At 37.1% G+C, this 72,089-nt stretch overlaps 2 protein-coding genes across 2 annotated transcripts in view; one reads left to right on the top strand and one right to left on the bottom strand.

Annotated features, from left to right (window-relative positions):
* The window catches only part of LOC139736636 (short transient receptor potential channel 4-like), a gene marked incomplete at its 5' end in the record, with an annotated part of 11,915 nt that extends 7,443 nt beyond the window's left edge, over positions 1–4,472 (top strand). The window contains 2 exons of the mRNA XM_071647387.1: positions 3,134–3,852; positions 4,464–4,472. Coding sequence (XP_071503488.1) covers positions 3,134–3,852; positions 4,464–4,472 — 728 coding nt within the window. The remainder of the gene's footprint in view (positions 1–3,133; positions 3,853–4,463) is intronic.
* Positions 4,473–16,162: 11,690 nt separating this feature from the next.
* Positions 16,163–49,958, bottom strand: LOC139736635 (protein Skeletor, isoforms B/C-like). The gene is made up of 7 exons (XM_071647386.1): positions 49,925–49,958; positions 44,066–44,212; positions 40,670–40,733; positions 40,031–40,143; positions 39,034–39,201; positions 36,800–36,872; positions 16,163–16,382 (listed from the first exon to the last, which is right to left on the bottom strand). The coding sequence occupies exons 1-7, from the start codon at positions 49,956–49,958 to the stop codon at positions 16,163–16,165; spliced, it is 819 nt and encodes a 272-aa protein (XP_071503487.1).
* Between the last annotated feature and the right edge of the window lie 22,131 nt (positions 49,959–72,089).

The following is a 72,089-nucleotide window of genomic DNA, read 5'->3' as shown; positions in this document are numbered from 1 at the left end:
TGATTTTAATGAGAAGGATGCAGGCTGTTCGTCTGGATTTCATGTCAATAAAGTAATGTTTCTGACAGTTTGTGCGTTGTTCATTGAGACTTTTGAGAGGATGACATCCTCTCATTTGCATGCATGCATGTCGTAGCTAGTATAACTATATTATGAAAATCCTTTAAAATGTCAGGATCCCATAAGTCTTTAGTTACGTCTGGCTATTGTGAAAGTTTGGCCGATCTGTTTGTTTGATTTCAGTTTTGATTAAATCAATGTTAACATTGAATGGTATTGCACTATAATCTAAGTTCAAATGTCATTGAATAAAGTGGGTAGTGTCAGACGAAATTGATTTCAGCCAAATAAGACAAACGAAATTAGATATATGAATGTCCATAATTTATACTTCCATGAAAGAGGTGAAATCAATCCCAAGATTTGAAATAGAGCTAGATGTAAACGTCTACAATTTGACATGTATTTGTCTGTCCCAACCACACGCGCAAATTAGATTAGGCAATGTCACACCCTACTCAACAAAGAAGGCATAATAAACGGGTACATGTGGAAGCATGTAAAATCTTATACCTTGATCCTTCAACTTTCTTGTCTAGTTTAACTGTTGTATTGTTGTGTTTGCATTATTCTACTCTTAAATCTTACAGTCAGGTCAAATCACTGACTGGTATCGCCCTGTGTCAAGTGTGTTTCAATTAAGAGAGTAAAATTTGAGGGAAAATCAGCAATATTGGAGAAGCAATATCTATTGTATGGAGATGTCAATAACTTCACATAGAATACCAATAGCAATTCCTGTACACACAGACAGACAAACAGACAGACACAGATACACACACACACACACACACACACATGCACATGACTTTGTATATTATTAATCCCAGTTTCTATTTTACGAGGTGCCGTTCGCTCTTTCATTTTTCTTTACTCTTCCCATTTAGGTCACTTACTGTTTACACGAGCACTGTGAAAAGCAACCGTCCCAGCTGCGTTAATAGGTCCTCTCGCCCAGATCATGTAGGTCGGTTGCGCGAGGAGAATGTCCTTGTCGAAGGTGGTGTCTAGTTCAACACAATGTTCAAAGTAGGATATTTACTGACATGCATTATCACGATCTCGAAGTATTTCGTCGATGTAGGGGCGCTGTGGCACAGTGGATAAGACTCCCGACTCCCAATCAGAGGACCCGAGTTCGAGTCCCGCCCAGTGCTTACGTCCTTGGACAACATGTTTTTACCCACCATGTCCCTCTCGACCCAGGTGTATAAATGGGTACCTGGCAACGCTGGGGTAATAATAATGGCAGGGCCCTCTGGTAGAGCAGTGACAGCACTGAAGAGGCTACCCTTGATAAATAAGACCTTATTATTATTACTATCATTATTATTCTGTATGCTTTTACTATCCTACACCTATAATTTCAACCTGTTTCAAGTGCTTTCTTTATCAGTTCTGAAGCCACTTCCAGAGGCAAAACGCAATTAACGGCCAGAGAGAGAGAGAGAGAGAGAGATAGGGGAAAGAGAAACGGGGGGGGGGGGGTTAGGGGAGGGGGAGGGGAGGGTGAGAACCCTGTTCTCTACATTACCTCCTACAGCTATACAGTGTGCTTGTGGGGGTTTCACACCGGGATTTGCGTATAGAGTTGCGTAGATTTGCGTAGCGACTACGCCGAAATCGGCTGCGTACTCATGAAAAATAATTGTGATGATTCGCACAGGATCGGCGTAGTCCAGGCGTAGGGTTACGTATGGTTGCGTAGGAAGCGCGTATCATCGTACCTTATTCGGCGTGTAGCGGGCGTAGAGTTGCGTATATAAACGTAGGTCGGACGTACCGGCCGCGTAGAGTTGCTTATGCCCCAGTCACACAGTGCTTTACGATGAATTACGTCCGCCGCGGATAGATACGAATGAGTGGACGCAGGGGGACGCAGCGTGGACGCAGGCATCCGCAGGGACGTATGTAGACGTAACTGTCCGTAACTCATCCGTAAAGAAACGCAAAATGACGTCGCCAAACCTGCGTAATTTTGGAATGTTCAAAATTTCGCAGAGGGACGCCACGGACGCAAACTTACGCAAGTAACCGTAACCAAACGTAACTATCCGTAACTGAACGTAACTACCCGTGGCTTGGACGCAGACAATCCGCAAAAAGATTTACCTCCCGTCCGTTTGCGTTCGCTTACATCCACCGTAAGTATCCGAAATTTACCGCAAAGTTAACGTATCACAACAGTTTCGTCCGCTTACGGATATTTACGGACAGCTACGGATGCTGCGGACAATTTCGTCCTTCGACGTTTTCCGTTTTCCACTCGCATGGGAACACAGAGACTCGTGGGAAGGCACACTACTCCTGTTGCCAAGCTGCAGCGCCTTTACCTGAAGGAATGCTACAACACAGTCGGAGCGGTGGAGAGGCAGAACTGCGTGGTCAAATTATGAAATTTCTCCCACAATTAATGGTCATTTTAAGTGGCACCCACACTCTAAAAACGCAAATGTTGAATCAACATTTAAAAGGGCCGAGGAGTGACAGCATTTTTGAAGTGTTGCATCCAACTTTTAAAATAACATTTTAAATGTTGAATCTAGCAGGAAAACCAACACTTTGAAAATGTCACTCCTCGGCCCTTTTAAATGCTAATTCAACATTTGTGTTTTTAGAGTGCATATACCATGTATAATCATGACATCGGTTGACTCTTGGTGCTGAACTTTTTTTCTTGTACTCTTCGAAAGTATATTTTTCGAAAAAAGCAATATTTTGGATAGGGGATGGGGTGACAGCATTTTATTCACTTTTCTGGCCGGGGAAGGTGTGGGACAGGGGTAACTATATAAAATGAGAACGAATTTAGTATTTCTCTATAGTCTTATCCACTTTACGCTCCATCGAATGTGTATTACATTCTTTTTTAAATAATAATAATAATAATAATAATAATAATAATAATAATAATAATAATAATAGGAGGAAAAAATGGCCGCCCTTCGCATGTGGACGTGAGTACTTCACGGTGAGAGCAGAATTCTTGTATCGGTGACGAATATGACCAAGAGTGACTTTTAAGTGGTAAATTTTCTTCCTCTTACTTTTCTGTAACTTTTGTGAAACTCAGTGTGGATTTCGTATGCAACTGTGGTCACAATCATGGAGAAAAATTCACCGTACGCAAAGAAACCAAAGTTGATCAATGATCATGCGGACACTGCGGTTCCTCCTCGTGAGTCTCCCGGAGCCGCCGGGGACGTTCTAGCGCGTGACCCCTCTGCTAGACGAGAGCTTCTATCTGCTACGGACAAGCCGTGCTACGTTGCTGTAACAGCCGCCGGCCTATCGAGCTCACAACCTCCACAATGGTTTGTACAGTTTTTCAGTGAATTTGAGAATAGACTGGATGTTCGCATTGAGTCACTGCTTGACAAAAAATGTGGCGACCTCACATCTATAGTCACAGAGCACGATGAGAAGATCAAGAGCCTCTCTTTTGATATCGCTAACCTGAGAGATACTGTACAGGCGCTTCAGACTGACAATGGAAAGCTGGAGAGGAAACTGGACGATCTTGAAAATCGTTCACGACGTAATAATCTTGTTGTCTTTGGGATTCAGGAGTCCAACAACAAGGAGGACTGCAAGAAACTCATTCAAGATTTCCTGCGCTTCGCAGATGTCCCCGAAGAAGACATCAATGATATCCAGCGATGTCATCGAACACCGTCATTTCGACCTCAGGGACAGGAGAATGCTCCACATCATCCAAGAAGGATCCACATAGGTTTTGGTTCCTTTACTGCAAAGGAGAGGGCACGCAAGGCTTGTATCAACAAGCTGAAGGTTGGTTCATATACCTTGCTATGTTATCATTAAGATAGTCGTGACCAGGAAAGATGTCTGCTTTCATCATTTTAGAAAATGATCATTACCGGTACCATACTTGTATTAAAAAATAGTAGCACTTACACTAGTTTGACCAGTGAGCACCGAGTACTGTTATTTCTTGAAGGATATTTTTGTTTTTTGTTTTTTGATAAACACAAAAGGTATTTATCACACGTCATATTTGGACACAATTCAAATATTATGATAAAAAAATCACGATTTGTTTCCATTGTACAAAGGTAACTATCACTATTTTTTCCGGAATTATTTGACTTGTTTAAGATGACAAACATGGTTGACCTTTTGAGGAATTCTGTGTGTTTATTAAATGATGAGATACAGTTGTATACAGTCACCCCTAGAGTGTCAGGATAAGGTGAGTAGTGATATCTTATGATTTAAGATATAATCTGGGGCTGAAAATACTTTTGTATTTTTTAGTGTGTATAAATTTTATATGGTGGAGACAGGGGTCATAAGACCATTAAATTGTTTTTGTTTGTTATTTTAGAGTTTAAATTTCAAAACTTATGCATGTACTGTATTTTGCATCCTTCTGTTTGAAGGCACTCTAGTCATCTTTCAGTTACAGTTCTGCTCGAATCGCCACATGCCTTGCACTTTTGGTTTGGGCTGTTTTTTTTTTATTTGAGGCCCTTTACCTTGTAACCTAGTGCAACTCTTTTTTCTTCATTAGTTGTCCTAAATCTGTTTTCGTCTGATGATGTTGGTGTCAATCACTTTGAATAAGTTTTTTGTTTATGCAGCTTTTTTTTCTTGTGGAATGCTTTCAGTGCTAAAATTCATAATACCCAATCTGATTTTATGGATTACATATTTTTGTTATCTCTATTTATACAGATGTGTACTAATTCATTGTGTGTTAAATATTTACATTATGGATGTTACATTATCAACTTTCAATTGCCGGGGTATACACGATCATATAAAAAGGCGAAAAGTGTTCCATTACTTACGGTCAATTGACAGTGATATAATTTTTTTACAGGAAACCCACTCTTCTCCTTGTGATGAATCTTATTGGAAACAGCAATGGGGTGAAAGGGCCTTTTTTTCAAGCTATACATCTAATAGTAGGGGTGTCGCTATTTTAATTCGTAATCATATTTCATTTACTCTTAATTCTTTATTTGCTGATCCTAATGGAAGATATTTGATTTTATCAGTGGTAATTAATAATGTACCTTTAACTTTAGTGAATGTTTGTGGTCCCAATAATGATGACCCTGATTTTTTTCTCCAAATATTTGCTAAGATTGAACAATTCACTTATACCCCCCTGATATGTGCTGGAGATTTTAATGCTGTTTTGACACACTTGGATTATAAAGGTGGTAAGCAAACTCATGCAAATGTTAAATCTAGGGATATGATTTCAGTTTTAATGGAAGAATTCAATTTACATGATATTTGGCGAGACTTTCACCCGAACCTAAAAACAGTATACAAGACACCAAAGGAATCCTATAGTTCTTTCTAGATTAGATTTTATATTAGTCTCAGAAAATTTTGTTAATAATTGTGTTAGTTCAAAGATTCTTCCTGGGATTCAGTCTGATCACTCAATAGTTGTTTTAAATTTTAAGGACTCGCAAGTAAAAAGGGGGCCAGGGTTTTGGAAACTTAATTGTAATTATTTACATAATGATTCAGATTTCATTAACACCGTAAAAGCGAAAATTGAAGAATTTAAAATTGTACATCGTTATTCTGAATGCAATCCTAATATTATATGGGATTCTTTGAAATGCTCAATTACAGCGACCTGTATAGAGTATAGTTCTCGGAAAAAGAAGGAAAGAAATTCCAAAAAAGCAAAATTGTTTAAGAATATTGAGGAAGTTCAGATGAAATTAAGCAGAGATACAAGTAATAAACACTACATTGAAGAACTGGAAAATTTGAATTCTCAATTAAATAAAATTTTTGATTATGAAACCCAAGGCTTAATCATTCGTTCGAAAGTTCGTTGGATAGAAGGAGAAAAGAGTTCGAAATATTTTTGTAATCTTGAAAAAAGGATGGGTGAAAAGAAAAGTATATATAGAATTAAAAACGAAATTGGTGTTGTTATCTCAGATCAAACTAAAGTAGAGAATGAAATTTATACCTTTTTTCAGACTTTATATAAAAATCATATTGAGGATAATGAAGAAGTTGTGGATGATTTTTTGGAATCCATTAATATTCCTACTTTAAACGAGAATGATAAATATTTCTTGGAAAAACCACTTTCTAAAAAAGAATTATATGATACGCTTTTATCAATGAAACACAATAAATCTCCGGGATTTGATGGGCTCCCCGCAGAATTTTATGTAGTTTTTTGGCAAGATATCTCTGATTTACTTTTAAATTCCCTAAATTTTTCCATTGAAAATGGCTTTATGTCTTCTTCCCAGCGGAATGGTATAATCACTCTGATTTAAAAAAAGATAAGGACCCTTTGTTTTTAAAGAATTTTAGACCGATATCTTTATTAACCGTTGATTACAAAATTCTTGCCAAAACATTGGCAAACCGTCTTAAGAAAATACTAGATCAATTAATTCATACTGATCAGTCTGGGTTTATGAAAGGGAGACATATTGGGAATAATATTCGATTATTAATTGATACAATTCAGTATACTGATTTTTATGAAATACCTGGAGCAATTCTTCTGTTAGATATTCAAAAAGCTTTTGACAGTGTAAACCATAATTATTTATTGAAAGTCTTTAAAAAAATTTGATTTTGGAGATAAATCTATTGGTTGGATTAGGTCAATTTATTTTGGAAGAAAGAGCTATGTCTTAAATACCGGTTTTTTAACAAAACCCATCGACATGGAAAGGGGAATCTTTGAGGGTTGCCCTATCTCCCCATATTTGTTTTTGTTAGTTATTGAAACTTTGGCTCAAGCTGTAAGACAAAATGATAATATTAAAGGTATCCCTGTGGAGAGAAAAGAGTTAAAGATATCCTTATTAGCCGATGATTCCACATGCTTTGTAGATGGATCTATAAATTCTTTCAATACTTTGTTTAATTTGTTGGACACTTTTGCTGTTTGTTCTGGTTGTAAACTAAATATTTCAAAATCTGAGGCTGTATGGATTGGTTCTAGAAAAGGCTCCCTTGACTTTCCTTTCTCTGAAAAAGGCCTTAAATGGACGCAAAATCAATTTAAAACCCTTGGTATAAAATTTTCTTTGAATGTAAATCAGTTATTTAATTTGAATTTTTTGCCCAAATTAGAATCAATTAAAAGTGTACTTAATTGTTGGCGAGCTAGGAATCTCTCTTTAATTGGGAAGATTTGTGTTGTAAAAACCCTATTATTGCCCCAACACCTCTATCAATTTTCAGTCTTGTGTATAAAGATTCCTAGTAAGTTTTTCAAATCTTTGAATACTATATTGTATAAGTTCATTTGGAATGGGGGCAATGATAGGATTAAAAGGCAGTGTTTATGTAATGATTACTCCCAGGGTGGTTTACGAATGATCGACCCCTCGATTTTTGCTCTTTCTCAGAAATTGAATTGGGTTAAAATGTTACATGATGACAGTTTTGACAGTTTCTGGAAACGTATGGAGCTTTCAGTTCTAGAGAATTTCTCTCCGGTAACGGATATTTTGTGGAAAACTAATGCTCCAGAATCTATTTTAAATAAATTGCCATCTGTTCAGTTAGCCGATTCTTTAAGGTCCTGGTATTTATTCAGAGAAAAATTGGTTAAAATTGAATTTGGATCAGCTTATTCTGAAATAGGTGCATGCCAGTCTTTATGGTTTAATAAGAATATTCGATCCAGATCAAAACAATACTTTGTATATGATAATTGGTTACAGAAGGGTTTGATTTATATTAATGACTTATTGGATCCTGTTCACCCTGGGAGTAAATTATTTGAAGAGCTGGTGCTTGATTATGATATAGATAAATCTGATAGGAGGAAATATAATTTTTTAATGAAGAATATTCCACAAGAATGGCTCACACATTCAGAAATAAATCAAGATCTTATTTTTGAAACGACTGTAGGTAAACTTATGCAAACTCGTAAGGTTTCCAAGTATGTATATGATGTAATGTTGGAAAAGGTCATCCCAGTTAATCATTTTTCTTTTTGGAATGACTCATTTAACCTAAATTCTCCCATATGGGAAAAAATCCTTATGAGAAATTTGACAAGCACCATTGATACTCGATTACGATCCTTTTTTGTAAAACTGTTTTATAGGGCAATAGCATTAAATGAATTTCTATTTAAAATCAAGAGAAAAGATTCATCATTATGTTTCTTTTGTAATAAATCGCCTGAAACTTTTTTACATTTGTTTATTTTATGCCCCCATATACTACCTTTATGGCAAAAGATAATAGATATTATAAATCACAAGGGAAAGAAAAATTATATATTTTCTAATTTTGAGAAAATGTTCGGTCTCTATGGAGACTCTTATATATCATATATTTTTTTTATCTGTAAAGTATTTCATATATGTCTGTAAATTCCAGAATAAAACCCCTACTTTTGAATCTTTCCAGGCTTACTTAAATAATAATAAAGAAATAGAATATAGAATTTCTAAAAAGAAAGGCAAACTTGGTATTCATTTTCAAAAATGGAGGTTTGACATTTAATTTGCACTGTATATTTTTTCTACAAGGTATTTTTGTCATATTTGTTATGTGATATTTTAAGTATCCACTTTGTTTTGCTGCACTTTTATATTATGTGATTCTGTAATTCGATTTATTTTTTTATTCTTTGCTGTAAATGGCATTTGCTTTTTACCAATAAATACTGAATGAAAAAAAATAATAATAAAGGACATTTATATTGCGCAGCTACTACAATGATATACTCTACTGCGCATTACAAAATGACATGCATACAAGAAATTCAAACAGAAAATACATTACTTCAAGAGATGACTTGATATTGTACTTGGGTGTGGGAGGGGTGTTTGAAAGTTTTGATGTCTTTTTTTTCCTGTAAATCTAATAAGCACTGCTTTATCATAAATATCTCCTTAACATAACCCAGTAAGTCATGAATATCGCTGAACAACGACAGCGTAACCACAGTTTGTCTATTCCATGACTACAAGTAATATTTTCTCACTCTAATGTTTAACTTTTCGATCTATATTGTATTTAATTTGTGGTATAGTGATGTTATATGTGACCCTGCACCACAAAACACACAAAAAGACGACACACATGAAATTTTAGTTGAGAGCATATTCTGAAAGAGCAGACTTTAAGCTTAAAAATGATGTATTACTCAAATCAAATGGACTCTCTTAACCTATCTAAATATTGGAAAGAATGCACACACTCAGAAAAAGTGTAAACTGAGAAAAGAGGCTGTGAAGTACAGGGTCTATTCAAGCGCTTAATCTTTATCAAGCCGTGCTGGTTGTGCGATGAATGGGACAAAAAACAAGATGGAAACCACCGGAGTAACAACAATGAGGGGATTATCAGATTAAACTGAAATTAATAATATTAATAATGATGATAATAATAATAATAATGATGATAATAATAATAATAATAATAATATTAATAATAATAATAATAATAATAACAATAATAATAATGATAGTAGTAGTAGTAGTAGTAATAATAATAATAATGATAATGATAAGGCCTTATTTACCCAGGGTAGCCTAGTCATGATCGGCTCGGTTGACCCATTTCACCTATTTTCAGTCCTCACACAAAATCAGTGTGTGCGACTTTTTGTTCGTTTTGTGATGCACGGTCACATATTCTTTACATTTATGACGTTTATTCATATCTAAGTTGCACAAATAAAATTCAAACTTCAAGTTCAAAATTTCTTACATCTTTTATCATTGTAAAGCAAATTAAAGGTTTACGATTTTTTTCACAACTGGTACGTAATTCAATTTCACCGGTTTTCCCCAGCGTACAGTGTAAGACAGTCCAAAATGTGATAACCTTGCTGTCATAATACACTGACTTAGCAGGGATCGTAAGAGAAAACCAAATTGTCCATAATTATTCATAACAATCTGGAACTATCCGTAACTATCCGAAAATATCCGCAACTCTCCGCAAGTGTTCAGAACTATTATGTGCCAATTCGTAAGAATATCCGCAAGTGGACGCAAGTATTCGCATCTGGTCGTATCTGTCCGTATCGCCCGCATTTTTTGCCCGCATGTTTTGTACAAATTTCTGGTGACGGCAAAGGATCCGCGGGAGTCCGCGGAAAAAAAATGACTTTTTTGGACGTAACGCCGGACGTAGAGCATTATGTGACTGGGGCTTTACAGTTGCGTGAAGTTGCGTACCGCGGGCGTATGCACAAATAAATGAAACTGCAGAGCTACTTCAGCATAGCTTTCTGCTTCTCATTCCACTCTTTAATTGCCTGTTGTTCAAAAATAATTATGATCGGGAGGTTAAATCCTTCGTTAGTATCTTCAATTCTCCAGCATTTAGATGCCCTAGAAACAGCAGTCGCAGAATACGAACGTTTTCAAAAGCGAGAAAAGAGAAGAAAATGAGCTTTTGCAAGAATAAGAAGAAGTGTGTGGGTCAAATCTTGGTTCCAGCGGCGACCAAGGGGCAATACGAACAACTGATGAAAAAACTGCATGCCGACGATGTTTCTTCATTTATCAATGTCATGTGCATGGAGCCACAGGCATTCAATGAACTCCTGACACGAATTGCACCGAGAATTACAATTTAGATTACTGTCAAACATGGATCAGGCATTGAAACGCCAATCTTTATATAATATTGGACGCACTTGAGTGGTATATCAGATATATTGCATTCATCAACATGAATATTGCACGAGTCGAAGACGAGTGCAATATTCATGTTGATGAATGCAATATATCTGATATACTACGAAAGAAATCCAGTATTATTATCATTATACATACAAACCACTTTCCACGACAATATCACATTCAATTTCCAAAAAGAAAAAAAAAATGAAAAAGGGTTTCACTCACCAATTTATTGTTTACAAAATCTAACCTTTCAACTTGTATACGTACATGTATCTACGCACGGTAATAGCATGCATTTTCTCAACCTAATCGCCACTGCACTTTGTTACGCGAGGACGCGATACTGCGCGCGCGCGTATAAAGACACATTTGAGTACGATATTGACAGCAGAGTACAATATTGGAAACAATATTGTACTATTTTTCTCCATTGATACGGGTAATGTAAAATGCATAGGACAGGTATTATGCTAACAATATTGTACGTCATTAAGTAAACCCCTTGCAGGAATATCGATACATGGTTTTATTGTATCGAAAAAGTAGCTTGTATGTATAATAATCACCAATAATAATAGTCTACGCAACTGTAAGCAACACTACGCAAACGTACGCCAGGTCTACGCAAGTCTACGCAAATGTCTACGTAACAGTACGCAACACTACGCCATGTCATACGCGAGCCCCAAAAGTGCTTTCGTGTGAACACGGTTTGATGGCGTACTGTTGCGTATAAATGGCGCACAGTTGCGTAGTATTGCGTAGACTTGCGTAAAACCTGCGTATCAGTTCTCCACGCGGAGGGTACGCGAAAAAATTAAACATGTTTATTTTTTTTAGTACATCTCGCGTACATATTTTGCGTCCCTCGGCGTACTGTTACGTAGAGTTGCGTACTTACAGCATACAGATGCGTAGTCTTGCGTAGTCACTACGCAACACTACGCAACTCGACGCAACTGTACGCAAAGCCCGGTGTGAAACCCTACACCTGGCTATACGTAGAGTACGTAGAGAAACTCTGCGCGGCCTGTACGCTCGACCTACGTTTATGTACGCAACTCTACGCCCGCTACACGCCGAATAAGCTACGTTGATACGCGCTTCCTACGCAACCATACGTAATCCTACGCCGGGACTACGCCGATCCTGCGCGGATCATCACAATTATTTTTCATGAGTACGCAGCCGATTTCGGCGTAGTCGCTACGCAACTCTACGTAAATCCTGGTGTGAAACTCTCTTAAGGGAGAATGTTGTATGTTGCTTATGCCTGTATTGGCGTCAGGCCTCCATATGTTGACATGTTTGCCGTCTTGTACTTCGCTGCTGTGATATTTGCTAACAAGACAAGCAAGACGTCTAAATGGAGCAACACACAATCCTTAGTACTATCTGCCGTATTTCAATTTATAGCTGATGTATAGGCGTTCTCTCGCCAAGACGTAGGTGGCGTCTGGCCTAAAGTGCGATATTATCTATTTTTCTTTGATGGTCTCGTTTCATTTCGCATAGTTGTATAATTTCAATCAGTTTGGAATGCGTTCTTTGCGCTGAAGCAGCGCATTCAAATCTGATAATGATTTGTTGGCTGTACGTGAATGATTGTGACGTTACCATGAGCTGCCAGGGGTCTGATTTGTTGGATGTACGTGAATGATTGTGACGTTACCATGAGCTGCCAGGGGTCGTCGATATGTCATGGAAGTTATGCCGTCTTCGATAAAGAAATCCATCAGTTCGACATTATCGTTGGCTTGGTTAGACGCCACGGTGTCAGGACATGCTCCTTGTCCTGTCTGAGGGGCACACTGTTAATCGAAAAAAAGATCATGCTATTAAATAAACTAGTTAATAAACTATTGAATTGAATTGAATTGAAAAAGAAATAAAGATTTGGTAGCATTGTCACATTTCTTGCTACAGCTTGCAAGAAACTGACCCAGCACAATGTTTCTCTGCTAGCATTCAGTTCTGCCCGTGACTCGGTTTTTGTAGACTGTACTGGCTCTGTTTTCCAGCATTAAACCCCCTCCCCCGCTTGTAAACGAATCTCATTCGCTCTTAATTGTCTATTATCTAATGTGTATTCATTTTCTCTGCAGCCTCCATATACGTTGCGTGTCATGTAGAGGACACAGTTGCTGACACAACTTGACCTTAAATCACCACGTTAAAGGAGACCTCCAGATGATTTTCAGATTTTTTACATTAGAACAACAACTCACTATACATTTGTTATACTGAGGACAGAGTTTCAGAATTTATGATGATTGGGATGAAGAATAAGAATTTTTTAGAAATTTATAACAATTTGAAATGAACAAGGATGATGACTTGGCAGAGTCACCATAAGAGTGCATGAGTTGGGGCTCAAGGAAGCAGCACAAAAGAAGAAAGCATGCATAGATTATACACAGGTGAAGTCGCGAGCAAGTGGTATTGTAATGGAATTACACTGCTATACATTTCTGAAATATGTGAGCCTCCCATGTCATCCTGGTTCAGTGTAATTTGTTTCAGGTTTTTCAAAGCATTGTTCCTCTGCTCAAGAACCACAATAAATTCCACAAATCTATACATGGAGCTGTTGATTTATGTACCACACGATGTGAAATTATGAAAATCGTCTCGAATGCCCCTTTAAGTGCGGTCTTTATAATGACCGACTTGGGTCACCGTATAGGACAGCTTGAATGGAGCTGTAACGATGGTGTATCAGTTCCATCTATAGTTTACATCGGAGTCAATCCTGCGATCTCAATTATGACTAATATCTATGGTGTACAACGCATAAAGCCACAGTAAATAACGGAATAGTTTGAATGGGAAGATTCCCCCCACATCAGGAGGATTCAGTGAACGCAGTAAATTTGGTGACACAGTCACCTTATGCTTGAGGTAAATCGGGCAATCTGTTCAAAAGTTGTGAGTTTTTAGCGCTTTGGTTAATGCAATGTGTCACTCTACCTTCACTAGAACTGTTCATATAGTAGTTTGTGATGTCAAAACAAGATCATTACACACAAAAAAAATATATAAAGAATTTCACAAGGGCTCGCGTTTTTATTAAATCAACACGGTACTGAGATAATTATGTGTGTGATACTATTGTTCCTAACCTTCATTTGAATCTAGAATGTTAAACTGAAATGGGTAGCGAAGCTTATAAATTCGCTGTCATTTTTTTTTGAGGGGGGGGGTATTTGGTGTAATGGCACGGTGCATAATTATGGTCACCAATACTTCTTTCATTTGTTATAGTACTAGAACACGTGTATCTCATATTCAATTTTTGTTCTTCATTCACCTCATGTTTATCTTAATGTAGAGCATACCTCTTGTTTATTTTTTTTCTCACTTTCGAAGAGCATGACGAGGGGTTCGTAGGAACCAATGTACCTGTGAATAACTGCCGAGATGATAATCAATTGCCTGTGCATGGCCGGTGGAATCTATGTATGTAACTGTCACATCTCCACCATCCATCAAATTCTCCGTCTGCGAGCCGCTGACCCCAAACGCCAGATATTTCTCCTGTACGGTTGTTTTGCTGCGCAGCTGAAATATGATGTCACTTCCGTTTATCTTCCAGCTCACCTGTACCTCCCCTTCTATCAGCGTCTCACAATTTGGAAATTCCTGGCATCGTTAAAAAAGTAAAGTCAGGCGCAATCGAGTAGTCTTACTTATCTAAGTGATAGGCCTATATTGTCATATACTACCCCAAGAATAATTTAAAAGCTAATTACATAACAGACATTCATGTCCGTGCGCAGGATTTTTCATGGGGGGGGGGGGAGAGAAAACGTGCAAAATTGAAGGGGTGCAAATATTGAGTCTAAGACTCCAGAAGGAGGCGTAGGACGCCGAAAATTCGAGTCGAATAAACTCATTCTTCATTGGCCAAAAATGCATTAGCAGTTTGTATCTTCATTCATATATATATATATATATATATATATTGTACAAATCTGCACCATGCCCACTTAGGGGGCCCTCATCAGGGTGCCCAGAACCCCAACATTACACATTACGGAATCTTTGAAAAGGTCTTCTTCCATAAAACTAGAAATACTCTGAATATCAACAATCTACAGTCGTGAAAATACTTGCAAGTTTTTTTATGGAAGATCCAAAGGTGGCCCCATCCGGACCGGGGACAAATTTTGGGCTATAGTCTTCACATTTTGATCTTCTTTTGGAAACGAAAGTCTTTTTTTAAACTTGGGAGGTAAAATTGCCACTTTGATACAAATGGACACAATGCCCTCCTGGAGGTCCCCCAAAGCTCCATAATTTTGCTGTGTTCTAATTCATGAGTAATAGTCTGCAAGTATTATGTGGAAGGTGAAATTGCTATAATCAGGTTAGTGCGAAACCCCCGGGTCTCTTGTTGGACTCGGGATTCAACGATCTGGTGAATACCTTTGGTGGAATAATGGAAAATTTTAAATCCCCACAGTCGGAAAAAAATCCAGGGACAATGTGAATTACTAAATGGTGTTATTTGGCTCCTCTTGTTTTAGGTGTGCGTCTTCAGTGCGTAATAAGTAAATGGTGGAGAACGCTCACTAGCGATTCAAAATAAGCGACAATGAATGGAACAGTAGCAGATAATCATGATAATGTTATTTGTGTTTTCACACTAAGACAACAAGAAATGTGATAAGAAAACAAGAAAAAACACTAAATTCTGTAGCTTTCCCTGATGTTTTCATGCACTTGCACTTGAAAATCTAATATCCGAGTCAGAAAAAAAGGAGGGGCAATTGCCTGAGTTAACTTGTGCTCTTCGTGGCTTTGAATGATTTTCTCTTTATAGTGTACTTTATTTCAAAGTAACGTAAACATGAAAATGTAATGGATAATACGTAAGTTAATGGCGCTTCAAGTTTTCACATTTTACGTAAGACTTTGATGTTACTGCTTCCCAATTATTTTTGTTGATTATGATTTCTTGAACATGAAATTCAATGGACATTCATTTGATTCAAAATGATTCCCCCCCCCAAAAAAAAAAAAAACACACACACACCGAAATTGTTGTCTACGTACTTTCTGACAAACCTGAGCTATTTGATCAACTTAGTTCAGAGAGCAAAACCATGACAATAAACATACGATAACATTCAATACTGATGATGTACTGTTTTTGGTGATCATGAATATCACAGAAAATATACAATTCGCCAATTCGTAATTGATGTGTATGGTTATAGCCTAAATCAGTCTTTCCTTTTAAATTATTTCAAAGATCTATATCGATATCTTATTCGACAATGTCCTGTTCAACGAGTTTTGTGTTTGTTTTTGTTTTATAGTACAGTAAATATCAAAAGAACAGAGATGCGAAAGTAAAATATCATTATCTTCATAACGTCACAGAAACAAAAGAATTTGATCCTCTGTCAATGTTTCATTAGAATGCGGCATGGAACTGCACAGTTTGTGATTATGTACCAGACATACATTCATACCGGAGGAGGTTGCTGGGTTGTTAACATGGGTGGAACATCTGCAAGAGGAGTGGGCGGAATATTCAGCGTGTCAGCCGCGGGAATGTCGATGTGGCCAAAATCAGCCGAGAACGCTCGACACCAGATGCCGATATGGCCAATGTCGAAAACGGTCTTCCCCTCGGGCAAAGTAATGGTGATTGTGGCATCGGAGTATCCCCGTAGAATAGCGGAGCTTAACATACCCACCAGGAAAATTAGATGGAAAATGAATATCATTATCATTATGGCATATGATAATGAACCTGCATGCCTACGTGACACCCCCAGCCGTAATATCATATAGAAATTATATGTAAAGTTATATAAGATTAAACATATTAAATACACGCACTTGGAAACTGTGTTACTCTGCATTCAGAACTCCCTGCAAACTCCGGACGCTATTGACGCGAAAGAAAAGCCGCATTCACATGGTTGATTATAAACACAGATCCTCAAGGATCTAAACGGCGATCCCCGGATCATGCTGGTAATGATCCGGGGAGTTCCGGGATAGTTTTGCCCTGGATGGAGCGTCGACGAGCGTTGATGACTGTACACACGGTATCAACATGGCAGCTACACGGATGAGGCCGGAACAGCAGGGCATCTACACGGCGCTTACACGGATCATTCCGGACCCCCCCCCCCCCCCGTAACTACACGGTCCATGCTGGAAGAGTACGGCGTCTACACAGACTATCGGGGCGTCTACCCGGACCAATACGGCAGCTATACGTACCACGCCGACAGACGAAAATCTACCATAAAAAAAGCGAGTTGATTTTAGATTTTCATCAATCTTTTTCTCGTTCTTCTCACGTAGGGACATGCAGTGTAGATCCGTGTTGATCCCTGTAATACCGTATTTGATTGTGATGGTCCGTGTATTTGCCGTGTGACTGCCGTGTAGATCCGTGTAGCTGCCTTGATGAGCCATGAATGTCCTTGGACTGCCAAGGATACTCACGGCGCCTACACGATTGTTCCAGGCTGCCACACGGACCATCCCGGATTGCTCGGCCAACACGGCAGTCCCCTGATGACGCCAGATGCTTTTGACCTCCAAAAGTTGCCGTGTTGGCCTCCCGGATGTCCCCGGACCTACACAGATCTGCACTCACCTCTAAGGATTCCCAAGGCGTCAACACGGATCTCTCCCCGGATCACCCCGGATCAGATCCGGGGTGATCCGGCATGTCTATGTGACTGGGGCTAAAGGTCGGCCTTGTTTATATAATTACAATGGCTTCGCAAAGTTTTTGGGTCAATTTGCTTTTTGTTTTCTTTTTAAATGCCCTTATGCTGTAACACTGACAGTCGTGGGCAAAGAGAGCCGAGGTCGACATTCTGCTAATTTTGTTAATACGATTGAATAGTCGGAGCAAAAATAGCTATGTAACGGACACAGATGTACATGCATGATTATACAAGTATGTGTACTAACATTTTTTTTAATGGACGTGCCAATTATACCTGGAATCCTCAAAAAGAAAAGAAAAGCCGAAGGGCACTAGGAAGACAGGATCCACATCCGAATCTATCTCAGGTACACGGGGAAATCAATGTAATTATACATAGAATAATCTTTTTTCTAATTTGTATTATGAGATCGCTAGTACGGTTGCCTACTTAAAAGACTCTTACGCTATCACTTATACAGAAAGTTGTGACCGAGTAAAGGTGAAGCCGAGCATGTCGACACGATATCTTTACTTTTTCTTGGGGGGGGGGGGAGGGGAGGGGGAGGGGGAGGGGAGGGGGAGGGGGAGGGGGAGGGGGAGGGAGGTCTGTGAACACCACTCCTACTGAATCTTCTTCTTCTTCTTCTTGCGTATGAGGCAGCGGCAGCTAAATAACGTCCCTCAATATTGTTCTAGCCAAGTTACAGTCTCAGGAGTAGGATATGTTAGGTGAAGCCGAACATGTTTTTTTTTTTTTGTTTCGTTCTTTTCAGAAATCATATTCATTTGAGCAATTTTTAATAGTTGCCATGACATAGTACATCGTTTTGTACGTTTCAAGTGTGACCGTCCAACTCAAAACCCGCAAAAGTGGAAATAGGTCAATTTTTTTTAATACTTATATCAAAGTACTAAGTTCTAAGCTTGAAATTGATATTTCACTTGTTAGAATTGGACCATCGTTACCCATTCAAAGGGGACCATGACCAGTGCCATCTGATCATCTCTCACAGCTTGTATTTGAAGCAATAAGGCAAAGTGAACTCGGATGGTGTGACATCCATGACGGCTAGCAGTCAAATGAGGAAAATCGAAAGTCGGCTCCCAATTTATAACCTTGCCCTATTCCCTTATACTGTTCGTGTATCTAACTTATTATAGTCGGCAAGTCATCCTGATTGTCCTCGTTCATGATTTTACCACTCCTGGTGTAATCCTGGATGTGTCCGCGCTCTCCGGCTATACGATTAGCATATTCCGGGGTATTTCGCACTCTTCCTGAGTGATTCCTAGGACACTTCTAGGAATGTCTGCGGTCAGTCCGCAGAGATTCCTGGGAAAGTCCAAGGACAAGCCGATTCGCACACTTTTTCCGCGTCTGACGCGGACAGGATCGATGCCGAAATGACAGAATCTGCTTCCGCAACCCTGCGCCTATATAGGCTTGTCTGCGCGTCCTAAAGGACGTCAACGCTAAAGCCCTTTTACACTTTCACGGATTGCTACAGGGATGACCACGGATCGTCATCCGTGGTGTTCCGGCATGCAAAATATCGATTTTCCTCTCAATGCCGGTGTGAATACGATCCCAACTGGGTGTCTACACGGACAAGTACGGTGCCTACACGGACAGACAAGGAATGAACGCGGACTACAGCGGAAAAGATACGGAGCTAACACGGATATTTTCAAATAAAAACAATCCAAGGCAACTGTGGAAAATTTTGAAAGAAATAGCGCCCACCAGTGTGAGGTTCACCCCATTGAGTCTGTCACTTGGTGATGAAGTAGAATGTGATCCTCTCAAAATTGCAACTATGTTCAACAAGTATTTTGTATCAATTGGGAGTGAACTTGTTTCAAGGTTCCATTTGCAAAATCAGTCACCTGTTTTATTGTTAGATAGAGGGCATGCTATGAACACATTTACTTTGACTGACATTGATAAAGAATTTGTTGAAAAGGAACTAAAATCCATTGAAGCAGCCAAATCCTCTGGTCTAGATGGTTTTAGTAGTCATTTGCTCAGGTTGGCAGCACCTGTCATAGCACAATCAGTTACAGAGATGTATAATTGTTCCATTCGAGCAGGTGTTATTCCCCCTTGTTGGAAACGGGCAAAAGTAACCCCAATTCACAAAGGAGGAGACAAGACTAACATTGACAATTACCGACCAATTTCAGTACTACCTGTTATTGTCAAGATACTTGAAAAAAGTGTACACAACCAACTCCATGATTACTTTGTTGACAATGGTCTACTTACCCCCCATCAGTCGGGTTTCAGAAAGGGCCATTCCACTCATACTGTTTTGACTTTTGTTACTGACCTCTTATTGAGGAATATGGATAGAGGAAGTTTGACTGGTCTTGTCTTCCTTGATATAAGGAAGGCATTTGACACAGTAGATCATGCGATATTACTTAGGAAGTTACAAATGTACGGTATTGAGGGAACAGCTCTTAAGTGGTTTACTTCCTACTTAAATGAGCGAACTCAGTATACTGTTGTTCAAAAAAAGAAATCTGTCATTCATGAAACAAAGGTTGGAGTACCGCAGGGGTCCATATTAGGACCTCTATTGTTTACTATTTTCATGAATGACCTGCCAAGAGTAGTTGATGAATGTGATATAATGATGTATGCAGATGATACTGTTATGATGTTCAGTGACCCAAATCCTGAAAGAATAGAAATGGTTTTAAACCGTGAACTCAAGAAAGTGAAGTCTTGGTTAGATGAGAATCACCTCACACTCAATGTAGATAAAACACAGGTACTTGTTGTTGGCACACAACAGAAGTTTGTTCAGTCCAATCTGAATATGGTCTTTAAGGTGAATGATGAAATTATCAAACAGGTCCAAAGTGTGAAGTATTTAGGGTCTGGATGGACCAGCATCTTAGCTGGCAAGAGCAAATCAAATATACCTCAAAAAAGATAGCAACCAGATTAGCATTACTCAGACGAGTTAGAAAATATCTAACTCTTGACAGCGCTAGATTGCTTGGTAATGCATTGGTCTTACCTTACTTTGACTATTGCTGTAATGCTTGGACGAATTGCAATCAGCGCAACAGGTCGATACTGATCAAACAGCATAAACAAATGGCAAGGATAATACTGAAAGCAAATCCTTTAACACCCTCCTCTCAAATGTTCAAAACTTTGCATTGGATTCCCATGGAGGAACGTTGGCGGTTCCATCGGGCTAAGCTCTTATATGATGTAATTAATGGTTCTTCTCCTTCCTATTTGATTGATCGCTTCACGCTATGCAGTAGTACACATCGGTACAGGACAAGAAGGGCGGGCACCCATGGTCTTGTTTTGCCCAGAGTCACCTCTGAGAGTGGGAAAAGGGCTTTTTCTTTCTCTGGAGCTATGCTTTGGAATGCACTTCCTGCAATTATACGTAGTTCTCCTTCAAAAGCTACCTTTTGCTGTAATTATTTGAAACATTTCGCCTCATAACCTGGGTTATTTGTTATCTGATATATGTAGATCTTGTTAGATCCATTTTCTGTAATCTCTGTTGTATATTTCTGTAGTGTTATTTGTCTGTTAAGTTTGACTTTTATGAATGAGTTTGTGACACAGGGCCTCTAGGGAGAACAGTGCATTGACTACTGATAGGGCCACCCTGTATAAATATGACTAAATAAATAAATAAAATAAATAAATAGATATCAAGGAAGAGCACGGATGCAACTGGGTCCCTTCGCGGTCCTTACACGGATATCCCTAAAATGTTGATAGATGACTCTTGATTTGCTTTTGATACTTTATCACTCTCGGGCGGCATGACTCCAGAGCTAAGTATAACAAGCACACCAGAAAATCTGCAGCAGCCTACACTCTTTTCTACTTCTCGACACCATAAAGGCAAATTTCTTTGTTTCAAACTCATTTTTCTGGAAAATCATGACATAAACAAAGCAAAACAAAGCAAAACTAATCAAAACACAAAAAACAACAAGGAGGTGTGTGTGGGTCATTCAAGCTTCTCAGACGACCACTGTACGAACAGTATGAGGGGTTGATGGCTGTACTGATGGGGGAAGATGTGAGCAAATTTCATTGACTTTATGAGCTTGTATTGGCAAAATACACGAATTTTTCATCCCGAATGGAGCCAATGCTAATACGGACGTCCCGATGTCTTTACGGATTGTCCCGGAATGAGTACGGAGGCAACACGGAGTAGCCAGTGCCTACAAGGAAGGAATACGGAGGCAACACGGAGTAGACGGTGCCAACAAGGAAGATTTCGTATTGATTTTCATCCGTGATGTCCGGGATGAAAAATTAAGCAAGCTTATTTTTTTCCGCGGACATGACGGATGATCAAGGATGATGCCGGATGACTTAACGGAGTCAACACGGTCATGCCGGAAACAGTACGTATGATCCTGGATCGACGATCCGTGGTCATCCGTGATGCGATCCGGGAAAGTGTAAAAGGGGCTTTAGGCACTGCATTAGTTTCAAAGAGACATAACGGCCGCATTCACACATACAGATAATAATCGCGATCCAGATCTCGAGTTTTTGTGTGTGTTTTGCAAGCGTTCGCACAAACAGAAATACATGCAAGTAGACCAGCCAAACCTCAAAAAAGGCTCTAGAAAAAGATTCGACGGCATTTTTTGTTAATGCTCCGTTCTCATGCTGAAAGTCTTACAAAAATACTGAGGAACAGCGTACGGGCGGATGTCAAGCGCATTTTTGCCGAAAAATGTCATTTTTAGCGCAAAATTCAGAAGCATGTCAAAAATTGCGATTCTTATTTTTTGTTTGCATTCAATTAATATTGGAAAGATCATGAGTTTCAATTGTCCCTTTTAATGAAATTGCAATCTTAAATGTGTTTTCTTAGCATTTTAAAAAGTCATTTTGTACACCATGCATATAATGATGGGACTCTCAAATGTTTGAGTGTTGTTTTCTCGAAATAATATTCACATATTGATTACTGTTCTGCAAAGTTTGTTTTTCCAAGCTGATTAGATCATCTTCCAAAAGTAATTTAACGTTTTATAAAACTAAAAATGCTTCTTTAATTGAATGTGCCAATATCATTTCTAGTTTCCTTGGAAAAAAAAAATCTAATCAAAATTTCGAAGATGCAGACACTCAGAAAATGCATTTTCGAACATTTTCCAGTAACCCCGCGCTGCAGCGTGTGTGCGAGCGAATGTGTGTAGACGTGTGCGTGCGTAATCTCTCGATCTACCTAATTAATGTATCAAGGAATACAGTTTCATTTGAATAAATATAAACATTGCTTTTTTTTTAAAATTGATCGTTTAGATCGATATACTGAAACCTGGATATCTTTGTTTTTGTTTTTTACTTTTTAAAAAGGGGGAAATCACATCTCAACAAAAGAGATAACTTATAATTCATTTACATAAGGAATAAAGGAAATTATGTCAATGCCAAGATGCCTTTTCAAAAGAATCAAATTTCAAATTTACTTTTTTTTTTGTTCACTGTTAGGTTATAATGCTCTGCTTTATAGATTAAAAAAATGATTTATTTGAGTTTTGTTGATTTCTGTTTTCAGCTAGATGTGTCAACAAGTGGACAGACTGAGTTTTGCCTTCAAACTTCGCCAGAGAGTGACATATCCTGACTTGCCAAAATCTAATTGTAAAGGCTGGACTCTTTCTAACTCGCAACGAAGTGCAGAACAACTAGAAGGTAAGAAAGTGTAAATGTCTGAAATAGATTATGTGTATAGCGGCCTAATTTGAAATAGCTGTTCAATACTAAGTTACTAAGATACTAAGTGTTTGAGTATGAAATGTATCAATTAAATGCCCAGTTGAAATAATGCCAAGTCTAAATACATTGATATTAAATATTCATATCCCATTCGAATAAATTGTAACAAGCATGTTTTCACATTGACAGCTGCATTACAAAACAATGTACTAGTAATTTGCAAACAAAGAGAGGAGAAGAATCTTATATCTCCATTCGTATACAAAGGGAAAAAATCTGTTATTAAATGGCATGTTCTATTGCAGAGGGTCCTATGAAAGAACAGTATTCTGTTTATTGAAGAGGAAATAATATAAAAATCAAACATAAATCAAATCAAGTACGTAATGAAATATTTCTGAACCATGTCAATTGGAAATGGCGTTGTCACAAATGTTTAATGTGTGCACAGATGAAAATACGTCTGTAGTCTCTAATCAATTTAATTTCCATTAAATAATGATATGGTGCATTATGTATGATAATCATTGTAAGTGTAATACGCTGTGATGTATTGTTCTTTTTCTATTTTTTATCAAGGTGCCAGCAACACGTGGACATGCTGAGTTTGAGTTCACATCACATTCCGTTGGTAATTTTTATTTGACACCAGTCATTTGAATTTCTTTTTTTTTTTCTTATTGCACTGATTCATTTAAAAGTTGCTTGATATTTTCATGACTCTAAGATACCCCTGTGTATCATGTGCCAAAGCAGTAAAAACAATCAGAGGGGACTACAATGTACTTCATGTTCTGCCTGGATGCACACTACTTGTGCGGGAATAAATAAAGAACAATATGATGACATTCATTACTCATTTATCAATTGGAGATGCACAAAATGCATTTTCCAATACTTACCTTTTCATTCGTCCTCATTTACTGAACCCAAGAAGAAATGTATGGAAAGGAGTGGATTAGTTGATCAAAATACGAGAACTCCACCGATAATTGAAGAAAAATTTCGAACTTTGTACAAGTGCAATGGTATGAAAATTGCTCATTTAAACTGTTCTTCCTTGGTAAAGCACATAGATGAAATACGCCTCATTGTCAAGCAAACAGGCTTACATATCCTGACCTTAAGTGAAACCCACCTCTCTGATCTTATTGAAGATTCTGAAATTTCTTGTGAAGGTTATTTCATCGAGCGCAGAGATAGAAACAGATCAGGTGGAGGTGTTGCTGTCTTTATCAGAGAAGATATAGACTATGTTGTTAAAAGGGATTTCTTTGTTTACGATTTAGAAATGATTGTCATTGAGGTTAAACGACCACACACCCCTTCCACGTGTATTGTTAACTGGTATAGGCCGCCCAACTCCAATGCTGCAAATATAAATATGTTTGAATCAGTATTAGAGAGACTCGACTCAACAAGCCGTGATTGTGTAATACTAGGTGATATGAATTGTGACCTTATGAAGATAGATAAGCCTCATTATACGAAACGATTGTGTGAAATAATGGAAAGATTTAATTATAAACAATTAATTTCTTCCCCCATAAGAGTGACAAAAGACGCGGGGACTCTGATTGATTTAATCTGGACGAATGAATCTGAGAAAATTGGTAGAGCTGACGTCATTGAAACGGCGTTCAGCGACCATTATTTTGTTTTTTGTACGATCGGGAAAAAGAACTGTGGTAAGGAAAATGAACACAGGTATAAAGTGGGACGAAAAATGAATAAAGTCGATAATGAAAAACTTAGGGAGGATATTGCAGCTTTATCATGGGAAGAAATTGAATCAATGGATGATGTAAAGGAGGCGTATGATATGTTTGAAAAAGCACTGTTACGTGTAATTGATCGACATGCACCCATAAGAAAAACCCGAATTAAGAAAAAAGAATCCCCATGGATTAGTAATGATGTTTTGATTTTGATAAGACAAAGAAATGAACAGAAGAAAAAAGCAAAAATTTCAGGCTTATCTGAAGATTGGAAACACTATAAACATTTACGAAATAGAGTTACTGCACGTATCCGAATAGAGAAGAAGAATTATGTTACAACCTGTATTAATAAAAGTAATGGTCGATCGGCTGAAATCTGGCAATCTTTAAAATGTTTAATGCCACATAAGTTTAATTCTGTGAAAGTTTCATGTATCAAAAAAGATAATTTTGAAGTTACAGATAGGGTTGAAATGGCTGATGGTTTTAATAATCATTTTATTGATATTGGACGAAAAATACAGGAAAGAGTTCAAGTTTCTGCCAATACCTGTTTCAATGAAAACATGCAATCTATTTCCAGTGATGTATCCCTATTTAAGTGTGACAGTATTTTCTGTTTTGAACCGGTAACTGAACAACAAGTTTTAGATGTTATTAAGAATCTCAAAGAAAATAAGGCTTGTGGTCCCGACAATATACCGGCTGCCTTCTGGAAAATGGTAGCTGATGTTATAGTTAAACCTTTTACGTATATTATAAATTTATAATTCAGTCAGGGTGTTTCCCCTATGAATTGGAAAGAATCACGTGTTATTCCGATACATAAGACGGGCGATAAAAGCGATATGAACAATTATCGGCCAATATCAATTCTGTCTGTCTCTTCTAAAATTGTTGAAAAGTTGGCATTCGATCAACTATACTCTTACGTTGATCAGAACGCCATCCTAAGTAGCACTCAGTGTGGTTTGAGACCAAAGCATTCTACCGCGACAGCTCTACTCAATGTCACGGAAGACTGGTCTGAGAGTCTAGACAAAGGCCAGTATGTCGGAGTTGTCACCCTTGACCTACAAAAGGCGTTCGACACAGTTGATCATCAAATCCTTTTTAAAAAAAGCTGCGGCTCATAGGGGTTGATGAACTATCAATCAAATGGTTCACTAGCTACGTTACCAATCGTATGCAATATACGTGTGTAAATGGAGTTGAATCTTCTCAACAAAAGATACAGTGTGGAATACCACAGGGTTCAATCCTAGGCCCTTCACTTTTTGCTATATACATTAATGATTTATCATTGTGTTTGCGTAAGTGCAAAATTTCGTTATATGCTGACGATACTTGCCTTTATTATGCTAGTAATGATCTTGAGTCCGTAACTGAGACGCTGAATACAGACTTGTCGATGATCGATGAATGGCTACGAAGGAATAGTTTAGCTCTTAATGTTAACAAATGTGAATTTCTTTTGATCGGAACTAAAAAACGACTCAAGTCTGTTAAAGTTCCAGATGTATATGTCCATAATATTCCAATTTCCCGGGTCACTCACTGTAAGTACCTTGGAGTTTTCGTAGATGAATATCTAGACTGGGATAAACATATTGAGCATCTGGCGAAAAAGATAGCCAAGGATATTTATTTGTTAAAGAGAATAAGATATTGTGTTACTCAACAAGCGGCACTTACATTTTACAAATCTATTATACAGAGTAGATTTGACTATTGTAGCATTATTTGGGGAAATGCTGGGAAAGGAAGACTGGATAAATTACAGAAATTGCAAAATAGAGCTCTCAGGATTATATTGAAGAAGGATTGGAGTTTTCCCAGTCAGGATTTGTTTGATATTGTGAAAATTGATAATCTATCTGATAGGAGAAATAAGCAAATTTTGTATATGATGTATAAGATTGCATATGATATGATACCGGGAGAATTTGTAAAACATTTTGTTTTTAAAGAATATTATTATGGTTTAAGAAATGTGTATAAATGCTTTGAGTTGTTTAAACCACGAACCAAAATTAAGAAACGGAGTTTTTCATTTCGAGGAATTAAAGAGTGGAATCGATTGCCTAGAAATCTGAAAGAAAAGTCCTTTACTAGATTTAAATTGAATATATAGTTGTTTGTTTTATTAACGAGACATCAGCGATGGAGTCATGTGTTTTGTGTATATTTGCTTGTGTATTATCATGTAAAAGTTTAAACATGTACATAGATTTTGTGTAGTGTCTGTAGGGGGGGGGGATAGAGAATGTGATACGTAGCCTGTAAGCTCAAGTTTTTTTGTTTTTTTTTTGTTTTTTTTTTCTTCTTTTTCTTCTTCTTCCTCTCCTTCCTTTTCTTCAGTATGATTTTGTGTATTATGATGTTTTTGTATTACGTGATGTAACTGTTGTTTTTTTATCAACATGCACGGACTTGTTGAAAAACAGCCTGTGGCTGAAATAAGTGGCCGTGTGGAAATAAAATAAATGAATGAAATGAATGAATGAATGAATGAATGAACTAGAGTGAGAGGGAGAGAGAAAGATGTCTTGACTGCCATGATCTAATCTGTAAATGCCCTTTCCAGCTCACAAGTAAGTGCCAACGCTTTGAAATGAGGAATTTTACTTCATGAATACAAATTGATTTATGCAAGGGAATTATATCTTAATCCACATACAAAGGATAACATGATACAATCAAATATTTGTTACTGGAATTACAGGTGTCAAGATGACTTTCATCCTATTTAATTCATTTTCAGGAATACATAGCTATAGAGCATCAAAGATGATATAATGTGTTCACATGAATTAAGGCTGATTATTCTTCTTTGAGCCCTGTCAAAGATTTTTTCCGGAATCATTGTGTTGTTGCAGTCATCCATTCACACTCACATCTGTCCTATTCTCATCTCGCAATAACTTAAAATTACTCAGCAGATCATCTTAAAATTTGGTTTTATACAGGAGAGATGATTATCTGGGTTTGTAGCATTAAAGTTACTGTTGTGATTTTGCTGCTTATTGTAAATTCCATGGAAGCCCTGATTTTTATTGACTGTAGAGCGTATTTTATACCATGGTAGTAACCTTTTGATGACAAAGTTACCATAACCTTTAAGCAATAAGACTTTGATTAGTTAAAGGGTATCGAGGTGAAAGGTCACGGGGGTCATTATATGCACGAAAGTGTTGAATGTATCCAGTTGCAGTATCAGGCAAGCACTACCTAGAAATTGTTCTGAATGGAATACAAAGCTAAATGGAAAGAATTTGATATTTTGATCAAAGTTCCCTACATTTTATATTTCATTGTGTATTCACGGTTATTGCTACCATTCAATATCTACTATATGATAGACATACTATACCGGTTAAAGGAAACACTACATCTGGAGGAAATCAAGTTCTTTGTCTTTATTAGTGTACATTGTATTTGTCATTCTGTCTTCACTAAAGATTAAAATAACCATGTCACTTTCCTCATGAATTAAAGACAGATATTCTTTTCTTTCTTTCTCCCTCTCTTTCTCTCTCCAGAAACAACCCTGCTAGGCTATCCGGTCTGCACCCATATTCTGTATGCAGGACGTCAGTAGAACCTGACCTCACACATGGAATGCATCCATCTAAACTTCTCAAATGTTATCACAATGTGCTTTCAGGACTATTATAGAGGTTGAATATTAATAAACATGTATATTATATATATATATATATATATATATATATATATATATATATATACATGTGACCGGGATGGAATACAAAGCTAAATGGAAAGAATTGGATATTTTTCTGACCGCAATCGGTCATGTTTGCAAAAGCAAGCCCGATTCTGAAACGATTCTTTCATACCCTTTTTCACCTTCCGCTCCCCGGCAAGTGATGAAGAGAGCGATGTTTTGGGACTAACCTGTTTTTCAATTTCAGTTTTTGGCTAACTCCTGACGGGATGTCGCCGTTTGTTTTGGCCAATGTTTTGGTATTTCATAAATGTATGAAAGACTTGTATATATTAGGAAGTTTTCCGAATCCATCATTTTTTGTTCTTATTTGTTCTTTTTTTTTTCTTTAGGGATGAGGTAAAACAAGAACTGATATCAAAATGTGCACAACACTACTTGGCAAACAGAATTTACAGTAGAATTTGATGTAAATCTATTTCCAATTTTGAGGGTAGCATTAAAGGTTTTGGTTTAGATGGGGCTGAGATGGAGATTTGGTAAAATAATGAGAACCCTCTTACGAAATGTAAAAGAGTAAACAATACCAAGAGGAATACAAAATTTATTTGCTAAAAATTGGTTTTGAAATTGCTGAGATGTACAAAAACAACGAGGTCCTAAAATAAAAGGTGGGACCCACTTTCAATTAGGATAATTTTGCGTTACTTTTTGTTTTACTATTTCTTGGCCGTGTCTTCATCTTAGTCACACAAACTTAAAATTACTCATATAATTGGATGCTCTTTCATATTTCAGAAGTGGTTTCCAATTTCTTGCAAAAAGTAGAAGTCTGAATCTCCATACCATGCCTTTGAGAAACTAGAGATACAGGTTGCATAGTTCATGGAAATCAATCCTGTTATATCCTTTGAATCCGAAGCACCAATACTTTAATCCTGTCAGATTGGGATGTATTTTGTTTTTGTTTTTGTTGGGGGGGGGGGGGGTGTCAGCAAAAGGGAAAGTGACCTTTGCCTTTCTTCATCAGATGGAAGAAAAAAATATGACATGTTGGTCAGCAAAAAAGAAAACTGCACGTTGAGGTGCTTAAAAGATAGATAACTTCACAGAGGAAGAGTTTGGTGAATCTGAAGGGAAATAGCACAGAGCATGCTTTTCTAGTTTTAGATATAAAAGAATAGTATGTATATTAAAGGAACGAACATTATGATAAATGTTCCAATTCAAACACCAAGTACAAGAAGTAGTAAAAAGAGAATGGACTGGTCAAGATCACATGTGCCATAATTGTCGTGATGTTGCTAATACTGTAATATATGTTAGCTATTTAGGGCCCCAGCAATGTATTCTGGTACTTGGAATTACGGAAAGTAGTGAGTGTTTGCGAGACGCATCACCCACGCATTTTGGAGAGGTGATATTTTTTTTTTCACTGAGAGACAAACACTCAGTACATACATTTTTAGCACACTGGTCTGCAGAACACAAGAATAATATCAGACTAAAAGTAGATTTTTAAAAATTTGGCAGTCACCTTAATTTAGCTGTACACTTTTGAAAAATGAGTGACGAAAGTTCAATGCAACAGCGTATAGAGTCATAATTAGCTAGGATATGTAACCACAAACTGAAAAAGATAGAGATATTGAAATACTGCTTAAAGAGAAGATTTTGTTTTTCTAACTGGTGTAACGTTTGTGATGGTGGACACTAAGCATATGTAACATAAAAAAATTGAGTTTATCAATGCGGTTAATGTAGTCAGTGCAATTTGTATTGCTGATTTTCAAAGATGTTCAAAGATAATTTTCAAGATGTATGTCACAGAGATTTGTTCATGATAAAAATTTTCACTGAGGACTAATTTTTTAAATGCTTTTAATCATTTAAGAAAATTGCTTTCAGATGGAAATTTTCTTGTTTTTAGAAGTCCACAAATCGAGACTGATGTTCTTTACCTTTCAAAACGAAATACTGTTGAAGACAAATTTATATTTTGCAGGATTCAAGCATGTTCTTAATATGTATGGTATTTTCATCAGCATTTTGGTAACCAGCAACATAGATGTCAAGTGCTGCGATTTTAGTAAATGTACGCCAATGACATTCATTGTTTTGAAAAAAAAATGTTAATATTTCCTCGATTTATTTCATTGTGTGTTGATATAGTCCGTGAACACTGTGTGAGACGGTTGTTGTGGGCGTGTGCACGTTGTGTAGTACGTTTTGTTGGTTGACGGGGTATTTAGAGTGTTCGTGATAACTGAATTGATTTTTTTTTCACAAAGATGTGATAATATAGAACAAAAAGAAATTGAAATGAAAGCAAACCATTTGTTACATGTCTGCTCCAAGGACATAGAACTTGGCCAAGGATAAATATAATCTGCAAGACCCGATGATTTAACCGACTTAATGACAGGAAGGGGAAATGAGGCTGTTATTGCGTTGTACGCATTTCACTTCTACTTCCTTTTTTCCCCTTTTTTGTAGGGTGATATTTGCCTTGCTTTTCCACACAAATCCGGGATATATAGTATTCTTAAGTCATCGAATAAAGTGTGCGTTCCAAACAACGTTCCAAACGGTTTTCAAAGTCCTTACACAATCAACCACCATAAAAGAAACATTTAGTAAGTCTTCTGCGGGAGGATAAGTCGAAATAAAATGCAACTACCTCACCTTATAACATCACAAAAGTAAAAGTGATTTCGTGCCTACCCCTTGCAGGGCTGCGTTTCAGGGCCTGAGAATGCAAACAAACATTGTATTAATAACCATGCATTCCAAAGCATACTCGGGGGGGGGGGGGGTGAGTATGCAGGATGGGAGATTTGGTATCGTAATTTTCCCAGTAAAATGTGATTTGTTATCACGATTTCCATGACAAACATTTCCGAACATAGTAAACAATTTATATATAACTCTTAGGTTTTATTGATAAACCTAGATTAGTACATTTTTCACACAAAACTGTTTTAATATTTTTGTACGTTTTACAATCATGAATATTTGAAAATTTCTGGGATTGTCCCAATAATGACCAGTTGCCACGGTAACAGCTCTACTGACCACCCCTCTATGTAATTTTAGGGCAAAGAAGCACATTTCATTCATATGAAGGTGCCACAAAGGGTTTTTGCAGTCAACTCTCCAACCCGTCCATTGACTTCGCCGATTATGTAAGATAAATAACTATACGCACTTAGCATGTACAATATAATTATGGGCCTACGCAATACACTCAATTTTTCATTCAAAATGCGCGTCCCGTAGAAATACACCGTCCCATTTAGGATACCATAAAACAAGTTATCTTTCACCTAATCTCATAATTTCTGTGATGCATGTGACATCAGAACATATCTATTTCGAATAGATAAACACTTTTGAATAGATTGATTCAGGTAGTTAAAAAAACTTTGAAATATTGGTAAATTACACAAAGTACAATTTTGAGTAAATCACGGTTTTTATGTTTCATTGCACCATTAATGTGCGTGTAATATTCTACATTCAAATGTATATTAGTCAGGTTTTAAACTTGAAATAGAAAATAAAACATTTGTAGTTTGAAAGGTACTTATCAACCATTACTATTTCGATAAAAAAATGAAAATCGTGATTTTTTACATACTTTCAAATTTTGCGCTAAAAAAGGATTTTTTTTTTTCGGCTAAAACGCGCTTGACATCCGGCCGTACGCTAAACTTCAGTATTTATGCAAGACTTTCAGCTGGAAAACTAAGCATTAACAAATTTTGCCGTCCAAAGGGGAAAAAATCGTCTTGGCTGGCCTACTATACAGTCAGACCGCAACGCGGCTGTTAATGAGCTTAAATAAAAAAAAAAAAAAATTATCGTACGCGCAGGTTTTTGCGCATGTCCTTTTTAGCACCCGAGATTTTGCGAGATATTCAGAGACGAAGTGCATGGTCGACGAGATTCACTTATTGACGACATGAAGAGCTACTATCCGTGACTAATTGACATGGTTTGTGAATCTTTGAAATAAATCACACCTTTTAATGCTTACATTGTAAAAAAATGAACATATGGAACCATAATTCTTATCTCTGCATTATATCGATATTTTCAAAACGACCCTGAGACAAAACAAGGCTTTCTATTCATTGTTCACCCGACCCGTTCATAGGTTGAATCACCACATTAATGACAGTCAACGTTTTAGAGATACTTGCTACAATAGCACAGTAAGAAACCTATAAAAATTGAAATTCTCGTCGAGTAAAAAACCATAGTGTAGCAATTTAAGATACATGAATGATCATGTGCTCCCAGGGTATCATTAGATAAATTACTCGAATGATTATTCCAATACAAAATAGAAAGCCCCAAAGAACTGATCATGTGAGCAAAATGAGTGCTAGATCTTTTATTATTGATTTATATGCTATTAATCAATGCATATTACTCTATCTACATGTAGTTGTGTAAACAAAATCCAAACCAAAACGACCCTGAGACAAAACAAGGCTTTCTATTCATTGTTCACCCGACCCGTTCATAGGTTGAATCACCACATTAATGACAGTCAACGTTTTAGAGATACTTGCTACAATAGCACAGTAAGAAACCTATAAAAATTGAAATTCTCGTCGAGTAAAAAACCATAGTGTAGCAATTTAAGATACATGAATGATCATGTGCTCCCAGGGTATCATTAGATAAATTACTCGAATGATTATTCTAATACAAAATAGAAAGCCCCAAAGAACTGATCATGTGAGCAAAATGAGTGCTAGATCTTTTATTATTGATTTATATGCTATTAATCAATGCATATTACTCTATCTACATGTAGTTGTGTAAACAAAATCCAAGCCAAAATTGAGCTGCGCTGTCAATCAGAGTGGAGTGTTGTTCTTGTTGCAGTTGCCTGACCCCCAGCGCGTATGTATGTACATTGTGTGCGCACACACACACACACCATAGGGTCCTACACTGTCATCAACACAGTGTATTACTGTTATGTACAGTGCTAGTACACGTTTGCTGTCATTCCTCGAAGTTCATTCAACTCTCCACCACTCTCTACTCAGAGGGAATTAACCAATCATGTACGCGTATTCGCGGCAAACTGAAATCTCGTCAAAAATTAACTGTACAACGCAATGATTTATCTTGCAACCTGACCCGTTCATAGAATCAGTCCACATGAAATTATTACGTTTTCATGGAATGATATATTCCCTTTCATTTCATACCTCTTCCATCTTGGTCCACGTTTATTTCATTGGTATAATGTACCACCCAAAGAAAGTGAAAAATATGCAAATTTTATGTTTTATAAATCCCTTGTTAAGTATATTTAATATGTCATAACCTTTAAAGTGGTCGAATTTCATCAAAGTACAACTCTTCAGCTGTTTATCGATGTATAAATCATGTAGATTGCTTATGTCGTTTAGATTTACAGACACTCTAAAATAGTGGTCTCCCAGCTCATTACGTATTCATGTCCGCGAGGTCCATGCATACGCGTACGATAAATACGAAGGCTTTTCAGGGCGTTGCGGTCTGACTGTATAGCAGGATAACGATCGCAATCCAAATCTCTAGATTTTTTTTTTTTTATTTTTTTTTTTTTTTTGCAAATGTTCAGACGGACAGAAATATCCTGCTAATTGACGCACACAGTGCGCTTCACTGCGTGCGCCTCTCAGTAGCCGGGTTCACACGTACAAAATAGCGGGATGACGATCGCGATGCCCATCCCGAGTTTTTTTGCGAGCGTCCACACGTACCAAATTAGCGGGATAGCGATCGCGATCGGTATCCCGCTAATTTGGTGAGCGTCCACACGTACCAAATTATCCCGCTAATTGCCGATAGAGATAACAGCCAAGCTTGCAAGCTGGGTCACACAGCTCCCTTCTCTATCACTGCCTGCGCGCACTTATACCTTTGTCCATTGTCTTTTACGCGTCAGTTGTGTGGTTCGCGCGCTGTTGTTATTGTTCTCCATAGAGGTGAAGGACCTCTTCGCAGAGGCCTCGCTGTTGTGATGTGCGCTTTGCATGATGGGATATAAAAACTCGAGATTCTAATCCCGACCGTTCACACGTACCAGCGCGGGGCCAATTATCCCGCTAATTGACGAACCAGCGCAAGATTTCTCGGGATTAGCATCGCGATGCTTATCCCGCTAATTTTCGGGTTTTTTCTGTCCACACGTGCAAAAAACTCGGGATGACGATCGCGATGCAAATCTCGAGATTTGTATCCCGCTAATTGGTGTACGTGTGAACCCGGCTAGTGCTCTTTGTTCTTGCGTGCCAAGGTGGTGTGGTGCGCACGCTGTTGTGATGTGCGCTTTGAATGATGGGATATAAATTCTCGAGATTATTAAAGATAGGCCATCCCTTTTGCATTCCTTCCCAAATAGCACAGAACACGATATATTCCACCAAAATGACAAGACTATTGTAAAGCTATAACATTTCTGTGAAATTTGAAGGTTGTTAGCCTTTTAAAATTCAAATAATGTTCCAAACGCTAACCGTAACGTATTCTGTGTACTAGGCACAGCTGCATGCATTAATCCTCCTGTGGTTGTAATATAATACTTATACTTCGAACAAAAGATATGCATGTTAAAGCTGTCAGAATGGAATAATTCACCAGCTTCTTTTACTTTATGGCAAATAACAACACACCACTTACATGAACTACTTAAGTGCATCACACAGGTCCGTAAAACTATAGACTAGTAGTTTAGATGTGTAATTTTTTTCGTAGTACGAAAAAAATATTCGAATCTTAACGGTCAATTTAACGCAACAAAAGACCCTCTTGAGTTACAAATTTACAGGAGGTTTCCAAATCGTGTTTTCTTCAATACCTAAGTGTTCTCAACCAAATCTTCAAAAATTTGCATGCAGAAGAGATGGTCTGTCTTTAAACTTGGTCCAGCATTCGCACGGTCGGGATAATTCTTGCGATAAACCCCAGCTTTCTTGGGATTTGCATCACGATGCTGACCGCGATAATTGGTGGGATTTTTGTGTCCACACGGGCAAAAATCTCGAGATTTCGATCGCGATGAAAATCCCGAGATTTATATTCCGCTAAATTGCGTACGTGTGAAACCAACTAATGCATAATTCATGATTATGCATCGTATGCAGTAACAAACTATTTCTATTAGTTTTGCCAAATCCTAGGCTTGAATGAACACTTTATCGCTGTCAGGTTGATGTGCTGGCAAGTAGGCCTACTAATAATGATACATGAATAATAATTACATCACAGATGCTCATCTCAATGAATTCAAACCAACATAACTGTTATGGCAAACTTTGATTGACTTTTTTTCTGCTCATGCGCAAAGTCGAATTACGAAATGGCTTATTCAGTTAGTCGCTTCGAACAATAGGTTCGGCCATCAGTGCAAAATGTATTATACAGAAGCTTCTTTGAACAGGGCTACACAATCATGTATGCTGGCTTTTCATGATTTTTGTTGCAAATTATAAGTAGCGAAATATATTCCACAGCACAAGAAAAATAAAATGCGAACGGACCCTCTCGTTGGTTCTTGCCTGTTGCGCTGGTGGCTGCTCTCTATCTCGTGTGATGACCTCACGCTCACTTCTTCTGCAGTTATACTAAAAGAAGGGCCTTCTTTCAAAAAATAATCATGCGTAAGAGCATTGTGTATTAACCAACGCACGTACGAATTGGATTTTGCGAACAATAAATTGCTGTCGTCGGTGGTTGAACTTGTTGGAAGAAATGAAATTGCAGAGCTACCAAGTCTCACGCATTCTGCGTGAGACTCAAGCATTTAGTGTCTGTCTCACGATCTCACGCATGTCACCCATTTTTCTCACGCATCTGGTGAAGTCTGCAATTTGGGCCAAAAATAAGGAGCATAGCTCAAAGGATTAAAGTGATAGTTGCAATTGAAGGTATATTTCACTTTTGCCTTTCAAAATTAGTAAAAGATAGTCACTTAAGTATGTGTCAGATCGCTTCATTAAGAGCTAATAATTTAAAAAAGCTCCCTACCATGGGAGGGGGACACCCTCCTCGTTCGCGTGCGCATGCGCGCGAGCGCCGAGACGCCGAGTCATAAAAATCTCACTCATAAAAGTTTTTTGAACTTGGCATCTCTGGAAATAGGCTTAGATATGACGGTGGCAAAGGAGCTGGTGATGATATTATTACGCTGTCAGTAATACCAGAAATAACCATGAGGAATGTTAAAAGTGATAGGCACATAGGATAGAAAGAGAGTGAATAGTGCGACATATTTACCTTCCAGTTTCATCTGGAACTATGAATCCAGAACTATCTGGTTCATTGCCTTCACCCGCCCACATGAAAGCATCTGCAGAGTGCGATTATAGGGTATAATTATTGAAAAAATAAATCTTATTGACTCATAAAACGATCGCCAATTATAGCGTTTCAAACAGGGTCAGAAATGCATTTTAAATGGCACCACCATCTCTTTTATTCATAATCATGACAAAACTTTTGGACAGCGTATAATTTCACTTTAAGAAAGGCTTGAAAATTCCTGAACACTCAAGATAAGAGCATTTTCAACAACGCTTCATTTCTTATTGCATGGTAAACAGAGAGCTATAGATTTGCGATACGCTCGTACGACGATTGCGTTGGCCGTTCTCCTCTCTCCCTGTGTCGTGTTGCAAAGTAGCTTTAGATAATACAAAGACGCAGCCTATACAAAGTAAAATGGCGACGCCATGTGATCATTGCATCAAGTAGTTCTCTGCGTCGTGAATTTGGCCCAGAGTCGACCGTGAAATACCAGACGACGCAAGATCGATTTCGATAAGTAATTTTGCGCATGCGCAGAACAGGTTTATTTTTCCCTCTGGACGTCGAAAATCTAAAGCTTCGTAATAAACACGAAAGCACGCACACACACACACACACACACACACACACAAAGTAACAAACTAAGACGAAAAAGCCGAAGATTCCGCCTTTAGTTGTTTTTTTTTCTTCTTTCTATAGCGCTGCACCTTGGCCGCACATGAAACATTAGCACCCTCCCTCCCCTTGACAATGAGATTAAAATTAACTCGAACCCTCCATTCTTTAGGGGAAAACTCAAATCTTGTCTCATATAATGAAATGATATTTCCCTAACAAATTAATCATCTAATGTCATTATTTCTTAAGTATTAACCTTTCCATTTCAGGCGTATACAGATTGTAAATGTGTCATGCCATCTCATGCAGGAAGCTCACGTTTCAGGTCATTATGATCACTCTCCATATACTAGTATTGAGAGTTGCTGAATTTGTCTTTTTGAACGGCAGGTACATGTTATTCTCCAGTTTGCATAATTGTATGTATAAAACATCACTTGCTCGTCTTAATTTTGTATTATCATGCAATAATGTCGTACATTTTAGTTAATCACTTGCCTGTTTCAACTATTAGATAAAGCAATATGGTACTAAATAACCTTGTTTAATATTGAATTTGTGTGACAATTTATGTATGAAAAAGAAATGCAGAATATAATCAATCAATCACCATATCTGTCAATCAATCTCCTTCTACTTCTCCTCTCTCTCTGTAGACATTATCTTTAATGTAGCCCCTATCTTTTTCTCGTCTTTGTATCATCTGTCCCATGTCCCGTTCTGAGTTTGTCTTCATGAGTCTTGAGCTATAAATATATGTCTATAAGATATAGATTTATTACTTGTCCATTAATTTAGATTTTCTTTGAAAGGCCGCATGTTACAGTACAAGTGCTGTTTTTTATTGGGTCTCTATGCTCCATTTTTGTTGAACATGTCTGAACTTACCTTTCATTGTCATGGCAAGCAAAATTGTTTAAAAGGAATTATATGTATTTTTAGTGATTTTACTGTATTGCTCTCTCATATGCACACCGTGTTAACTCATGTTTTGATTCAAAAAAAGAAATTAATTTTGACAGGAATTAGATATAATTGATCACCCAATCAAAGACTTGAAAACAAAGTTTGCGATATAGGGAAAACGAATATATATTGTAAAACATCTGATACAATATAACGTCCTTTAAAAAAAAGAGAAGTAGTGACATGTGACTCTTTGTTTGGTAGTCCCCATTATGACGACTGATGGATTTTTACTGAAAGGAATTCAGATCCTTAAACATTAAGAATGAAATTCACAATAATTATGAGCGGCAAAAACCGTAACGCTTATCGTATTGCCTGGGACCCTGTGCAAAGATAGTGATAATTTGAAATCCTGTAAGGAACGGATTAATTACCTCCAAATGTAGGCCTTTTTTACATGCACAGTCATATAATATTATAGACATCATCAGACCACCAGTAACTTTAATATTATGGGCCTACGCCAGAGAATGCTCAGAGGCTCGTAGGGGGCTGCGATAATGAAATGCAGAAGGGGCCATTGGAGCGAGCAAGGGAAATCTTATAAATTCATATTGAGAGCCAGGTAATATACAGGGGGAGTGAAGAGAGGACATAAAGGAAAAAGACCTACACACCTGGTCCGTTTCCCCTGTAGTCTAAATTCACGAATCGGATCTGTTTGGCGTTAACGATTACGACTGACTCCGCATAGACACCGTAAACACTAGGTCCTGGTCCCATTTCACCAAGGTCGTGCTCGGCAGGAGGATTGAAGTTGGCGGGGATGTCCACGTGACCGAAATCTTCCTATGTGCATGATAAAGCATGACACTTTTTAGAAGTACGGAAGAGTTCACTTTACCGCAAATTGTTTCAGTGTATACACTGGTATAATATGTGTCAGATCTGCGATCCAAGTTTATTCTACTCTGCGCGTATTTTTGGCGGATTTAGTCTTTGAAGATGGAAGAGGGTTCCTTTTCCCTATGTCGACGCGTTAATTTACACACAGTGCAGTGGCGGATCGGGGGGGGGGGTGTGCATCCGGCGCGCTCCCGTTTTCTTTATTCTTTGGGAAAATAAAAGAAGTAAAAAGAAAAAATGGAAGGAGCCTTTATCTTTTTTCAAAAAATTACGCTGAAGCCTTTTTTTTTTGCTTGTCAGCCGATGAAACCCGGAAGTGGCACCAGAAATATTTTTGCCCCTCTTCCCCCCTTTTTTTTTTTAAACGGAATTCCTGGATCCCCCACTGCAATGGATAGAACAAGCTTGGGAAATATTTGTTATGAATAGATTAAAATATTACGTTATGAATATCACTGACATAGAGGAAGAGAGAGTCAGATGACTGTTACAGCATAACCAGTGTTGTCACATGCTTTGCCAAATCTGAGGATTTGTAGAATACAAAATAAAGCCACATGACTGTCTTGCCGTCATTCTCAATGAAATGTGTGAATTGAGAAAATGATTTTTCATATTAAAGATGTTAGGAACACGTGTGATGACACTTCTTAATCCCATTGATAAGCAAAACTTTACCATGAATTGTCAATATTCCCGTCGTTTATTCTTTGTAGTTACAAACTTATGCGAATGTGGACACGATAGAGAGCAGAGAGAAAAAAGAACTTACCGCAAAGTCACGACACCATATTGAGATCCACTTTAGCCTTGACAAAGACATGCCTGCAGGGAGTATCAGGTCAATGTTCGCATTTTGGTATGCCCCTAGCTTTGTTTGGCTGGAATAAAAAATGCAATAAATGAATTTAAAGACATATTTCCTAATGTTGTTTTAGTTTAATTTTGTGTTGTTTTTAAACAAAGGCATCTTCATATTTAGATATAGGAGAGATTGGACAGAAGTCTACAAATGCGTATGTATAATGTGGAAAGTAAAATACGTGATGTCATCGATTATGACTAACGAGGATTCATTGCAGTGATTATTACAAGTAGCAGTTTACTCGACATTTGTTCCTAACCATGTGAAAAAGAAAGATAGATGAAATAGAACAAACAGAGACCTCAAAGATAATGTATTTGAAGTATTCTGTGAGGATGCGTTCGCCCAACTGAGAATCACTTGATCAGACACTATCAAAAGGGCGATATTGTGTCAGAATGTATTTAGCAGTCATTACTAGTAGATAAAATCCAAATCTTGACGACAGAGACCCTGTATATACATACATTGCATTCTCTTGATATAATATGAAGGAGATCTTATTTACGATGATAAGGAGGGGATCGAAATCAGACCTATACCTGCCAATGATGAACCCAGAACTCGTAGGAGTGTCTCCAGCCTCACCTCCCCATACGAATGCATCTATCCGAATAGAAAACAAACAGTATAGGAGATATCGAAGGAAAATTAGCATGACATGAGCATCACACACAGTCCTACAACACATTCTCGGGTAGAATGTAAGGTGTGTACTCGAGAACCTTTTTTTTTTTTACTGTCTCTTTTTTTTTTGGGGGGGGGGGGGTGAAACGTGATATAATACGCCTAGGTAAAGAGATAGTTTTAGGGATGGTGTTATGTTTAGTCAAAGAGAACTAGAGAACTATGATACAGTCGCAAAAACGAGGTTCGTAAATGTTAGAATGTGTTCAAGGATTTCTGTTGTATAATCGGTTACTTTCTCGAAATTTTGAGAATCATCAAGCCATGAGATAAGTCAAATTACATGCTTGGTATCCTTCTTAATGAAAATCTCAGATGGAACAATATCCAAACATTATAGGTAGAAAGATTCAATACAGGCAGTACACTCTCTTCCTTCCTCCTTTGATGAAGTTACATTCCTTTAGTTTGTGAAATATATATCTTGAGCTTATTTCGCGTTATCATTGTAACAAAAAGAATTATATTCCTTGTGATCACAAAATTAGCATTTGTGTCATGTACGCTTGTATGACGGTACAGAAACCAATGAATCAAATCAGATACTGCTCCTTCTAAATGAAATAATTTTGTAAAAAATGCTTTTACTCATTGACGCATATGTAAGTTGCAGGGACAGCTAAACGATTCTGCGAATTTAGGGAGGGAGGACAATTCAGAAAGAGAGAAGGCATGTGTGCAGTGAATTTCAAGTATGAGTTTCTCCTACGATTCTGACATCATATGATTAAACAAATTGATAAAGAGCAATGATTCATTGTATGCTTCTGCTCTCTACGTTAACTCGTTGACATATTCGCTTTTAAATAGAATTCGTATTTGGGGATTCTTGAGATTTAGCAGGAACTACAAATGTTTAATAACATAATATAACACATAGAGTCTTATAAGATTTGAAGTTATGCAAGTGGAAGATAAGTTATTTGCCCATGTAATTATATATGAAATTCCTAACAATTTTAGAATGGTTCAACCAGTGGAATAATTTGTGTTTCATTTGTATTATGATGTTGGTTATGTTTGTGGCCAGCAAGTGGACATTGAAGTCGTTCGCTCCAATGCCTTTAATATCAATACTTAATAAAAAGTTCGAAAGTTAAAGTGAACGACTGCAACGTCCACTGGCTCCTCCTTCCCTCCGAGACTACATACCAAACAATGCAGAACCAACCACGTATACATGGCCAAGGCAATTTCACGTTATATAATCCATTATATATATATATATATATATATATATATATATATATACAGGGCGTATCCAAAAACAAGTTACACTTTGAAAAAATTGTCCAAATTACATTTCAAAATATTTGGAAGATTTTTTTCATATTTATTGATGCCCAATAGTCTAATCTATCAAGTGCAATCAACAAAACAAATTTTTGTTCACGCTTGGCTGAACACTGAGGCTCTTTGAGTGTGAAAAATGACCTGCGCCAAATTGAAAGAAGATGAAAAAATTCAGCCAGCAGTCCAAATAAGTGTTCTCATTCAAACAAATTGCTCACAGTTTTGATTATGTTATGATAGTTTAGGAATTTTCTGGCGATTTTCTGTCACGTTTTAAATGATTCCATTGTCTTATGGAAGGTTGATTAACAACATCAAGATCTTTTAAGCACAGTTATCACAAATAATGCACAGACATATCGAAAACACATGGCAGTCACTCAGTCAAGAAGAAAAGTACAAAATTAATGCATCCTCAGATCATTCAATCAATACAATCAATCCAATCAATCAATCAATCAATCAATCAGGCCAATCAATCAATCATTCATTCAATCAATAAATTAATCAATCAATCAATCAATTAGTCATTCATTTAATCAATCAATCAATCAGTCAGTCAGTCACAATTGTATGCATGTAAAAAGTGGCAGATCGACATAGGTGATATCACCGCCCCCCCCCCCCCCATGGCTTAAAGGCTGATCAATGTTTGAAAAACTGTTAGATTATTCGTTCAATCAGCTGATTGATTATTTCAATGACTGAGAAGTGATTAATTTTATTGGGTCGATTCACTGATTGATTGGACGACTCAATGACTGACTAACTGATATATCGGTTGATGTATTGATGGGTTGATTGATTGATTGATTGATTGATTGATTAATTAATTAATTAATTGGTCAATCAATTGATTGATTAATGGGAAGAATAATTTGAATGTTGATTAATTTGGTACCACTACCACATTAATGAATATCTGGCATATGGTATTGATGTGTCCGTGTATTGTGAAAACTGTGCTTTAAAGATGTTGATGTAGTTACACACTCTAATTCTCACCAATTGATTTAGAAATGAAATCATTAAAATTACGATAAAGCTGACATAAAAAAAATCTCAGACTATAATAACATAATCAAAGCTTTAAGCAAAAGAGCAATTTGTCTGAATGGGAGCACTTATTTGGACTGCCGGCTGAATTTTCCATCTTCTTTCAATTTGGCGCAAGTCATTTTTCACACTCTGGACAAAGAGCGTCAATGTTCAGCCAAGCGTGAACAAAAAATTGTTTTGTTGATTGTACTTGATAGATGAGACTATTGGGCATCCATGAATATGAAAAAATCTTCCAAATATTTTGAAATGTTATTTAGACAATTTTTTTCAAAAGTGTAACTTTTTTTGATACGCCCTGTATATATATATATATATATATATATATACACATATGTTGAGAATTCAAGTATTGGCTCCTCGAAGTAATGAAGAAATAAACTGGTAATGCATTTTTGCCAATAAAGAATGAATTTATTCGACTCAACTTTTCAGCGGCCTCCGCCTTCTTCAGGAGTCTTGACAAAATTGAGTCGAATAAACTCATTCTTTATTGGGAAAAATGCTTTACCAGTTTATATTTATACATACACCTGAATGTAAATGTGTATCTTACATGCGTATCATGTATATACTACGTGCATCTGTTTGTGTTCGATGCATAAATGGATATAACATATTTCTCTAATTATGTAAATTACTATACTTCGCAATTGTCCATAGTCATATTGGCCAACATGTCAACATTATTTACTTGAATATCTGTGAAGGTATTTAGAATGTAGTGGGTACATCATCCAACAATGTCCAAGGACCTCAGCTGACAAAAAAATCTTCTTTCAGTCGGAAGACAAATATTAGAAGTACATGTACCACGCAGTATGTTTTAAACTCCTTTTTTTTTTCTTTTGAACGTTCAGTGAGCTTTACAATAATTTCATCTCATCAGTGAGACCTACCTGGTCCATTTCCATCGTACGTGAATCCAATGAGACGAATGGTGACGTCATCTACAGCGAAGACTTCACCCGCCACATCATGGGCAGTTTGTTCGTCCTCAAACGCTCCGATGACTTTCCCATGGTACTGACAGTTTGCTCCACCCACTGCTAAGCAAAACCACGTATGAAAAATAAATGATTATTGTACGAGTAGTGTTGTACACAACATACACTCATTCTATGTGTATGTTTATATGTGCGCGTGTATAGTAACATTCATTAATAGATTGTCGTATTTGGGAATATTTTTACAGCGGATAAACGAGACATCCTGTGTTCGAATCTTAAGTATGAAACATCGAGAGAGAGAGAGAGAGAGAGAGAGAGAGAGAGAGAAAATCACCATATTGTATTTTCTATATTTCACTGAGAGTTTGCCATAACCTATTCTGTCTTGCTTGAATGCATCAATTTCTTTCCGTATTTACAAACCCATTTTCTGTATGGCTGCGCTCTTATCTTCTGTTGTAACGGTACTTTTTTATTAACATAATACACATATATCAGATAATATGGAAACTGACTGCTTCAACGGTGCATACATCCAAACATGGTTATCGTACTTTTCATATTTTTAAACTCAAACTTCACTTGTTATCTTATATTTTATCATTACTACTTGTCTGATGTACTTAATCTATAAAACAAAACAAAACGAAGAGGGATTCAATCAAACAAGCTCCCTGTATGCCTGGGCCCTTTATTATTTACTCTACCTTTGGTACCCGTACATTACTGTGTCATTAACCATTAATTTCGCCCATTGTAATCATGCTCAGTAAGAACATTCAGTTGCATTTGTTGTCTCGATGTTTCTTCACTTGAGAAATCTGAAAATGAAAAAAACAACAACAAATGAAAGATGAAATGAAATAAAACCCGACCAGCTCGTACATTAATTTCTCACTACCTTGTCCCTCTTGACCTATGTCTATAGTAACCAAAATGCTGTGGTAATGATTACCGCAGAGCCCTGAGGGAGAATACCGTCGATTTACGCTAAGGAGTCCACTCTGGGTATGTATTACTGTGACTGAACATTACCAAGGAATCGCGGTGTGAAAATAATGTTTTTGTGAGTTTGTATAATTATGTCCTGTTTGAATTGATTTCATTCCCCATCATTAAAAAGCAATGTCCCTAAGATCAAAATTGAAGAAGAAGCATATACTGCATGTACGACAAGAATCCTTCCAAATAGATATTTCCAATATCTGATCGTCGAGTATTAGGAGACAACTTCGATACATAAACGTGTTTTGTGATAGAGAATGAAAAAAAAACCGGCAATCCAGGAAGATCTCGTCTGTTGAGAATGAGAAGGGCTTTAAGTCTTCTCGAACACTATGGGTTTTGTGGTCACTTAACGCCCTTATCATTCTCAACCGACGATCTGATTCATCACAAACAAAGAGCATTTAATGCGTCCGTTATCATACTCCTTTTTCTATAATGGTTCGAAAAATTATTCGAGACAAATCACGCAAGTGCCTGTAACACCATTATCTGGAGCGACAATCAAACTAGCAGTAATGTTTCCTGTTGTCATAACAAAGGATTGATGGAGCATTTCAGCACTCCCTATATACATTCCAAGACTAGAGGCTTGAAAAAGCGTCCGTCCGAAATATTTTAATGTAGGGCATATATACCTATATTTATATTACATGTATGTATATAGATTCTATATATATGTATAACCCTTTGCCAACTGAAGATTCTATACATAATGGTCTATGGTTCCCTGGAAGGTACAACAATATTGCTCTCATTTCGATTTTTTTTTTTGATAATGTAAAATAGCTTACTGCATGTTTATTTTTGTCTTTTAAAAGTGATGTCTATTTGAAAGCCCATTAAGGCTATACCAAGAAAATGATGTGTCACAGAAATAATTTCGACATGCTTTTGTTGACCTTTGACCTCTTTCAAATTACATAATTATATATTTATACATGTATATGAAAACAAAAAGGATAAACGGAAGGGTGGTTTCGGGTAGTTAGGGGAGTAATAAGACGGGCGGTGTCGGGCGTTTCAGTTGGGATAACAGTACTATTCATGATATATTAATAAAGATAGAAAGAATTTATCTGACCTATGTGTTGTATAGATAACTAAACTCATAGGTCTCAAAGTGGGATTATCATGCTTGTTATACGACACACTTCACATTACAGAATCTGACAAAAGACAACAATCAAAGTTAATGATTGAGCTCACCTAATGACTGGAAAAATACAAGTGTCTATGTAAAACGAGGTTACAGCTCAAATTACTAGAGCAAAGGGAGAGTATATTACCAATATAATCATAAAAAATAATGTTCAATCTGACATGGTGTGGAAATAGTGGAACTTTATCCTTTCGAGGAAATATGAAACTGGTAGAATAACACAACTGAAAACAGAAGATGGAGAAATGCTGCATAAAGAGGAACTTGCTAAAAATTGTGTAGACATCTCATTCATGTTGGTAAAGTAATCCGAGAAAATGTTTAAAATAGTGTGTGTAGGGGCATCTCGTCCCAAAAGATAAAACGTGAAAATATTTTCTGTTTTATAGATATTGAAAAAAAAACACACCGAACAACTGAAACATTTTCATAATCTCGCTACTGACAAGGTCTGTGGTCTAAACAATGTACGTGCAATATTATTCTGAAGTCTATTGCTGAATATACATATAGAAACCTTCCACCTACATTTTAATCTGCCGTTGCACCAAAACAAGGTTCCATCGGCATTGGCGTGGGAACGGCCTCGCAACACGCTAATATGATTAACGTTAAGGTCAAAAATTACAGGTGAACAATTACAGACAAATATATGTTTTACCAGTGATAGCAAAGATTAAGGAAAAACTTATTTGATCAATTATCCATTATCTTCAAGAGAAAGGCCTACCGACAGTTTTGTACACCAATCAAGATCTAGATCCAAACACTCAAAACATCAAAACACTCGAATATCTTTGAATGTACAATTTATCTAATGTAACTGAATACTGGCTCAACAAAGTTGACCAAAATGCTTACAGACCGTGTATTACCATAAGATTTAATGAAGGAATTTGACACAGTAGATCATGCTACTCTTTTTGCGTAAGATGCGTCTTAGTCGAGGCTGAACATTGTTTTACCGTCCACTCAATGTTTTTGATGGTTTTACCCTATTTCGGAAGTGCTGAATCCGAATCTGGATGATGCAACTCTTGTATCCCCTGAGGGTTTTGAGATATTCAAGATGGTCACCAAAATGGCAACCAAAAACAGATATCACATGGGAATATCCTTCTCAATGGTGAACAACCGAAAAAAATGATGGATTTACCCTATTTCGAGGGTGTTAAATCCGAACATGGATGATGCAACTCTTGCATCTTTGGTGGTTTTGAGATATTCAAGATGGCATTCAAGATGGCCACCAATATGGCCGCCAAAAAACGGAAACTTCCGTGTATGTCCCTCTAAATGGCGAAAATTTGAAAATAATGATGGTTTCATCCTATTTCGATTGTGTTGAATCCGAATCTGGAAGATGCAACTCTTACATTCTTGAGGGTTTTGAGATATTCAAGATGGCCGCCAAAAAGAAAGAAATTCTCATTTATTTCCTTCCAGAGGGTAAAAATTGAAAACACTTGTTGGTTTTACCCTATTTCGAGGGTGCTGAATCTGATGAATCTGCCAAATACAACTTTTGCATATTTTAGGGTTTTAAGATATTTAATATGGCCGCCAAAATGGCCATCAAAAACGGAAATTCCCATGTAGACCCCCTGTTCCCTTCTAGATGGTGAAAATTGGAAAAAAAAAAATGTTTCGAGGGTGCTGAATTAGAATTGGTTGATGCGACTATTGCATTCTTTAGGGTTTTGAGATGTTCAAGATGACCGCCAAAGCAGCTGTCAGAAATTGAAATTCCAATATGAATATGTCTTTCTTAATGGTGAAAAACTGAAAATGAATTGCTAGTGTTAGGGTGCTTGAAGGTCTTTGAAGGTTTTGAGATTATCTATTTATAAATACCGATCCTCCCAAATATATTTCAGCGGACGGCCGCCAGATTAACGACCCGGTCATTATGGCGGAATCTTTCAATGACTACTTTTCAAGTCTTGGTCCACATCTTGCCAGTAAAATCCCGAAATCATCAACTGAATTTTATACATACTTAGGTAATAGGAATTCTCAATCAATATTTTTTGAACCTATTGCTGAAGAAGAAATTATAGATATCATCGAGAATTTGAATAAGAAAAGTTCAGGATATGATGGAATTACAAATTTTCTTTTAAAGAATGTTTTAAGTGAAATCATTACTCCTCTTACATATTTTCTTAATCACTCTTTATTTAATGGCAAAGTCCCCAATTAGATGAAAGTCGCAAAAGTTGTCCCCATCTTTAAGAAGGGACAGAAAGATTTGGTGAATAATTACCGATCAATTCCTTTGTTGACTTCAATATCTGAAATTCTTGAAAGGGTGGTTTACACACAATTATTAAAATTTCTCACAAATTATAACATTTTGTCGGATTCTCAGTTTGGTTTCAGAAAACATTACAACACAACTCATGCTTTACTTACTTTTATAGACAAGGTAGCTCATGCTATAGATAATTTTGAACATACAATTGGAGTTTTTCTTGATTTTTCTAAAGCTTTCGATACGATAGATCACGAAATTTTGTTTGACAAATTGTGTCATTATGGAATCCGCGGGACGCCCCTAGAATGGTTTAAGAGTTATTTAAGAGAAAGAAAGCAATTTGTTAGTATTAACGGCCATGATTCGCGATTAAAACCTATTTCATGTGGAGTCCCGCAGGGCTCCCTCTTGGGCCCATTTTTATTTATTTTATACATAAACGATCTTCCAAAATCATCGCAAATTTTATCATTCATTTGTTTTGCCGATGACACAAGCTTGTTTTTTTCACATCGAGACCCTAATGCATTAATTAATATGATGAATACTGAGCTCAGGTCTGTGCAATCCTGGATTATGCGAACAAATTATCCTTGAACATAGAAAAAATTCATTTTATGGTATTCAGTAATTCTTTGATTGTTGTCCCAAATGATATTAAAATAAATGATTCATGTTTAAAGCAGGTTAATAACACAAAGTTTTTAGGGCTTTGGATTGACCGAGAATTATCCTGGAAAACTCACATTCATTTTGTAAGTAAAATTTTGTGTAGAAATATCGGAATTTGAATAAGCTTAAACATTTTCCTGTTTATATTTTGCAGAGTATATATTCTTCTTCAATATCTCCACACTTTAATTATGGAATTTTGGTGTGGGGAAATGCAATTCACTCATTATTAGATTCCCTTCTCCGTATTCAAAAGCGTGCAATAAGAATAAAAAACCACGCCGGATATTTTGCTCATACCAACTGTTTTTTTTTTTCATCAAAACAGAATTCTGAAAATTCCAGACCTATTTTATTACAACTCGGAATTTTCCTGTATAAACTAACAACTAATGAATTACCATCTGTTTTCATCCACATGTTCAAAAGGAATCGCTCTATCCACTGTTATCCCACTCGCCAGAGTGACGCCTATCACCTTCCCCGTACTCAGTCCCGTACTCGCACTATTTTTGCAAAGAAAACAATCATATTTACTGGACCCACATATTGGAATGACCTCCCTCAAGATATTACTTCTTCTTTGTCTTTATTCACCTTCAAACGCAAATTAAAACAGTTACACACTTCCAAGTGTTTAGCAACTTTTTTTATACTCCCAGTCTTTTGTCCTTGTCCGCAGCACCAAGTTATTAAAGTTATCTAATGGCACCGATCGTCGTCGTCGTCGTCGTCGTCGTCGGCATCCTTCCGTCTTCGTGAGACGATGGAGTAGTTCCGTAGAGATGGAAGGTCAGCAGCAACGGCGGGTGTGGCTGAACAGTCCCACCCTCGAGTGGTAGTCCCTCTGGCGTTTTTCGCAGACGAATGTTGTTTGTTTTTGTGGCTGGCACTCTCTCTGCTTCCGCCTTCCTCTCTTCTCAGCCAAAGCTGCATTTCTCGCATCCTCAGCCACCTTTACGCCAGATTTCACAGTTACGCGCCAGGAAGACCGGTCCTCAGCAAGGCTCTCCCAGGAGGAGACGTCGATGTTGCACTGCTTCATGTCTCTTTTGCAAACGTCTTTGAAGCGGAGGCGGGGGCGCCCAGTTGGTCGTGTGCCCTCAGCGAGTTCTCCATACAGGATGTCCTTTGGGATTCTGCCTGCATCCATCCTGCGCACGTGTCCGAGCCAGCGCAAACGTCTCTCCCTCAAGATGGGCACCATGCTCTTCATGTCTGCTCGCTGTAGTATCTCCGTGTCTGGGATTCTGTCCTGCCAACGGACGTGGAGAATGCGTCGTAGGCATCTGAGGTGGAAGCTGTGGAGTCTCTTCTCATGCCTTGCGTAGGGGGTCCATGCTTCGCTGCTGTAGAGGAGGGTGTTAAGCACACAAGCTTGGTAGACACGCATCTTAGTCTTTTCCGTGAGACTGGAGTTATTCCAGACTCTGTGGTGCAGTTTCGACATAACTGCTGCGGCCTTGGCGATTCTGCTGCTCACTTCTGTTTCCAGTGTGTGCGAGCTTGAGATAGAGGACCCAAGGTACGTGAAATTTCCCACAGTCTCCAGCACATGCCCATCAATGGCGATGGTTGGGGGATGGTCTGTGCCCTGAGCCATGACGTTTGTCTTCTTCAGGCTGATGGTGAGCCCAAACTCCTTGCAGGCAGTGGAGAACTACTGACGAGCTGCTGCAGTCCGTGTTCCGTGTGTGAAGCTAGGGCTGCATCATCCGCGAAGAGCATCTCGCGGATGAACACCTCTCTCACTTTGGTCTTGGCACGGAGGCGGGCAATGTTGAAGAGCTTGCCATCGGTTCTGGTGTAAATGTACATTCCTTCGCTGCAGTCCTTAAAGGCGTATTGAAGGAGCATGGAGAAGAAAATGCCGAAGAGCGTTGGTGCAAGGACACAGCCCTGCTTTACACCACTGCTGACAGGAAAAACCCCGGACATGGCACCGTCGAAGCACACTGTGCTGTGCATGTTGTCGTGGAAAGAGGTGATGACAGCGAGCAGGTGTGTGTGTGTGTGTGGGGGGGGGGGGGGGGGCAGCTGATCTTCTTAAGGAGCTGAAAAATTCCGCGTCTGCCGATACATCTTTTATAATACATAGCATTCTTTTTCAAACATCGCGATATCCGTATACAGTCTGGTTTGTGCGATATCTATGTGGTTCATTACTTTATTCTTTATCGATTATTGTACTGATATAATTTTAGTTGGTCAAGACAAACATATCCGTTCTCCGTATAATTATATGCCTATGAATTTGGGAACCTACAGTTTTACAATCGTTAAAGCTTTTATGTAGGCCCCATTATATTTCTGATACTTATTTGTGACATCTTGATATGATATGACCATGTACATTTGTGTCAATGGTTTTTTTTCTTCTTCAATCAAAAGACATGATTGTATATATTTTGTATTCTTGTTTTATTGTCAATAATTTTGTAATCTCATCATTGAGAAAATGAAAATATGAAATAAATTTGAACTGAACTAATTTGAACTGGACTATAAATGTCCTGTATAAATAGAAACTATTTCATATTTTCTTATAAATGGTAAAATATTTTGCTCTAAATTGAAGCGGGGGATTGAACCATGGTAAGAAGCAAAATTCGTACTTTTACATACAGTTCAGTTGAGTGAATTTGTCAAATCAGCCAAAAATATTAATGACATCCAAAATGACTGTCACAAGGGTAATATACTGAGATATTCCGATATGTTTCACATGACATTTTTACGCATACTAAAATGATTGATATTGACATCATACTGAGGCTTACGAACACAAAGATACAACTGGAAACTTTATGTCAGATAGAAATTTAAAAAGATGCTTTATAGTTGCCAATAACATTTATGTCAGATATAAATACAAAGATTTGAAGTTACTCCATTTCGGCTATAAATTATAAATATTGTAACCTATTGGTATTTTGTGGTGAAACTTGCCTGGTATGGAATTTGGCCTCGTATTTTTACGAAACTTGTCGCATTTTCTGCTTATACGTCATTAGAAATGGTTCCATCAATGACCACTGTAGATATCAATATGCGGTTGATTTCAAGAGCATTGTGCGTGATCATGATAGTCGTAAATACTGGACTATTACTTAGTAACTATTACCTTATTCTGTTGTTTGTTTGTTTTTTGTTAACGGCGCGTTACATACCAGTGATTTTTCCACCCACTCGTCGATGTGTGTATGTGTGTGTGTGTGTGTGTGTGTGTGTGTATGATATGTATCATATTGCGGAAAAAATGAAACATATAGTACAACTGTATAAAAAATGTCCAACTCATGGCTTTCAATGTATTCAAGACCACCAATATAAACCAGTAACCAATTATAGTGTTCATGGATTAAGACAAAATGCTAGGTTATCTCAGTACTTTTCTTCATCACTATCACATTATAATTGAGATGGGCATATCTCGTCCGCTAATTGTTCGTGTTCAAAACTTCTGCATGTAGAGAAAACAGTATAATTATGCAATTATTCAACCGCATCTGTAGTCTTGCAGGGTTCATTGCTCGAACACCATTATCGTACCATCTCCAAGATCTCCGATGGAACTGGTTTCAAAGCAATTATTAAAACTGGGATTGAAGAACTATACAATATAAGTTCGTTTGTCAGCAGAGTAGAGAATTGGGTTTAGATTTTGCCATTTTTATAGAGACGAAAACCTGAAAATTTTCACACAAATGGCTAAAATTTTGATGGTGCCAAGAGAGCAATAACATGTGCAAATTTTATACTGAATACAGGATGGTGGTAAGCAAACTATGGGGACTACAATGTATTGTGCAAAAGGAGGACCTCATGCGTGAAAAAAAAGGTGATATTGTGGCAAGGGTCAGTGCAGAATGCGCGACAAAACCTTGAGTGCACCTATCTGCTCAATACTGTAGAAAACATTAGCTTTTAGGGAGGGATAAGGACTTATCGTACGGGAGCTGGAGCTTGATCAAAACAGATCGAAACAAAATGAATCAATGAAGATTGATTTTGGCGGTTTGCCAATTCAGCGAAATCCACTTGTTTAACAGTCTCCGCATGAGAGTAAACTTTGTCAAGTGCTGATACATAAGTATAAGCAAATCTTTCCCATTTCGAGATACATGTAGACAGAAGAAATTAAGTCAGTCAAACAGCCATGGTTTTCGAAGGAATGTTTTCAGAGGAGATCTGAATATATGAAACTGAAGAACAAATTGTGTAAATTGAAATCAGTTGATGCTGTTGATTTGCTCAAAACAGAAGCTAGGAAGTATAAGCGTTTCATTAGAAAGACGCTTAGGAGTTATTATAAGAACCTTCACGGTCAACTGAGGTCCTTGAAAAAGTGCAAACCTCATAGGCCAGCGGATTGAGGCTGAATTTGGGGGTCAACTGGCAACTATCGTATAACAAACAAATTTTGTAATTTTTTTGAAAGTGTATGTCTTAACAAACTTACCAGTCGGAACATGCCCAAATCATGCCAAATGACGTCATCAACATGGCCACCCCAAACCAGAAAAATGAATGGGAATTTTAGGATATCTCAAGTGTTCATTATACAACTGACATTAATCACGAGATAAGTTGCTAGTGTATGTATTTCTTATTTCCTGCCTTTCTTCAAGCAAAATTGGACCCATTTGTGACCTCTTTTTCAAGAATTCTGAGCCCAAATGAGGTCATTTCTATGGCAACTTCATGCTGAAAACATTTTTTTTTCTCAAACAAAAAATGCAAGACCCTCTCAAAGATAAACACCATTTTAAATTTATATAAGTATGTAAATTTAATTGACTGGAGTTGAGACCTAACGAATTTATCTCTATACCCTCACGGCCCAGTACAAAACATGATTATACACACGTGAATATATACAGCTGTTAGAAGCGAAAAAAAAACAAACAAACTCTGTGCATAACGTCCTTTTCGTTTCATTTCCATTAAAATTCACTGGAAGTTATAGAAGAATACATCGTTCTTCAATATCTATAAGGTGAAAATGGTTCACATACGAAGACAACCACGTGGAGGGTGCCCAAAATTATCCCACCCAAAGGCAGTCTAAGACATGCAATAATCATGTACCAATGCAAATACATAATTATGTTCTATGGGTACATGCCTTTAAACAGTCCTTCTGGTCCTCTAGCAAAGAAATTTCATTTAATAAAATTCAATGGAGTCAACAGACAATATATTGCTCTGCAATTTTGACTTACACTGACATAGTTAAAGTGGTTATCATTCGAAGGGAGCCTACTATAATATGGGAAGTACCCACATTAATTGCCTCTATACATGACCCTTTTAACGCAAATATCAGCGCAATAACAGTTGTTCCAAAAGTACATGTCTAAAAAAAGGTCGTTCCTTGAGTTTTATGACTATCACTTGAGTTTTATGATTATGTATAATTATTGTATGGTGCTATAATCATTGTAAATTCTTTTCATTCGACATAGTTTTACGCACCTCATTTTCTGTTACAAAGAAAGTGATATCTATTCTGTTCTTGTCGAAAAATGAAATAAAAATGAAATTGAATTGTATTGAATTGGATTCCTGCCATATCAAGTCACTTTTTTTTTCTTTAAAAATTGCCGGGGTAGAGATAAAATAACAACATTGATCTGCAATATCTATGCAGTCCAAAGGGTTCACTTGCAGAGACCACCTTGTAGGAGGTGCTCAAAGTAGCTCCATGCATCCTGAAGGCGATGAAAAACATGCAGTATACAACCGCGAAAAATGTTCCATGGTTACATGCCTCTGAAAAGCTCTTCCGCCTGTGTAGCACATACGCTTTTATTTTCTTAACATGCAATTAAGGTGATATAGGAGACGTTGCTTTACAATATCTATTTTGTCAATCCCTTGGGAAGTGCCCAGATCACCCCTACCCTGACCGTCGTGGTACCAAAACAGATTAACAAAACATGCATCATATGCCAAAGCAAACTCACTTGTACACGCATGTAAAGTCGTTTTGCCGAGTGGTAAATAAAGACACTTTACTTTTCATGATTTTTAAATGGTAGAGACACTTCTTTACAATCATCATATAGTCAAAAGGGTGCACATTCAACGGCAACCGAGTGGGATGTGTTGAAAATCATCTAACCCCCAGGGTAATATAGGAAACATGCACTAGCATATAGCACAAATATGTTTCAATTTTCCATGCCTTCACATTGTCGTTACGGTTGTACAGCAATTGCCCTTTTGTTTGTAAGAAATGCAATGTAATTACAAAAAGAAAAATGCTCTACATTAACTACATTGTCAAAAGGGTGAACATTCGAAAGCAATCCCTTGGGAAGTGTCCAAACTTACACCGCTGCTCAAGCCCCGTAATTACATCACACGGATACTATGAACGCAAATACCGACGTTCTTTCGTGCATGGTTTTAGAAGTAGTTCCAGCAATACAGCTACACACTTTTATATCAATGAATGTCGTGGAAATGATAGGAGAAGCATTGCTTCCAAATATCTATTTAGTGGGAAGATGCACATTAAATGCCAATCCAGTGGAATGTGCCCCAAAGTACACCACCCTCATGGCAATATAGAAAACATTGAATATTATTAAGGCGAATACACTAATGTTCCAAACGTACATGTTTTCAAACTTCGATCGTGCCGTACATCAAGGGCACTTTTGTTTTCAAAAATACGTTGTAGTTAATAGAGGAGACATTGCTCTACAATATCTATATCTATCAAGAGGGTGAACATTAAAAGACAACCCCATGGGAATTGTCCAAAGGTACACCTACGCTCAAGCCCCCTTCAGACAATATTAGCAACGCAAAAACCGTTGTTCTAGCGTGGATGGTTTTAAAAGTAGTTCCGGCAATATAGCAAATACACTTCCTAACAATGAAAAGTCATGGAAATGATAGAAGAGGTTTAACTTTACAAGATCTACGCAGTGAAGAGGGTGCACATTAAATGGCAATCCTGTGGTATGTGCCAAAAAATATTCCACCCTCACGGCAATATATAAGACATAATGAAATCATACAATGCGAATACATATATATGTTCCAAACGTATATGTCTTCAAAATGCCATCGTGCCGTATAGCAAAGGCACTTTTGTTTCCAAGAAATACAACTTATTAACAGAGGAGACATTGCTCTACAATAACTATATTGTCAAAAGGGTGAACATTCAAAATTAGTCCCTTGGGAAGTGTCCAAATTCACACCTAAGCTCACGCCCTCTTGTTACAAAACACATTATATTAGCAACGCAAATACCGTTGTTCTAGCGTGAATGGTTGTAAAAGTAGTCCCGGCAATACAGCAAATACAATTTTCATCGATGGAAAGTAATGGAAATGATAGAAGAGACTTAACTTTACAAGATCTATACAGTGAAGAGGGTGCACATCAAACGGCAACCCTGTGGGATGTGCCAAAAATACTCCACCCTCACGGCAATATAGAAAACATGATAGGCCTATCATATAACGCGAATATATAGATATGTTCCAAACCATACATGTATCCAAAAATGCAAACAATATCTAGAGGAAGCATTGCTCTACAATAACTACATTGTCAGAAAAGTGAACAGTCAAAGGTAATCTTTGGGGAGGTGTCTAAATTTACACCTACGCTCACGGCCTTTATTACAAAATAGGATATGTAGCAACGCAAATACAGTTGTTCTAGCGTGAATGGTTTTAAAAGTAGGTCCGGCAATGCAGCAAATACACTCTTACATCAATGAAAAGTCATGGAAATGATAGAAGAAGATTTACCTTACAAGATCTACATAATAAAGAGGGTGCTTATTGAAGGGCGACCCGGTGCCGTGTGCCCCCAAAATGCCCTTTATCCTCTTGGCAATATAGAAAACATATATTAACATATAACGCGAATATATATGTTCCAAACGTACATGCTGTCGTGCCTCATAGCAAGAGCACGATTGTTTCCAAGAAATGCAATGTAATCAATACAGGAGACATTGTTTTACAATACTTATTTAGTTAAAAGGGGTGTACATTTAAAGTGACCCCTTGGGAGGCCAAAGTTACCCCCTCAACCCCGCGTCCCCATCTGCAAAACTTGCATTATGCCAACGTGAGTACTGTTGCTATGAATGTACTCTTACAGTTACCACTAATTTGTATTTTATGAAAATTATTTTTGTATGACCAATTCGAAAAGGCATCCATTGTGTTCATTGACCTACAAAATATAAGTTCATACATTTAAATCTTTAAAATTGGATAACGGGAAGCGACAATTATTCTATCAAAATTGCAGTCCTTAAGACGCCATTTTGATGACGTCACTTGAGCATGTTCCCCATTAGATTTTCTGGATAAATTTCATGTGGGATATTGTGAGGACGTATACTTTCTAAAAAAGTTAAAAGTTGCTTGTTATACGGTAGTTGCCAGTTGAGCCTTTTTTAAGCCTCTTTTTGGCCATCCTCTGCAGGCCTATAAAGAGTATTGGAAATTACAAACAGAAAGGATCATATTGTGAAGAAGGTGAGTAATATTTCATTACAGGATTTTATGAGTCATTTCCGGGATTTAAGTCAAAAAGTTGATAACAATTTGGTAAATACTGAAAATTGTGACCCGAGAGGGATCTGTCATTCTGTAATGATGAGATTAATCGTTTATTTACTCTTGAAGAGTTGATGCCACTGTTGAAGAAATTGCACAATAATAAAGCCGTTGGTGTTGATAATATTATAAATGAGTTTTTGAAGTATAGTCCATTAAAGGTTTAAGAAGCGATAGAAAGTTGTTTAATTCAGTTTTGTTTAACAGGCATTGTGCCAACTGATTGGTGCATTGGGATTATTGTTCCGCCGTTCAAAAAAAAAGAAGGTTCAATTGATGATCTCGATAATTATCGAGGAATCACTGTATTAAGCTGCCTTGGGAAATTAGTTACATCAGCTATTGATGCTCGTCTTACTGCATATCTGGAAAGCACTGGGATAATCGGGACAAACAGACAGGATTTCGTTCAGGGTTTTCTACTATTGACCACGTTTGATTGATTTATATCTGTCTCAGAAGAAGAGGTTATATTGCGCATTTTGTGGATTACAAGAAAGCTTTTGATCTCGTTGACAGATCCTCGTTATGGTCTAAGCTTATAGCTAATGATATCAATGGAAAGTTATTTAATGTTGTTTATAATTTGTATGATAGGGCAAAGTCGTATGTAAGGGATAATAACGATAAATCAGAACTGTTTGATTGTAATATTGGTGTACGCCAGGGTGACATTCTATCTCCTCCTTTGTTTGCGATTTATTTGAATGATTTTGATTTGTTTATGAGTCGTAGGTATAAAGGCTTGAATTATGTGTCAGACAGTGTGAGGTCTTATTTGAGTAATGATGATATTGAAGTTTATTTGAAGTTATTTGTATTGCTTCATGCAGACGATACTATTATACTGGCTAAGAGCCCTGATGAGTTACAAAAGTCTCTGAACGCATTGTTTGATTATTGTAGCTTATGGCATTTCACGGTTAATACCAGCAAGACTCAAGTTGTTGTCTTTTCAAGGGGAAAGATTAGGAACAAGCCAGTGTTTACGTACGCAGATAAAGATTCGATGAAGATGATTTTATTTATCTCAGTGTAAAACTAAATCATAATGGTTGCTTTTAAAAGAGCAATATCTAAACAAGTCAGCCAGGCCAAGAGGGCTATGTTTAGTGTTTTGAGTAAGATTAGGAAACTCACGTTACCTGTAGATATTTCATGTGAACTGTTTGATAGATTAGTGCTGCCAATCGCGTTGTATGGTAGTGAAGTGTGGGGTTTCGAAGATATTTCGCAAATTGAAGTTTTTCAAAGAAAATATTTGAGGAATATTTTAGGCATGTTAGGTGTTCATAAATCTGTTGCTCTACGGGAAAACAGGGAGATAATATTATAAGCTTTCGAATACAGTGAATATGAATATAAATAATTATTTAGGTGTAGTTTACTTACTGGAAAACAAACTAAATTGTCTTGTACAATTTACAGGTTAATCAAGTTGATGCATGATGATGTTAAGAATGTTTGGTTTTTTTTGTTCTAGGTGGATTCAAAACGTTAAGTAAATCTTATGTAGAAGTGGTTTTATAGGTTGTTGGGATAAGCAGGAAATTTTGGATGTCACGTGGTTGAACATACACTCGATCTTCGGCTGAAAGATATTGATAGACAAGTCTGGCTGAGTGATGTAAATGATAACGGCCAGTGTTTGAATTATTGAATTTAAAAAAAATATATTTAGCTTTTGAGCCATATCTTAATGTGATCATGAGAACAGTAGAAACTTATGTAAATTTCGCTGCGGAAGCCATCGTCTCCCCATTGTTAGCGGGCGTCATGAAGGATTACCAAGGTCAAGCAGATTGTGTACCTTGTGTAGTGTTGTTGGTTTGATTGGTGATGAGTTTCATTATAAATCATATTTCAGTGCGAGTACTTTTCCGAGGAATGGAAAGTTTATATTCCAAAGAAATACATAATTAGGCCAAATACTTTGAAAATGAATGCGTTATTCAATGCTAAAAATATATAGGTGCTGTTTAAACTTGCCAAGTTTGTTAAATACAGAAGTTTAGTTCATAATTCTTGTAAAAAGTTTATACCTTTTTTACCTCTATGTATATTTATATTATTTAATGTTTGTTATATCCTTGTTGTTAGGTAGTATCTCATCTCTTACGTTTTTTTCAAAACTGCCATTTTGTGATTGATGCTGTACAATATGTTACATTTCGCATACTCTGGAAGGGTTCGAAAGAAATAAAGTTCAAACTTCAAACTTCAGATAGTTCTGCGAAACACAAAACTCATTTAAATTTCCACTCCGTGGAATATTCCACAACTTAAGAATGACGGTCATACGAACAGTCATTACTAACAATATTTGAATCAGAATGTAAGAGGGCCCGGTTTTATGTAAAATAAAGATCTGTTGCTCAGTCATCAGTGATTTCTTTCTTTCCTTTAATTTTTCACCATTTAGAAGGAAATACGTAGGAATTTAAGTTCCTGGCGGCCATCTTGAATATCTAAAAACCTTCAAGTATGCAAAAATTGCATCATGCAGTTTCGGATTCACCACCCTCAAGATAGGGCAAATCCACCAATTGCTTTCAAATTTTCACAATTTAGAAGGAAATAAATGGAAATTTAAATTTCTAAAAACCTCAAAGGATGCAAAGGTTGCATCATCAAGATTCAGATTCAGCATCCTTAAAATAGGGAAGAGGAAGAACCGTCAATTGTTTTCAATTTTTCAACATTTAGAAGGGAATCCGTGGGAATTTCCGTTACGGGCGGCCATTTTGGTGGCCATCTTGAATATCTCGAAACCCTCAGAGATGCAAGAGATGCATCATCCAGAATCGGACTCAGCATTCTAGAAATAGGATGAAACCATAGATTGTTTCAAATTATCACAATTTGAAAGGAAATACACGGAAATATCCGTTTTTTGGCGGCCATCTTGGCGGCCATCCTGAATATCTCAAAACCACCAAGGATGCAAGAGTTGCATCATCCAGATTTGGATTCAGCACCCTCGACATAGGATAAATCCATCAATTGTTTTCAATTGTTCACCGTTCAGACAGAAATACATGGGAATATCCGTTTTTAGCGGCCATTTTGGCGGCCATCTTGAATATTTGAAAACTCAAAAAAACAGGTTCACAGTGTTCAGGTTGTTATGTACTAGGACACCTTTATTGTAGGCCTATACGGCATATAGCCTATGACAGTCACATGAGCTGTCCCGCGTTCTGGTATGCCTAGGCCTACATAGTGTATGGCCACTTCAAGGTGTTAGAGAAGGAGAAATAATGAGAATCTTTGTACCCATCATGCCCTCCATCGCCGGTGTTGATCAATAATTTTGGCAACGCCCACAATAAACAGTAGTTCTTGTAGATGGTTAGACCAGGAAGGTGGAGACCTCTCTGCTTGGGCATGCAACTCTACCAGCCAAGAAGACATACATTGTAAATGTACGTCACTCTCAATGCCAGTTGCCTACCTGTCACACTAACAAAAAGGCCAACCCTGACACTTAACGGTGCCAGGTAAAAATGTCAGAGGTAAAAATGTCAGAGGTAAAAATGTCAGAGGTAAAAATGTCAGAGGTGAAAATGTCAGAGGTAGAAAAATGTCAGAAGTAAAAATGTCAGAGGTAAAAATGTCAGAAGTAATGACAGAGATTACGTCAGACGTAAAAATGTCAGAGTTAATTATGTCAGGGGTAAAAATGTCAGAGGTAAAAATGTCAGAGGTAAAAATGTCAGAGGCAAAAATGTCATAGGTGAAAATGTCAGAAGTAATGACAGAGATTATGTCAGAGGTGAAAATGTCACAGTTGAAGGACAAGTTCACCTTCATAGACATGTGGGTTGAGTGAATGCAGCAATATTAGTAGAACGCATCAGTGAGAGTTTGAGGAAAATCGGACAATCCGTTCAAAAGTTATGAATTTCTGAAGTTTCTGCTCAGTCACGGCTGGATGAAAAGTATACCATAGCTTGTGATGTCACATGATTGCGTACAACGATATAAAGAAAGCATAAAGAAAATTCAACGTTTCCATTTTTCTCGCATAACAAAAGAACACTCGACTTTTCTCTTTCAGAAGGCAAGGGGGGGGGGGATAATATTACCCTTAACATACGTCAGTGACAAGTCGAAGAAATGTGCACTTTATTCAAAAAGTAAAGTTTTGTGAAATTCTCTTTTTATTTTCCTGATATTGTTGCACGCATGTGATATCATACACTGCAGGAGTCTTCTCATCCAGCAGTGACTGCGCAGATACTTTAAAATTCATAACTTTTGAACGGATTGTCCGATTTTCCTCAAACTTTCACTGATGTGTTCCACTAATATTGATGCATTATCCTTATGTATATGAAGGTGGACTTGTCCTTTAATTATGTCAGAGGTAAAAATGTGAAGAGGTATAGAATGATAACCTAGCCAGAGCAAACTGTATTTATCGAATTATCAAATCCATTGCAAACTGATTTGATTTTAAAAATATTTAGGGAATTATGTTTTTAAAAGATTAGAGCACTCTCAGTATTCTGAGTTTGTTTCCAGTGCGATGGCGTAATCTGTCTGTTCAGGGGAATGTTTAAACAGCTAATAATGATAACAATGATGATAATAATAATAATGATAATGATAATGATAATAATAATAATAATACATTGTAATGATAATTTGATAATTCGATAAATACAGTTTGCTCTGGCTAGGTTATTATTTTGTACATCTTCACATTTTTACCTCTGACATAATCAACTGTGACATTTTTACGTCTGACATAATCTCTGTCAGTACTTCTGACATTTTTACCTCTGACATTTTTACCTTTGATATTTTTACCTTTGATATTTTTATCTCTGACATCTTCACCTCTGACATTTTTACTTCTGACATTTTTACCTCTGACATTTTTACCTCTGACATTTGTACCTCTGACATTTTTACTTCTGACATTTTTACCTCTGACATTTTTACCTCTGCCATTTTTACCTCTGACATTATTACACCGAACCCACTTAACAGAAGTGTTCCAATGCATTCACACCTGTCACCACGAAATCACAACATTTTTTATATGAACAAAGACTTCCAGAATGTTCTCCACCAGACTAGCATAGTTCAAAGATATTCTAAACCTGCAGCCAATTCAATGATGAAATCAAAACTTCTTAAAAAAAAAAACTAGACGGAGAATGAAATAGCATCTGATTACAAAATTTAAATAATACACTTTAGTCCATTACAAACTCATTATCCTCATGGTGATCACAACAGCTTTCCATCGCAATACATTCAAACACTTTAAAGCAAAAACAAATATGATATTTTACAGGGCTGTTAGTTTTATCACGTGCTGGATCAAACGCCACCATAGTGCCACGTATGTGCTCGTATTACGAATATTCAACGTGACGGTATTTATAAATTTCTTCTTTTACATGACTTTCTTCTCATTTAAGGAACATTGAGATTGAACTCTCCCCCTTTTTATCGTTCACATTTTTAACTTTGAGAAATTTCTTCTTTACTGTCCATTTTTCAGTGTCCACAATGGGTACAAAAAAAAAAAAAAAAATTAATGTAAGCAATTCAAATGGTCGCGAAGAGACTACTAAAGCAAGATGTTGTCGATTCCAAAGTCACATAGCTGTAAAACCTGCTGCGTATAGGGCACAAGCGATAAAACAAAACAAGTACATGTATAATAGAAATAGTTGTGAATAAGATTAGATGTCTTTTATACACTCAGAGAGTTTAGCCTACATTATCATCTTAATGGAATCATATTGCTGCATGTCCTGACAAACGCGGATGCATGGGTGTAGTCTTAACACTGACACCGGATATTGGTTTTCGCCTTTGTTCGACAGCGTGCTGCTGACGCGCATGCAGTAGAATGTATGGTATCATCCAGTGCCATATCATCACGGGTGATTTACCAAAGGTAAAAGGAGTAGGCGAGTATTTTCCAAATTGAATGCTGACAGTCTTTTGATATGTCATTGTGTTTCAAGGACATTGAGGGCTCGAGCTGCTTTCAACCGAATGACGATCACGGATCTAATTGAAAGCTATTGAAGAGACAGACGAATAACACTTCAGATACACCTATCTCTTTTCTTATAAAGTAAACAGCTATCTACACAGACAGGATATCCTCATGCGTAAAATCCCTATAAAGTTGGCATGTACAATTTATCAATAGAAGTAATATAACAATGTAATAGGTTCCATTTTTTTCACAAAACGCTTCCTCCTATTAATACGAAATCATGACATCGCTCAAATTTTTGCCTTTACATCTATAAATCACCTTTCCTTTGAATCATTTCCAGTTATTATTTTTTTGAGAGGACCCTGCCATCATTATAACCTCAGTGTAACAACCTTCCCTCGTAGGGTGACACTGTTAACTGTGCCCTGGATGTGGTCTAGAAGAATGTCTTTCTTATTAAAGCAGTGCTTCTGCTGTAATAAGGAAGATCTTGAAATCTTGAAAAAAAGGGATTAAACTATGAACGTATCTATATATATATATATATATATATATATATATATATATATATATATATGTGTGTGTGTGTGTGTGTGTGTGTGTGACGGAAGGAAAACTTGCAGTATAGACGTTGCAGTGATGTTCAGTCTTGAACATCACTGCAACGTCTATACTGCAAGTTTTCCTTCCGTCACACATATACCAATGATGCAGTACCCACCACGTACGAGGCCAAGCCCGCTTCACATTATATATATATATATATATATATATGAATCAATGGTTATAACCATTTGGTACAACTTGGTGAATGCGATGAGCATTGAGATTTTTGATTAATAGAACAAAGGATCAGTGTGAGAAAAAAAAAAGGAGGTCTGCGTGCATATTCAAAGAGCTGTTTTCAGAAGGAAAAATAAAGAAGACAATTTCACTTTAATGTAGTCTCCCACACAATGTTGAAGTACACATAATATATAGTAATGATAAGGCATTACATAGTACAGTATGTAACAGAAATGTAGTTAAGTGTAACAGAAATGTTGTTCAGTTTATTTCTTTGGTTTTTGCCATTGTTCTGTAATTGTGTGAATCATGTCACTATGAATGTATTTGTCATTTTATTTTGTGTGTATACGGGAGGCCATTGTAAAGCAGTTAGCAAACTGAATGCGCCTACCCTGTATTTTTTTTAAAGAAAACATGAATAAGTTATAAATGAATAAAAGTCTCACTAACGTCTCAAAAAATGAATAAATGAAATAAAAGAAAATCCCAAAATCTAAATCCCACTCTCCTGAAAAAAACAACGTCAACAAAAGAAGTCTGTAGGTATTTAATCACAGTTTGAACTAGCGGTGACAGCTCCAGCAGGTATCTCAATTATAAAGAGTTTTTTTTTTTTTTACAAAATTTATCTTTTTTGGGGAAAAAAGTGCACATTTCCTCGACTTGTCACTGACGTATGTTAAGGGTTTATTCCCCCTGCCTTCTGTAAGAGGCAAGTCAAGTGTATTGTTGTTATGCGAGAAAAGAGAAATTATGATGAATTGTCTTTGTATTTTCTTTATATCGTTCTACACATGTGACGTCACAAGCTGTAGTAGTCTTCTCATCCAGCAGTGACTGAGCAGAAAAATTATTCATACATTTTGAACGGATTGTCCAACTTTCCTCAAACTCCCATTGATGTGTTCTACTAATATTGCTGCATTCACTCAATCCATAGGTCTATGAAGGTGGACTTGTCCTTCAATGAGAATGTTAAAGTGGAGTTTTTGGAAGAGAAATGAATTAGGTGTTAAATGAATTAAAAGGTTAGATAGTAAAGAGAAGGGTATAAGAAAGGAAGGAGATGGGTTTAAGAATAAGGAGAGAAGACAGAGAGAGAAGAGAGAAAGGGAGAGGAGAGGGAGAGAGAAGAGAGAGGAAACGAAAATGAGTTAGTGAGAGGGAAAGAGAGAAAGAAAACAGAAGAATGAGATAAAATTGTACTACCAAGATAGAAATGTATGTTTTAGAATTTAAAAAAAAATGTATATTCTAATTTGTTTGTGTATGAATATACTTTCTTTTGTCAACTTGTTCGTGATTATTTAAAAGCAACTGTTTAGTGTGTATTTTATTATGTAAGATGTATTTACATATTATTCTGTGTTGTCCTTTGTCTTTGCCTTGCGTCTCCTGTTTAATCCAGGAGGCAATCTAGGCCTTTCATGTAACACTGTTCATTTATATAATAATGTTGAACAAAAAAAGTACGTTTATACTATTTGTAAAGATGAAAATGAAATGAAGTGAAATGAAATGAAATAATGATAACAATATCAAACAATGATAATGATATGTATTGACATTTGTATCAGTGAAAGGTTCATGACACTTCACCTTCTTGTACAAATAGATTATTCTATTTTGCAATTGTTTTGTATTATTTGGATATGGAAACAAATTCAATTCCATGAAATGAAATAGGGTATAGTTGAAATGTTCCTTATCACACTGAGTACTCAAAGCTTAAACCTTACCGGCCTGGGAAATTGTGTGGCTTTTTATATACGGTGAATCCCTCTATAAATCATATCTCATTTAGAGACTGGACATGCATTCTAGGGGGAGTATATTTCTCCGTTGATTCAGAAAATACATTCAATTTTTGAGTGGCGATGTTCAAGTGTTCCTTGAAGGGCCTCTCGGTTGATTTTGATCAGAAAGACCCCTTTAAATTTTAAGAACTGGACTGAAACATGCTGGTTTGCTTAGGTAAAATGGCACATGCGTTTCAGTAATTCAGATTTTCGGAAGGGCGCAGATAAGTAAAGAACTGAACTTCCTGTAAATAGAGAGAGGGTTACTTAATGCACCGACACGTCGTGATCAAGGCAGTGAATCAACTTACCTAGTACACACAGGAACAGCACAGTTTTCGTTGAAGCAGTGATCATAGCCGCGCCTGTTCCCTTTCAATGGTAATGACCGTAAAAATTGACAAGCTTCTGAAGAAACATCTGCCTATTATCAAACTTATGTACCAGAGGCAATTTTTTGTGCCATATTGCGACTGAGGGTACGCGAACGTTCTTTCATCGTTGAATGCCTTTATACAGTCACACCACAATAGTTCGCAACAAAAGATTGCAATTATTGTTCAAAATATAATCATCACAAGAGGGGGGGGGGGGGGGGGTGGGAGTCGGAAGTAAAGCAGATCTAGGCCAAGGTATAGACCTGAATAGACCTGATTGTGATGGGTTTTCGTGGGTTTACGGTCCCGTACCCCTATATTCCGCAGCCCAAAATTACGATGTACGATTAACGCACCGACACGACTAAAGGGTCGATGTTTTGATATATTTATGATATTGTAGTGGGGGAGGTGGTGTCCTCTCGGGGGATTATTGGGGGGTGTGGGTGTGTGTGTGTTGAACTGGATGATTTACTAGATGTGTGAGGGGGTGCTAGGTGTGTGGGTACGCCCTACTGGTTCTGTTGCGGGGTTCTTATGGCAATCCAGTGGGTAAGGGGCGAACACGAGGCACCATGAAAGATGACCGAGTGGGAGACGGATCTGCCTGTATAAAATAATGGGAGAGGTCTTTATTAATATGATTGTACATGTAATGATAATATCATTACAAACAAACATCTTTGTCCAACACAAATACATGCCTTGAAATGCACTTGAAACACACTAACTCTCGAAACACTGTAGTGTACGATATCATGAAATCCGTACATGTTTAACACCAAAACCATCTTAGTCATATAGTAACACACAAATACCAAGTGAGTTATCATCCTTTAAGCCATGTAAATCCACAGTGGAGTATCAATAATAGTATCATAACTAGTGAAAGCATCTGCAGTCATCAGTTGTATGTGTCATTAATCTCTCTTTCTCTCTGTTGTTTCACTAATCATGACTGTTCAAAACCATTTATAATGCATTAAACAGACTGTAAATGGCTGAATACAAACACAAGTGTATTGTGGAACCATCTGATACAATGTAAATGTGTTACAACAATATCTGCTTTTTGGAGACTTATACATTTTGTATGTTACAACACTGTAATGCCTATTCACATAGAAGGCTCACTCTACGAAATAAAATCATACTCTCCACACTTCATGACAAGCAGCCAGTGTCATGTCCACTCTGTTAATGTAATGTCAGACCCCATACCACATGTAGTAGGATAAAGGCTTTTTACATCTGTGACTACCAGTCCTTGCATATAAAATATACAAAACATATCTCATTCATCATTATTTGTGAAAAGAATAATACCTGTTTTGTTTTAGAATCCAACAAAGATCTGACTCAAACTATGCTATTTTGTTTGAATGATAATAAAAACAAATGAGACAGCAGTTCTCTCTTCACTGATTTAAATTGCTGAACAGTTTCACCCAAACGTAAATGCATCTATTATTAGCACTTTCACATAACCTTTCTTTGACCACATTTGCTCTTTAATAAAAGTCACGCGATATCATACAGACAAATCCTCTCTTCAACCAACCATTCCTAACACATAAAAGTCACTTCGTCACAATCAAATCAACTATTGCTTAAAACAATTACAATCACACATCTGATCCATATAGGTTCTACTACATCAAATCTGGAATGTCAGCAAGGTAGGATGGCGGTATGATAATGCTGAAAAATTACATTATACCAAACTACTGCGGATCTTACAACTTCAGATCACAGGGTACACCAACTATAAAAAAAAAACAAACGCAAATCTACACAATGTCTCAGCATGACAAACCTTAAATGATGGTAACGGCAGTGCATCTTAACTCCACCATTGTGTGTGCCAAAACTATTATGATCGATACTCAGGTAAATACTTCTTTAAATCTCTTGCTAGACAACACATTTACAAAACACCCTAGTCCCTCTTATCAATACAGAATCTTACTCTATTAGGGTAAGCAATAGGAATAATATTCCCTCTTTGGTACAACTTCAGTGGTATTACATCATAAACCCATGACATTGTAGGGCCTACCTGCACCGTACATCTCTGACTCTATCTTTAGACTCTTCCACGTTACCAAATCATATTACGTAGTTGCATTAATTACATAGGGGCAGTCATAAACATAGCATTATATGGGTTAAATCTACATTGACAACATGAATTACATGCTTTTCATGAAATTGTTTACATTATCTGCTTTTTAACTGACCACACACTCTCACACACACACACATATACGCACACACTCACTGAGGTATCAATCTTATATTGCTGACAGTCGCTTTCTGGCCATGTGCAGCAACTTCAGTAAATTAATAGCAAAACCCAAGTACACTCTAAAAGATGCACAAATAGAAACTGAAAGCTGATGTAGTGTAGATTCACAATCATGTTGGAATGTTGACCACTGCAAGTTCCACCGGCACTGCACTGCACTGTGCTTCATGCTCCACTCGCGGTTACCTGGGCACGTTCACCCCCATTACACAATGGTGCACTCTGCGTATATGTGCTTGCCGAGAAAGATATGATCATCGAACATCATCGAAGAAGAAAATTCCCGTTTTCTATATCTTCTCAGCAACATATAAAGTCATAACTGGTACAGTAGGTGGTCAGTTAATACAAGGGTTCACCGCTGACTTCAGGAAACTTAGAAATGAGAAATACATATCCAATTTACGTTATAACTCACGGTATATGAAATCATAACTCGTCCAAATGCAGCCACGAATAAACAGTGACGTCATGTTTCATATGATAATGAGCTTCTCTGAGTCGCTGATTGTGATTGGATTGAGGACGGGACCTTCTCAGTTTTTTGCCAATTCCGACAAGACCTACAATCCAATCACAATGAGTTTGACATATATGATAGAGAATTTTTTGGCGCGTAATATGGTAGAAGCCACAGCTTCATGTGCCATTCGGTTGCGGAGATACAGCCTTTCAAATAGGGAGGTATCACTGCATCACACGGCGAATACTTCAGGAAGTGTGTACAATCCTATGGGGCAGTTATTCTGAAGTGAACTCACAAAGCTGTTTTTGAGCAGCCAGTCCGACGTTATTAGAAGTCCATTTATCTTCTAATTTTAGTATTCTACAGAAAAATGTCCTAAGACTAGAAAACCGCTAGCCACAAGTCCACGGACATTACTTACTTTATGATATTTTTCCATTAATGACAGTAAGTCGGGTTTTGCTTGTGCGTCTCCGTAGGTTATAACACAGGGCGCGCGCGCGTGTTCTGTGTGTATTAAAAGAGACAACCTTTCCATATGCAAGCACTGATAGTCAATGAAAACCATCCATTCTTCCTATCACACTAAGCATTCTTTCTTTACTCATAGCACACTGACTCACTACGCTTATCCAACGTATCTTGAATTGACCGTGTACTCCAACCCCACTTAGGCCTACAGTCTGTGCATACTGCAGTATATCATACGTACAAACCTACGACCGCAGTGACTCAATGCGCCTATACACAACACACATATCCGCAAACTAATTCACACACATTACGACTGTAATATCGACGTGCGTACTATACATATTAGGTGTTGCATCAAGCCAAGTGTAAACCGTACTCCTAACACCAAATTATCCATCTTTAGAATAACATTATACAATCTAACAATAACACTTCCAAACCTGAAATATGTATGTATAATATGACATAATGGATACTGCATGACATTGTGCCATAAACTGGGATTTCATGAAAAATGACGGAGTTCCACATAACGGACACACTCACCTGTATAAAGTAATGGGAGAGGTGCCCCAACAAAATTGACAGAGGCCCTCTATAGTTCAATGACAGCATACTGTGATCCATCACAATATAACTAGAAAAATTGTTTCTCTTCTGTTCATGCATGTGAAAAGTACGCCTATAGAAATACAAGTTGGCCAAACTTTTATTTTGAATACCTCAAAAACTCAGCACTCGTATCTAAATAAAATTATCATGGCTTCCACCCACTGACCGCCAGCACAGGGTTACCATTTTTTTCTTTCGACTTTTAACAGTAAGGTCCATATTGATTTTTTTTTCTTTTACATTGACATACCACAATATATCACCACAGAACGGTAATTATTTTCTCTTTGAAAATATGTACTACGTACCTGTAAAGAGTATTTAAGTGAGTAAAGTGAGTAATGAGTAAAGTATAGCTATAAGACATCAACGTTTTCTAAAACTTAGTTGCCCAATTTTAAGCCCCTCTATCGTGTCTATTCGTTCACTGCCCAAAGTTACTGATATAGGCACTACGTTGATACATCAATTCGTTAGAAGGATCAATGCTTTGATAGGCCAATATATTTCTAAAAAAGGTCTGTAATCTGTATCTATTTTCCCCAAATATTAAACAACCGTACAGGAATGGAAATTGAGGCAAACTAGAAGGCTTGCTAAGGGCGAGAAAATGGTGATCGCTGCGTTTTATGGTATACATGCAATGTCCTATATTTGGCACACACATTTCTTGGAGCAATTGGATTTATTTTTTTTTTCATCCAAAGAGACACTCTCTTTCTATTCTAATGACTCAAATTTTGTATAATTCATGCAAATCAATTTGTAAAAATAAGAAAACTCTAAAATATTTCATCCCTGACAATTATGTAACCCAGTAAAAACATTCTGTGAAACTAAAAGAAGAGAAAAAAAAATATTGGAGAACTACGAGCATTACCACATAATTGCATATTATGTATTATGCAAATAAAGTGAAAACGTTATAATGGTGTCACCGCAAACCTTTCTCCCATATTATTTTAAGTTCTTCTCGCAGCTCAAGCTCTGCATTTTATGATACAAACTACTAGCCCATCAGCAAGCACATCATTTGAGACAAAAGGAAATGGTTCATTCAAATATGTAAAATGTGTCTCTATGCAAACAATGCCTAATTAGCATACAGTTGTGTATTGTACATTGCCTGAATATATCAAAATCACCAAAGGGCAAAGTGCCCAATTAATCGACTTACTGAACAAATTTTCACAATAGGAAGAGGAGAACTCAAATAACGTTCATGTGACGATAATCAAGTTGTGCTTAGATTATACAGATGATGCATTAAAGGCATGATTTCCCATTTGCAAATGAAACAAAAACCCAGCTTGGTGCATGCTTTAAGAAACAACTTTGGAAACAACTAATGTAAAAATGTTAATAAGTATAATCAATGTTATGTATTGCTAAATATACAAGATGTGAATAACAAGGGGGGTGGCACATTGTGCCCCCTACCAGATTTTCGTTTGCCACTCCTTCGTCCTTAATCCGATTTC

The sequence above is a fragment of the Diadema antillarum genome, unplaced genomic scaffold, assembly GCF_040938485.1.
Source record: "Diadema antillarum isolate AM-2024a unplaced genomic scaffold, OU_Dant_1.0 seq00000659_RagTag, whole genome shotgun sequence".
In the NCBI taxonomy this organism is placed as follows: Eukaryota; Metazoa; Echinodermata; class Echinoidea; order Diadematoida; family Diadematidae; genus Diadema; species Diadema antillarum.
The sequence above is the reverse complement of the archived record's forward strand: the minus strand, read 5'-3'. Positions and strand labels throughout refer to the sequence as shown.

Coding starts and splice junctions, on each gene's coding strand:
- LOC139736635 (XM_071647386.1), bottom strand. CDS start 49,958: ATGCCGACGACGACGACGACGACGACGACGATCG. Junction 44,213..49,924: donor GACGACGACGACGACGATCG/GTGCCATTAGAT, acceptor TTTGCTTAGCAG/TGGGTGGAGCAAACTGTCAG. Junction 36,873..39,033: donor CTACAGGGGAAACGGACCAG/GTGTGTAGGTCT, acceptor CGCACTCTGCAG/ATGCTTTCATGTGGGCGGGT.